The sequence below is a fragment of the Meriones unguiculatus genome, assembly GCF_030254825.1.
Source record: "Meriones unguiculatus strain TT.TT164.6M chromosome Y unlocalized genomic scaffold, Bangor_MerUng_6.1 ChrY_unordered_Scaffold_25, whole genome shotgun sequence".
NCBI lineage: Eukaryota > Metazoa > Chordata > Mammalia > Rodentia > Muridae > Meriones > Meriones unguiculatus.
In genome coordinates this window covers 11913296-11985384 of record NW_026843710.1, presented here as the reverse complement: position 1 = coordinate 11985384, position 72089 = coordinate 11913296, and positions in this window count along the sequence as shown.

Below are 72089 nucleotides of genomic sequence, written 5' to 3'. Positions count from 1 at the left end.
CCATTTGTTGAAGATATTATCTTTTTTCCATTGTATGGTTTTAGCATCTTTGTCAAAGTTCAGGTGTCCATCAGTGTGTGGGTTTAATTCTGGGTCTTCTGTATGGTTCCATTGATCCACCATTCTGTTTAAATGCCACTACCATGCAGTTGTTTGTAACTGTTGCTCTATGGTACAACTTAAGATCAGGGATGTAGATACCTCTAGATGATCTTTATTGTAGAGGATTGTTTTAGCAATTCTGGGTTTCTTGTTATTACATATGAAGTTGAAAATTTTTCTTTCTAGGTCTGTAAAGAATTGTGTTGGTAATTTGATGGGGATTGTATTGAATCTGTAGATTGCTTTTAGTAAGATGGCCATTTTTACTATGCTAATCCTGCCAAGCCATGAGCATGGTAGATCTTTCCATCTTCTCATATCTTCTAATTATCTCTTCAGAGACTTGATTTTTTTTTCATAAAAGTCTTTGACTTGCTTGGTTAGGGTTACTCCAAGGTACTTTATATCCTTTGTGGCTATTGTGAAGGGTGTTGTTTCCCTAATTTCTTTCTCAGCCATTTTGTCTTTTCTGTACATAAGGCTACTGATGTTTTTGAGTTGATTTTGTATCCGGCCATTTTCCTGAAGGTGTTTATCAGCTGTAGGAGTGCCCTCATTGAGTTTTTGGGTTCACTCACCTATATTATCATATCATCTGCAAATAGTGCTAATTTGACTTTTTCCTTTCCAATATGTATCCTCTTGATCTCACTTAACTCTCTTATTGTTCTAGCAAGGACTTTGTGAACTATGTTGAAGAGATATGGAGAGAGTGGGCAACCTGATCTAGTCCCTGATTTCAGTGGGATTGCTTTAAGTTTCTCTCAGTTCAGTTTGATGTTAGCTATAGGTTTGCTGTATATCACCTTTACTATATTTAGATATGAGCCTTGTATCCCTGTTCTCTCCAATAATTTAAACATGAATGGATGTTGGATTTTGTCAATTGATTTTCCAACATCTAGGGAGATTATCATTGTTTTTTTTTTTTCTTTCAGTTTGTTAATATGGAGGATCACATTAATGGATTTCCTTATATTCAACTACCCCTGCATTACTGAGATGAATCCTACTTGTCCATAGTGGATGATATCTTTTTTGTTTGTTTGTTTGTTTTTTAAAAGTTATTTAATTTTTATTCACTTTACATGCTGGCTGTAGCCCCATTCCTCCTCCCCTCCCAGTCCCCCCTCCCACCCTCCTTATCCTCTCTCTCCTCCCCCTATTTCTTAGAAAAGGGGAGCTCCCTTTCCCATCCACCTCAGCTCATCAAGTTGCATCAGGCCTGAGCTTGTCTCCCCCCAACCCCCATGGCCTGGTAAGGCAGTCCCTCCAGGGGGAGATAGTGAAAAGTCTGGCAAATGAGTCCTTGCCTGATTCAGTCTTCACTTCCATAACTAGAGGACCCACATGAAACCTAAGGTGTCCATCTGCTACATCTTTGTAGAAGGGCCTAGGTCAAGTTAATTCATGGTCCTTGGTTGATGCTTCAGTCTACTATGCCCCTCTTAGGGCTCTGGTTAGTTGGCCCTGTTGGTCTTCTTGTGGAGCTCCTGTCACCTTCAGGTCCTATTCTCTTTCTTCCCACTTTTCCACAAGATTCCCCAAGCATTGCCCAGTGTTTGGCTATAAGTCTCGGTTTCTGTTTTGAGGCACTTCTGGGTAGAGTCTCTCAGAGGACAACTCTGTCAGGATCCTGTCTGCAAGCTTAGCAGTGAATCATTCATAGCGTCAGGGGTTGGTACTCTTCTGTAGGGTAGGTCTTTGGTTAGGCTAGGCATTGGTTAGGCATTCCCTCAATCTCTGCTCTATCTGTACTATCTTTATCTCTGCAAATCTTGTAGGCAGGGTATACTTGGGGTTGAAGTTTTGTGGGTGTGTTGGTGTTCCACTCCCTCTACTAAAAGGCTAGTCTAATTAGAAGGTGTCCTCTTCACTTTCTATGGCCTCTGCTACTAGGAGTCACTGCTTGAATCTCTCTCATATCCTCCCAGGGGCCTACTCTGACTTAGGTCTCCAGCTTGTCTCAGCAATACCTCTACCCTCTGTTTCTCCTTTCTCCACAGGCCTTTTGTCCTCTCGTGTTTGCTCTCGGCAGGTCAGATCTCAACCTTCTTGAGTCTTTGTGTCCCCTCTCCTACGTTGTTCCCTCTCTTCATCCACTACCTCTATCTATTTTATATCCCCTTTCAAGTGAGATTTATGCATCCTCCCTTGGATCCTCGTTATTTATCTACTTCGGGTCTATGTTTTGTAGTGTGCTTATACTGTACTATATAGCTAAAATCTCCCTATAAGTGAATACTTACCATATGTGTCTTTCTGGGTCTGGAGCACCTCACGCAGGGTGATCTTCTGTGGTTCCATCCATTTGTCTGAAAATGTTATGATTTCTTTGTTTCTAATAGCTGAATAGTATTTCATTGTGTAAACCTGCCACAGTTTCTTTATCCATTCTTCAGTTGAGGGACATCTGAGTTGTTTCCAGATTCTGGCTATTAAAAATGAAGCAGCTATGAACATAGTTGAACAAATGTCTTTGTTGTGCAGTGGAGCCTTTTTTGGGTATATACCCAGGAGTGGAATGGTTGGGTATTGAGGTAAAAGTATTCCAAATTTTCTGAGAAAGTTCGATTTCAGTGGTTGTACAAGTATGAACTCCCACTGGCAGTGAAGGTGATTTCCTTTTTCTCCACACCCTCAGCACTATGTGCTGTCCCTTGACATGCTGATCTTTTTTTTTTTACAATATTTCTTTTTTTTTTTCAATGCAGTTTATTCAGGAACCTTGAACAATCCTCGGACCCTGGGGAAAGCCAGCCCACAGCTTAAATAGCCTCTGGGTAGCCAACCCAGGCGTGCCACGTGGGCAATGCAGATAGGTCCACATACATGGAAGCAAGCCAGATCCTCGGCCTTATAAAGGAATTAATGCTCAACTAAAAGGAAGCTTGATGGTGTTCAATCAGAGGAATGACCTCTGGCAGGAGCAAATTGATACCCTATGGCGAATCGCTCAACCTGGCTGTCAATGAAAGTATGCTGGACTTTGTGTCACTATCATACAACATCAGAATTTTTCCTGTGCTGTAAATCTGTCTAAACAATTGTCTAGCTATATTTTAGGTAATTGGACTGGAGAATTCGATACTACGATGGAGCAGCTGAGAGTGGCCATTGTCACAGTAAATTCTACCAGAGTGGACGCAGGACTAGCCACAGGATTATCAACATGGATTGCTGCAGCCATGAATCATCTGAAGGAATGGGCGGGCATGGGAGCGTTAGCAGGCCTTCTGGTGTTGGTCTCCTTGGTTTGCCTGTGGCATATATGCAAGATTAGAGTCTCAGAACAGTGTGATGCAGCCATGATCATTCAGGCCTTTACAGCCATTGAAGCAGGACATTCTCCCCAAGCATGGTTGGATACCATAAAAAGCTAAAATGTTACGCTCAGGATGCGAGGCTAAGCACTGCACTCAGGGTCAGCCGCTTTTGACCCAGAGAAGAGCATGTCTGATTGCATGCGAGTTGATGCCCCATGTCCCGCCTCTGAGAAAAAGGTATTGGACGGGTCTGATGCTCTTTGGGTGGATGACACCTAAATGAACATTGGTACAAAATCCCAATTTATTTCTAATATCAGAGATCAGACCTCTACTCTTGCCTGATGCGTCTAAAACAAAAAGGGGGAACTGTAGAGAGCTGCAGAATGCTATGCCTTAAAGATGGAGCTGGTTTCCGCCTTCCACCTTCCCGATGGGATGGTGAGTGCTCTCTGTCACGAACAACTGCACATTTGGATGATATCTTTTATGTGATCTTGTATTCGGTTTGCAAGTATTTTGCTGAGTATTTTTTCATCAATGTTCATAAGGGAGATTGGCCTGAAATACTCTTTTTTTGTTGGCTCTTTGTGAGGTTTAGGTACCAATGTGACTGTGGCTTCATATAATGAGTTTGGTAATGTTCCTTCTGCTTCTATTTTGTGGACTAGTTTGAAGAGATCTGGAGTTAGCTCTTCTTTGAAGTTCTGATAGAATTATGCACTAAAACCATCTGGTCCTGGGATTTTTTTGGATGGGAGATTTTCGGTGACTGCTTCTATTTCCTTGGGGAATATAGGATTATTTAATTGATTTACCTGGTCTTGATTCAGCTTTGATAAGTGAAATTGATAAAGAAAATTGTCCATTTTATTTAGATTTTCCAATTTTGTGGCATATAGACTTTTTAAAATTTTATTATTATTATTATTAATTACTCTGTATTCATTTTGTATCCCCCCATAGAGGAGGACCTCCCTCCTTCCCTCCCAGTCTTACCCCTTCCATCTCCTTTCTGCATGTATGCCCCTCTCCAAATCTACTGATAGGAGAAGTCTCCCTCTCCTTCTTTCTGATCTTAGACTATCAGTTCTCATCAGAAGTGGTTGCATTGTCATCTTCTGTGGTCTGGTAAGGCTTCCCCCCACTCAGGGGGAGGTGATCAAAGAGCAGGCCAATCAGATTTTGTCAGAGATAGTCCCTTCTTTCCATTACTATGTAACCCACTTGGACACTGAACTGCCATGGGCTACATCTGTGCATATAGATTTTTGAAGTAAGTCCTAATGATTGTTTGGATTTCCTTATTGTCTGTAGTTATGTCCCCCTTTTCATTTCTGATTTTGTTGATTTGCATGGTGTCTCCCATAGGTTGGCTAAGGGTTTGTCTATCATGAAGATCAATGAAAAGCATATCTTTAAACTCAGTTTCCTGTATTACTGATGAGTTGGAGTATCCTTTGATTTGGTGGGATTGCTGGTGAAGCCATGATATCCAGATATTTGTTGGATGTGTTCTTTCACAGACCTCTGGCTATTTGCTTACCTGTAAACATCAGTTTTTTCTTGGATTCTCCAAGTCAGACTGGTCCCATCTATCTCTGGTCCCTGGAGAATTCTTCAGGAAGATGAGAGTGGTCCAGGTCTTTATGTATGTGTGTTGCTGGATCAGCTGTACCAGTGGGTAGAATGTCCATGGGCACAGAAAGATGAATATGGGAAAGCCTATGAGTGGAAGTGGCCCTGAGGGACAGGGTGCTAGAGACTGTATAAGACCTCAGTGAGGGAGGAACTCCTTTCAGGCATGAAAGGGGTCTCAGGCACTAAATTTATTGCAAATACTGGTGATGAGAGCAAATGCAAATTTCTTGAGTATGTCAGTGGCCTACTGGCTACTTGTCAGAGTCTCTAATTGAGATCTAGGAATTATTTTCTGTTGTGAGCCGTGTGGTTGTCTCGCCAGCAAGAATGCACACAGACAAGAGGATGCTTCTGCAGCAAGCTTTATTGCAGTCAAACTATGAAAGGAGGAAGACCCCGAGTCCCCGAAGTGGCGCTGTTTATATAAGCCCTGCTCGCACCAAAGTGGTGTGAGATGATGTATCATCCCCAGATTGTCTGCTCACCCATCACCCCATATGACTCCCTGGGATGGGCTCGTGACGACGGTTGCCCAACGGTCATAGCGGTCATAACAGTCATAACGGTCATGTGCTCTAGGACTTGTTTACCAGTTTAGAAGGGCGGAAGCCAGAGCCATGGCAACCAAACCCCAGCTCTCCACATCTCCCCCTTTTTTATTTTGATTGTAAAGTAAGCTTCCTACTGTCAATACAGCATTATGCCAGAAATCCAACGTCTGAGCCTGGTGGAAGGCAATGCTTCAGCCGTTGCCCATCATTGGAGCAACCTCCTCACTGATAGGCTGTCCTGTCTTAGGTCGGTGAAGACTTATTTGCACTCTTCCATCACTGACTTTCCAGATCGTTTGGCAAGAGAAAAATTGTGATTTACACCCATCCCCGTGCAATGGGAAACAGATCCCCAGGGAGTGCAAGAGCTGTAAATCCAGATTGTGGCATGTGCTTGCAAAGACAGAGGCAACCTTGTCAAACATTAATTTTTCAGCATGGATAAACAAATATCAGGGGAGGTGCCTTGCTCCAGAGCGGCTAGCGCCTGTACGATTACCACCTTGTCACGTTTTTGTTGGGTTTTGAGTTTGCAGAACAACCAGAGGACAAATATTAAACCACAGCACAGGGCAGCGACAAACATCCCAATGCCCACCCATTCCTTAAAATAAGAAAAGGTGGAAGAAGCCCAAGATAATAAGACATCTGTGAGCAATAAATCCACTCGAGTAGAATGGTCGCCACCACTGCCCTTAGCTCTTCGTTTCTTCAAATCCTTCTGACCAATTTCCTGCAAGATATAGGGACAATTTCCTGGACAAATTAGCGGCTCGGGTAAGATTTTCATATTGTACACTGGTAAATAAAGAGTGCTCCTATTTTTTTTTCACACCCTAATTGAGCCAATTGAAATAAAATATCTATTCTTTCTTTCACAAGATCCAGACACTGGTGAAGAACCATCAATCCACCTTTTAATTGTGCGCTAGCAGATGCATGAAGGTTTATGGCTTCAGCCACACCTGCTGACAATTGATTTACTGTTGTGCTTGTTTGGACTGAATTTGCCATTGCCAAGCCGACTGCAGTCAGCGATGGCAGTAACAATGGCTGTGGTGATGCCAAAATCTTTCTTCTGTCTAAACAGGGAGAGGGTGGATGGAGTCTCCACAGGGATTGGGATCCACTGTGGGACTCTAACAACCAGGGCACAGAGGGTAACGCCTGGCATTCCAACATTGCGACATCCAGCATGTCTCATTGATACAATTTCTAAAAGAATTATTGGACAAGTAAAAAAGGGGAATAAACACAGACAGGACTAGGCGGAAAAAACGTCTGATTTGTATTGGACGAGAAAAATTTAGGAAAAAACCAATGAATGATGTATGACAGGCATAGGCTTTGGGAATGCAGACAAAATGGCCCAACGTTGTACCCCCACAATACTAGGAACCCGATTTAGAAGGATCCAAGCAAGAACTGGAATTAGTTGCAGGTATATTCGTTGAAAGATCATCTTCAGCTGCCGCGAGCTTTCGCGTGAGGCACTCTGGTACCCAGAATGGATTGTTTTCTTCCTGTGGGAAAACACAGACAGCTCCCCTGGATCTTATTAAGATAGGATCCGGGCCTTTCCATTGACCAGTCAAGACATCCTTCCATTTGACCATTTCCTTAGGCCTATCAGGCTCTAAGCAGTGGTGATCAGCCGCCGAGTGGCCCTAACTGTCCAAATTTAAAAAATTGAGAGTAAAGAGTGCCAAGGAAACAGTCACTCGTGGCACTGAGGGCATAGCCTCCTCAACTCCCCCTTCATGTTTTATTAAGTAGGATTTTAGAGTGCGATGAGCACATTCAATAATACCCTGTCCCTGAGGGTTATATGGGAGACCCGTTAGGTGGGTCACTCCCATTTGATGACAAAACTGTCCAACTTTCTGAGAAGTATAGGCTGGCCCATTGTCAGTTTTTAGAATTTTGGGCTTTCCCCAGGCACTCCATGCCTCCAGGCAATGTTGAATAACATGGGCTGCCGTTTCTCCAGTCAGGGGAGAAGCAAACATAACTCCAGAGCAAGTATCAACGGAAACATGTAAATATTGAAGTTTACCAAAAAATGAAATGTGAGTAACATCCATCTGCCACACTTGTAGCGGACGGATTCCTTTGGGATTAATCCCAACATGAGGCATAGGTAAGAACTGACAACAATTTTGACATTGGGTTACAATATCTCTAGCTTCCTTTCTAGTTATGTCAGATCGATGAGGCAGTGTTTCAGCTGTCACATGAAATTTCTTATGAAACTCTTTAGCCAATTCCAAATTTGAGAAGAGGGCAAATGCAATCATCTTTGTGGCTCGATCTGCCAGGTCATTTCAATGGGACATGGGTCCCGGTAGACTTGAGTGAGCCCTAATATGTGTCATAAAAACAGGGGATTTTCTGATAATTAAGACAAACTGAATTTTTTGAAAAATTTTTGCAAGCTTGCTAGATGCCTTGATCAATCCAGCAGCCTCTAAAATTTTGGTTGCATTTACCACATAACTAGAATCAGAAACAATATTTAAAGGACCTGGAAATTTTATCAAAACTTCTAACACTACTAAACATTCCACAATTTGAGGCGAAGTCTCATGATATTGCTTAGAAACAACTTTATTATTAACTACATAAGTTCCTACTCCTGTTTTTGACCCACCTGTATAAACTACCAGTCCATTCCAAAGTGGTTTCTGCGACGTTACATGCGGGAAGACTACCTCTTTAGTTAAAGCAAATTGCAAAACAGGGTGTTGAGGGTAAAGATTATCAATCAAGCCACTAAAGGAGGTAACTAGCACCGCCCAAGTATCAGAGGTAGCAGTCAATACCTGAACCTCATGAGCTGTATAAGGCACTATTAAGAACTTTGGCTCCTTCCCAAAGTGTGTAATGGCGGCTTTTAACCCTCGTAGTGCAAGTTGAGCAACTGCATCTGGATACCATTTAATAATTTTTGCAGAAGAAGCATTAGGATGAACCCACAATAAGGGTCCATCTTGCCATAATACAGCAGTTGGTAAATGTTTAGTTTTAATAACACACAGGTTAAAGGTCTTAGTTTTATCTACACGTTTTAATTGGGCATCTTGTAAAGCGTTTTCTACCGTTGCAGCCGGTGTTAAGGCTTTGGGTGAAGAAATATGAACATCCCCTTCTAAAATATCAAATAGGGGTTTTAATTCAGCAGTAGGAATCTTTAAAAACGGCCTAAGCCAATTTATATCACCTAATAATTTTTGAAAATCATTTAAGATATGCAAATGGTCCCTGCGAATTTCTATTTTTTGAGGAACTATTTTGTCTGGGTAAATGACTGTTCCCAAAAAGGAACCTACCTCAGAAATCTGGACCTTTTCAGTGGCAATATGCAATCCCCATTGCTCTAGGGTTTTTTTGCAACAAAGGATATGCATCTTGGAAAATGGCTAACTCCTCATGGCACAAGAGAATATCATCCATATAATGAATCAGCGACAAGGAAGGAAATTGCTGTCTAACTGGTTCAAGAGCCATCTGCACATACAATTGACACATGGTGGGGCTATTAGCCATGCCTTGAGGTAAAATTCTCCATTGATATCTTTTGTCTGGCTCATGGTGATTAACAGCAGGTAGAGTAAAGGCAAATCTCTGTCTGTCTCATGGACACAGAGGAACGGAGAAGAAGCAATCCTCAATATCTATAATTATGACTCTCCATTGTTTAGGCAAAGCAGAAAGTAAAGGTAGGCCTCGCTGAACAGAGCCAAAGAGCCGCATCTGTGCATTAATAGCCTTTAAATCATGAAGAAGTCTCCATTTTCCAGACTTCTTTTTAATAACAAAAATAGGTGTGTTCCAGGGGGAAGTAGATGGTTCCAAATGACCAAGCTGTACCTGTTCTTTAACCAGCCTTGTAGCGGCTTCCAGCTTTTCAGAGGAAAGGGGCCATTGAGGAACCCATACGGCCTCCTCTGTGAGCCAAGATATGGGCATGGAACCCTCAATGGCAGCTAATGAAAACTCAAGCCTTGTTTCCCTGTATTACTTTCCTGTGAAATCGGGTGTAATCTCCCTTGTTCCTGTTTACCAAGGCCTTTTCCTTCCTTATAACCCATCCTTTTCATTATATCAACCGCTTGTTGCGAATACTCATTGGTCAATGCTAATCTTAAATCCTGCAAAATATCTCTTCCCCAGAGATTGACAGGGAGAGGAAGAACATATGGTATGAAGCTTCCTGTTTGACCTTCTGGTGCCTGCCACATCAAAGAATGTGAACTAATTGCAGGGCTGTCCTCATATCCCAACCCTTGTAAGGAGTGGGATGATTGTGTAACAGGCCACACCTTAGGCCACCAGGTGGAAGAGATAATGCTTTTATCAGCCCCTGTGTCCAAAATACCAGTAAAACTTTTCCCTTCTATCTGTAATTGTAGAGTAGGTCTAGTTTTAAGATCAACTACCAAATGAGCAAAATCTGTTCCTGTGGAACCAAGCCCTCTTGCACCCCTTGTTGTTTCGGTAAATGGAAAGCAATCATGAAGGCTTGGGAGGAGGACCAATTGAGCAATCCTATCTCCAGGAGAAATAGAAAATATGCCTTGAGGGCAGGAAGAAAGCACCTGGAGCTGTCCCATAAAATCTTGATCTAATACTCCAGGATGGAACATAAGTCCTTTTAGAGTGAGAGAGGAGTGACCCAAAATACGACCTACACTTCCTTCAGGCAGGGGGCCTTCAAACTTCACTGAGACAGGTTGCACCCCCATGTGTGGCATTAATAAGAATTGGGAGGTGGAACGGAGGTCCAACCCTGCTGATCCTCTTGTTGCTCTACAGCTGGATAAACCCTCCTGTTGTCTTCCAGTGTCCCATATCTTTTGGGGCCCTGGGATCTGGGGCCCTGAAGTCCGTTTTTTGGAACATTTTTATCTCTCTCCTCAGAGGGGGTGTCATGCTGTATAAGTTCTCCCTGAATATCTCTGACTGAGCGGCATTCATTAGCCCAGTGATTGCCTTTTCTACACTTAGGGCAAAGTCCAGGAACTTTCTTTTGTGCAGACATACGACAGTCTCTTTTAAAATGACCCATTTTGCCACAATTAAAACAAACTTTATTGTTTCCAGAACTTGGGTGGTTATTGTTTTGTAATATGGCTGCTGCCAGGCCGGTGTTGGTAAGCGGGCCTCCGAGTCCTCGGCAAACGTTTATCCAATCTGTCAGTCCTTTGCTCTTTCTGGGGGTAATGACTCCCTTGCATTCTGGTGAAGCATTCTCATACACCAGTTGCTCTATCATTGGTCAGACCCTTTCTGGGTCTCCAAATATTCTGCCTGCTCCATCTGTCATTCTGGCCACAAATTCTGGGAATGACTCCTGAGGACCCTGGATAATTTTTGTTAAATGGTTCTCCGTCCCGCCCTTCTTTGAAAGGGCCTTCCATGCTTTAATTGCAGCAGCAGATATTTGGCTATACGCTCCCCAATCATAATCTGTCTGTTGCTGAACATGTGGACCTTGTCCTGTTAGTAGCTCAAATGTCTAGCGTCATTGGTTGTCTTCTGCATTGGCATTAGCCCTAGCTTGGGATTGACAGGCATCATGCCATAAGGCTTTCCATTCTAAATACACTCCCATATTAGGGAAGGCAGCTTTCACTACAGTCTGCCAATCATTTGGGGTCATTGCTGTAGAGCCTAGCCTTTCAATCTGCATAATTGTAAAATTAGCATCCACCCCATACTTATTAACTGACTCTGACAGTTCCTTGACTAGAGGGTAATCTACAGGTACGTAGACACGGCCTCCCTCCACATCTTCAAATACTGGAAAAGTCTGAAAATTTTCATATCTATCTTTTGTTGAAAGGAAGGAATCAGGACAGTGCCTCCTGGTGTAGGGTGGAGGAGTACTAGAGACAACCGGTGTGGCCGACTGAGAAAGTGTGCCCTTTCTGTTCCTCATACTACTTTGCTTCCGATACAACAGTAATGGCTGCTCATCTGGGTGGTATCGTTCTTCCTCATAGCGAGCTGCTTCTTCCTCTGACCCCTCAGAGGGACTTAACTCCTCCGACTCAGAATTGCCAATTTCTAAAGCCTCTAGTTTTTTGTCAGATAGAGAGGCTCCTTTTTAGATTTTTTCTTCTCCTTATCATGTTTCTCTCCCAGGGCATTCTTTCCCTTATCTCTCGCTCCTGCGGCTTTAACATCCACAGAAGGGCCTTTTTTCTTAGAGACATCTTTATTTCTATCCATTGGGGTCCCTAATCTTTTGTCACGTTCTGTTTCTGACGTGCTGTCTTGTATCTCCTCTAACACTCCCTTAGTGCCTACTCTTAGCTTTCCGTTAATCTCTTTCCTTTCAAGGTCACCCTTAAGCTTGTACAAAACCAAACGAAAGAGGATGAGGGCAACAGTCACAACAGAGAAAGCAATAAAGGCTTCTGCTAGCTGAAGTGAAAGATGAAATAAATCAAGACCAAACATGCCTCTCAGAACTTGTCTCGCTGCTGCAGTTCTGAATCCTGCCTGCGAACGATGGGTCTCCTCGGCACCGGCGATGGCAGGTTCCCGGGTATCGGCACCAGATGTTGCGAGCCACGTGGTCATCTCACCAGCAAGAACGCATGCGGACAACAGGATGCTTCTGCAGCAAGCTTTATTGCAGTCAAATGATGAAAGGAGGAAGACCCCGAGTCCCCGAAGTGGCGCTGTTTATATAAGCCCTGCTTGCACCAAAGTGGTGTGAGATGACTTATCATCCCCTGATTGGCTGCTCACCCATCACCCCATATGACACCCCGAGATGGGCTCGTGATGACGGTTGCCCAAAGGTCATAACGGTCATAACGGCAATGCACTCTAGGACTTGTTTACCAGTTTATAAGGGCGGAAGCCAGAGCCATGGCAACCAAACCCCGGCTCTCCACATCTTTCCTAAACTCCACTGGTAGATACATAAACCAGGGGCTTCAATTCCCAAGAAACACTGTGTTTCGCATAGTGGATGTGTGGGTGAGAAGGATCTGATGATGGGCTGCTAGCTTAGAGACATCCAGGATCTTGGGCAGTTTGTGCATTTGAGAGTGCATTCACCCTCGAGCAGGTTGAATATTAAGGCACAGAGTTTCCTCCTATTCTCTACTGGCCAGTTTGGACCTGCTGAGTCAAATGTGGCAGAATGAATTCAGTCAGCTCTGTGGGGCTACAACCACTGTATTATGAAGTTATGTATTATGACAGTTACAGCTGCAGAACTGGAGTGTCCTGGTACCTATTGGGAAATCCTCAGACCTAGGTGGCCTGGTGCCTGGTGTACCTGTGTGGTTTTGTACTTGTGCTGGACTTTGGTGGTTATACATCTGGCTATTTGGCATGAGGTATTGCCACTATATACTCACTCGCTGGGAAGCCCTGAAGAATCTATATGACCACTCTCAGACATGGGGTCTAGGAGGATTTTACTGTGGATATGGAACCAGCAGGCAGTAGAGTTGGCCGCTGCCACATAGGAACCAGGAGCCCCACTTATGCTGTTCTTGGTCTCCAAGGCAGTGAGTTCCGTGCTCAGTCTCACTGATGCCGTGGGTAGGCTACCCCTAAGGAGGAGGAAGTCATGTACAATGATAATCATCCTCTATGTTCCCAGTGCAAAATCCCCACCTGACATGAATCTAAATATTCTCTGCCCCTGTGAAGTACCCTTTCTTTCAGGAAGCCACAGTGTCAATTTTTTTTTTTTTTTTTGCCTTCAATTGCACATCCACTCTCCAATTTCAGAGTTTAAAATCCTCTGGCTCTCAGTAACCTTGCCTGCTGGTTGCCTCTATCTTGCATCCCATCCACAGTGTAAAATTAAGTATACTGATGGAGATTTTATTTTTCTAAATCATTTGGTTTCCTTTTTGCAAACTTTGCCAGGTTTCTTTCAGCCGTTTTGTTTTCTGGATGTCTCTTTGGTTAGAATACAAAACTGTGAGTGCACATTGGTCAGACTGAAAACATCTGATATATTCTTTATGGGAGAGTTCAGAACTCCAGCTTATTTTTTGCATATAACTTGTAGTGAGTATGGGGCTAAATGTGAGTATCTGTGGACTCCAAGGCCAGAAGGGTTATATTCAAGACCCTATATTCATTTGAGCATTCTCTCTATTTATTGTTTTTAGTAAATATATCTTATTTATTTACTCATTTAACTGGATTAATTTTTGTTTGTTTGTTTGTTTGTTTGAGACAAACAAACATTGGTTTTCTCAATGTAGCCTTGGCTATTCTGGACAAAGTATGAAGACCAGGCTGATCTCAAGCTCAGCACACAAACTCAGTCTTTTTTTTTTACCTTCTCAGGAATGGGTAAAAAAAGATGAGGCCAGTCTCTTTTTGATGGTAGGCTCTAAGGCAAATGGACCGTTTTCACTACTTATTTAGTTGCTTACTCCTGCACTCTGGAACCATGAAAGGAATTGGAGCTTCTTTTCCCTGGTCTCTTTCAGATCCTTCATGGGATCCGGGTTCGTGTTGCTGACTGAGGTCTTTATGAGAACAATTAGATGTCTGTCTCAGGCTCTCTATACTAAGAGAGCTAGTTCTTTTGAATCTCTGGTCTTCATAAGGCTTTGAACTGATGCTTAGGGGGGTGGAGGATCCCTGGTAGTGTTCAATAATACACCCCCATCGCATGCTAGTGTCCTGGGATTGCAGGCCTGCTTGACAATGCAGTCTTCCCTCTCTATCTTTTAGTGACTTTGGCTACTTGTTTCTCTATATTGTTGATTTTCCCAAAGAAACAACTTTCTGTGTCATTGACTCTTGATATTGTTTCTTGTTTCTTTTTTTATTGATTTCAGTCTTTAGTTTGATTATTTCTTGCCATCTATTTCTCTTGAGTGTTTCTCCTTTTTTTTTAGAACTCTTAGGTGTGCTATTTAATTGTTGATATGAGAACTTCACATTTATTTAGTGTAAGTACTTAGCGTTACACACTTTCCTTTTAGTATCACCTTCATTGGGTCTCACAATTTTGGTAATGTTGTGGATTTGTTTTCATGTATTATAGAAAATCCTTTATTTATTTCTGCTATCCTTCAATAGAGAAAGTTTCCATGACTTCATAGGCTTTCTGCTGTTTTGCTTGATGAAATCCAGTTTTAATCCATGGTGGTGTGATAGGATATAGGGTATTATTTCAATTTTCTTTTATCTATTAAGACTTGTTTTGTGACTAATATGTGGTCAGTTTTACAAAATACTCCATAATGTTTTGAGGAGATATCTTCTCGTATGTTTATGTGAAACCATCAATAAATATGTTTGGTCTCTTTGATTTATAAGCCTCTTAGCTCCAGTAGTTGTCTCTAATTTCTGGCCAGAAGAGCTGTTCATTGGTGAGGGTGGTATACTAAATCCTTGCAATTGCAATGTGTAAGGGAAAATGTATTATTCAAGCTTTAATAATATATCTTTTACAAAAGTTGGTGCCCTTGCATTTGAGCTACAGATTTTATTCACTGAAATTTTTTTTATATCTTTGTTTTTTTTTTCTATTAACTGCTCATATCTTTCTCTTGTAAATAATTTTGATTGAAGGATATTTTGTTGGCTATCAGAATAGCTACAGCAGCTTGCTTCTGAGGTGAACTTGTTTGAAAAACCTTTTCAAATTCTTAACTCTGAGGTTAGGTTATCTTTGCTTTTGACATTTGTTTCATATATTCGTCTTTGGTCTTTGTTGTTATTATCATTATTTCTATTTCTTACATTCCATTGTTAGTTCAGTTTTCCATACCTCAGCTGCTCTCAGACTTCCTTGCCTTCTCTCCTTTCCCCCAGATCAAATCTTCTAAAGTTTCCCTTCAGAGAGTGGCAGACGTCCTAGTGATTTCAACCAAATATGGTGTAATAATTTACAATGGGGCTAGTCCAAATAACCTCATATCAAGTATGAACAAGCAACCCAGTATTTACAAAGGAGAACAAGCATCCCAGTAGTAAGAACTGAGTACCAAAAACAGGTAAGAGAGTGAGAGAATCGCCCACTTCTACTCTTTGGAGTCCCAAATGAACACTAAGCTAAACACTGTTATTATATATTTAGACAGCCTACCTCAAAACCATATTGGCTCTATTTTTGTTACCATAGTCTCTGTAAGCCTTGTCATTGTTATTTCTATTACTGTTCATTATTCTTTTGTTATTTTTTATTAAATTATTCTATTTTTATTGTTTCTTTTAAAATTTTCATTCATTTATTTTATAACTTGATTGCAGAATATATAATAATAATACTTCACGGGGACTTACTCCACACCAAATACTTAGATCCACCTCTATGTGAATCTGTGTGTTTGTCTAAATTTTATATAGAATTCCTAGCTCTATTTATTCAAAAGGAAACATTGAGACATCATGGAACTTACCAACGGTTACTAGTCACAAACCCGTGCATTGCAAGACAGATGTTCTTAGCTGTTACTCCAGATGACTTTCTAATCGTCATTCTTAGCTTTTCTTTTTGCATGCTGTGTGCCCTTGGCCTCACTGTACTCTTTCTCTGAAACTCACATCTTCATTTTATTTGGATCTACCAACACACAATAGCTACAATAGACACTATTCTCTTTGCTTATTGAATTGCTTGGAACTCAGCTAACCTTGCTTTATCTGGATCATTAATTTTCAGCTTGGGCTATATATGTTAGCACTAGTTACCTGCCCAAGCCCTGCTGATTTAACAAATCAGAGTCTGCAGGGGTGGGGTGTCCAATGGTTGTAAAGTGTGGACAAAGAGAAACCGCCATTGTTCAAGATCCTCCTACTCCAAAGGCATATTGCCTGTTTTCCAAAAGTGGCTCTATGTGTTGCTTAGAGTAAAATTCCACTGGTGCCTTACCTCCAATCTGACAACACCACTTGTTTTTTTCTAATTTTTGTAATTGGGTGGCTGCTGGAAATCTGCTCCCTTTGAATTGGACTCCCTTTGGAAGTGAAATATTCTGGTCAGCAGTAAGCACAGACAAATTAGAGCTGTTAGGGCTACTATATGAAGCATCTTTCCAAATGAACATGAGTTAATGGCTTGCTACCCAATGAACGGCAAGGAGATGTGGCTTACCTGGTGTACCTGCCTTGTTTGAGGGGTTTGTCAGAGTTGGTCTCTGGTCTGGATTACCACCATTAAGTGGTTTGGTGGCACATACATTTACTGGCTGGGAGGCCCTTCGGAGTACTATCAAATGCTCCTGGACATGGGACTCAGGGGTTTGCAACCATGTACCCTGGACTCAGAAGGCTGGTACCACAGCCCAGCACCTGCAAGGCTGGAACCACAGATCAAGAACTTGGAAGTCGGGTCCATCTGGAAGCCTCTGCTGAGGATCAAAGAGCCCTGCTTCTGCTGTCTCATCCCCATGCAGTGAGTTTTATGCTAAGACTCTTGCACAGTGGGCTGGCTCCGCTGAGGAAGAGAGAGGCAAGAAACGGGGAAGTGAAAGGAGTTTGAATGTTTGCTACTCCCTTTCCTCAGCAAAGTCAGCTGCTGACAATTTAAATTGTATCATTTCAAATGTTGTCCCCTTTTGTTCAGGAAGACTTACTGCTGATTTTCTTGCTTCAGCTGCCCCTCTGCTCCTCAAATTCTGAGTTTCAGATACTCAGATCATGTGCAAGCTATTCACCACCATATTGCATTCACCCTCCCACAAAGTGTCTTTAAGGAGATTAAATTGTATGGCATGTTCTTCTAGGCAGTAATCATTAGCTGCTCTTAATCAGAAGGGAACACCTTCCTTGTTTTTTGTCAGAGATCCTATCTGAAGAATCATTTTACATCTTAGGCAGCTAAAGGGTGAAGTGGTAGGATGGCAGATGGTTGAAGGGAAGGTAAAGTTCTAAACTCTGTTGTTCACATGAGCATGGGAGGGATGGGAGGCTGGCTCATGGATTACAAGATCTAAAATGCCATGATAAAAGAAAGCAGGGTCTATGCTTCCCTCTTGAGATAGGATGCTTGAGAGGTTCCATTTGACTGACCGAATGTCCAATGACTTTTGTGCATAAGTGGTATGCTTGAGTGACATTTCCTAAGGCAGAATTTGAAGGTCTATTGTGCTCTTGCTTTCAGGACAAATTTCTACATACATTTTGGTCACAAGGGACAATTCTGCAGCCCAGGTTGTTACATGGGTTTTGTAAGAGACCCTCTCTTTTACATTGTAACTTTCTGATTCTCCCTTGAAAACTGGGGGCATTTATGTTTTTTCCCTTTGGTGAAAAATTGAAAAGTGTGAATCCCTGTTGTTCAGATGGAGAAAGTCTGATAGCTTCATTAGGGAATAGGTTATAACTCCAGCTCCCTTTAGCAATGGGATCCTTTGCAGATTGCATGGGGCTATATGTGATTACTTGTGGTGTCCAATAGCAGAAGAATTACACAGGACAAGGCTCATATACATACTGAAAGGCTGTGACTCTCACTGGGTAAGAAAGAGAAGATCTCAGCTCAGCTGGATATATTACATGTCTCACTATGCCTTGGATAGCAGGGAAGGATGTGGCCATTTCTTTTGGAGTTGGTGTAATATATGAATCCACATCAGACACTAAGCAGTGGCCTGGGCCCCCTTTCACACATGAAATCTCTCTCTCTCTCTATGACATAAAGTGGAGTAATTAAGCCCTCTTTAGTAAAACCCAGGTGTCTTTCATTCAATTGGGGTATTGAGCAAGGTTTGACACCCTCCTGGGATCTGTCTCCATGTGGAAAGAGCTTGAAGTCTTCTTTGTCTGCAGGAGAAGTTTCGGTGGCTCCTAAGTTTTAAGGGCCATGTCTTTTTTTTTTTTCCAGGTGGAAATATTATATCCAGATGTCCCATGGAGAGAGGTGGAATGACTGAGTTTTTCTTAATGAGTAGTCCCACACCTTCTTCTGTAGAGTTTGGAGTTGTTATGCTCTCTTGTTCTTTTTGTTTCTGTCCTCATTTGGTTCTGAATTGAAAGCTTGAAAGTCACCTTGGTGTCAGAGGGGAACTTTTCATTTTGGTTGAGGTAGATGTGGAATTTCTATTTATATTCTTCTCCGTTTCAAGTTAAAGCTCCCGTTTTCCTAGAAATCTCTTCAGATCACTTTTGTCTTCTTTGTTCCCTCTTTAATTTCTTGGTTTTAATGTAACTAAAAATCTTTCAATTTCTAAGCATTTGTAATTCTTAAAGGTTATATATTCAGGTAGAATGCTTTGGAGAAAGGAACTTCACATAAGTACATTTGCCATTAGCCTTTCTGGGTCAGTGGATCACACTAATTTTGATCTTTTCTAGTTCAATGCATTAACAGACAAATTTCATGATTTTTTTAAAGAATTAATAGGATTTGATAGTATATATCAAATTTCCACTCATGGAAATTTACATACTTTTGACTTCTTAGCCCATGTGAATAGAGCTTCAATGAAAATGGCTAAGCAACTCTCTTTGGAGAAGGATGGCAAGCACTTTGGATATATGCCAAGGAGTAGTATAACTGAGTCATTTGTAAGATTTGTTTTTCACTTTTCAGAATACTCTTTACTGATTTCCAGAGTGTCTTCATAAGTTTTCCCTCCTAACAACAGTGAGCAAATGTTCCCTCTACTGAACATCTCCTCTCCCCCAACCTCAGTACTCCTTAACGTTGGGACCATGCTTACACTCTATGACATAACTATCCAAATGATTGAACCCTGTTGCCAAAGGTTTGGTCTTATTTCTTAATGCTGTGGTGGGTCCTGCTAGTATAAAACAAACAAACAAACAAAAAAGGAAATCTGGGTTAACATCTTACATGCAATATCCTACAATTTATTTCAAGCTTTCATCTGGGGACTCTAGGCCACTAACTCTCTAATGATTATATGACCAGGACCAGGACCCCTTACTGGACCACCCTGAAGTCCAATTTCAGAAATCCACTGCCATCAATCTTGCTCCCTTCTTGCCTGAAGAAGGCCTACAAGTTTTCATTGATGAGTGTCAATAGATGCCAAAGGGGCTTATTAATGTTATGTGATATACCCAATTTGGGGCTGCCAAAGATGCTGTGGTTAAAAAGAAATGGATAGCTAAAAACACACAGGTGGAGGGAGGAGACCAGAAAGCAAGGGTTTTCTCTCAGAAACAGTTGGTAGGACAATATTTAATTAATCATATCCAGGCATCTGTTAGCAGAAAAATATAGTCATTTGACCTTTGCTCACTCATGCAAACTTCCAAGTTTTTGTTGTACTGGAAAAGGATATATGTGGGAATTTATCTTTTGAGATAGGAATATGGAGTTAATTATTATATGCATGTCCTGTAGCTGTCCTTTGGAATTTCCATAAATGGACTTCTAAATTGCAAAACTTGTTTTTTTTTTTTTCAATGCAGTTTATTCAGGAACATTGAACAATCCTCGGACCCCGGGGAAAGCCAGCCCACAGCTTAAATAGCCTCTGGGTAGCCAACCCAGGCATGCCACGGGGGCAATGCAGATAGGTCCACATACATGGAAGCAAGCCAGATCCTCAGCCTTAGCCAAATGTGGAATTGTTCATGACAGAGAGCACTCACCATTGGGAAGGTGGAAGCTGAGGCTTCTGAAAAACACACAAATAAATATGTGAACATGCAAACCCTGTACTAAATAACGAGACTGTCCACCAAAGACAACACTCACTATCACTGAGGGCAGGCCAACACTAAAGAATTTATAAAGGGATGAAAACTAGAGGATTTATAATGGGATTAGGAGGACATAGAAGTGGATGAAATTTGGCTAATTTCCAAAACTTATAACCCAGTTGTTCTGCCTTATGAATTAATTTATCAGTATATCAGCAATATTACCCAATCCCTTAGATTATTTTGAGGGTATGTACTAATGCTTTGACAAAACATGTGTTTCTGATGTTTTCCAAACTGCAAAGACAGGGTGGTCAAGGGCCAGAAGTATCAAAATGTTGGTTATATTCCTTGAGGAAGTGGTCCTATAAAAGTGAAGAGACTTAGAAATACTACTCTTGAAATAAAGGAAATTATGTCTGGGTTTGGAAAAGAAAACCTGTTGTTTTTGTGTTAAGTGCTAAGTAAAATATCAATAATAATAACAATCATAATGATGAAAATAATACAACTTGACATTGTTGAAAACAAACAACAGACTCCAAGAGAGCAAGAGAAAGGCCTTATTAAATAATCACATCAGTCTATACTCTTTTGGTCCCCTGGTTAACTTCTTTGCTGTCATACTACTTGGGACTGTCATTCAAATTCTGATTAAATTACCGGTCAGGTACTGCTGTTTAAACCCTCTAACCAATTGTACATTGATTCAGTAAAAATAGTTGTTCATTGACATTCAACCAAGGACCATGTATGGATATAACCTAGAACCTCCACTCAGATGTAGCCTGTGGTAGCTCAGTAACCAATTGGTTTCCCAAAGTGAGGGGAACAAGGACTATTTCTAACAGGAACTCAATGACTGGCTCTTTGGTCTCCCCACCCCCGAATGGAGGAGCAGTCCTGTTAGGCCACAGAGGAGGGCTTTGCAGCCAGTCCTGAAGATACCTGATAAAACAGGATCAGATGAATGGGGAGGAGGTCTCCCCTATCAGTGGACTTGGAAAGGGGCACGGTGGAGATGAGGGAGGGAGGGAGGAACTGAGAGGGAATGAGGGATCAGGACACGGCTGGGATACAGAGTTAATAAAATGTAACTGATTAAAAAATAAATTAATTAATAAAAATAGTTGTTCATAGAACCAAACAGAAATCTATTTATTTATTTATTTATTCATTTATTTATGTATTTATTTCACTGTACATCTTGAAAGCAGCCATGTCCTTACTCTCCTCCTGATTCCTCCTTTCCTCTTATCCATATCCCTCCTCTCCTACTCCACATTAAGAAGAACCCACCCTATGCTCCCCCACCAGCTCATCAAGACATATCAGGACTGATAATTCTCTTTTCCACTGTGGCTTGTAGAGGAAGTTCAACTAGGGGTAAGTTATTGAAGAATAGGCAACAGAGTCCTTGTTAGTCAAACTCACACCTCTTTAGAGCAGCATGAGTTAATGATTGCCTTAGCAAGTGAGGAGTGTAAAAGTACTCCCAAACCTGCAGTAGGCCTTTTATTAAAGCACTCTCCCCTGGTACTCCATTTTCTTGTTGCTGTTGTTGATGAGGATGCTCTTCAACACTCTAAACTAAGTAAGAAAAAAGAAATCTAAAGGTTGTCTTTAATTGCATTCCCCTAATTACTGAGGACAAAGAACATATTTTGAGTTATTCTTAGGTATTTTTTTCATCATTTGACATCTCTGATACTATTCCTGGCTCATATTTTTTTTTAATCTTTTCAGGTCATATTTACAATATTTATCCCTTACATTTCTCTTGATGAATTCCCATATTCCACTCCTGAAACTCCTTCAAAATCATAGGCACAACTTTTTAATTATGGAGTTATTTTTATACTTATAATTGCACATTATTCAAATTGTATGTCAGCTGTAGCAACTTCCATCATTCTGTCCCCATTCCAAAGCCCCTTCCTCTTCTCCTCCCATGCCCTTCTCCATGTTCATTGATGGGGGAGGTGCCTTCCCTTCTGTCTGAACCTAGAGTGTCAGGTCTCATCAGGACTGGCTGCATTGTACTCCTCTGTAGCCTGACAGGAATGCTCTGTCCTAAAGGCAGGTGATCAATGAGTCAGCAACAGAATTCATGTCGGTGTCAGAACCAGTTCCTATTACTGGGGAATCAACTTGGATTCTGAGCTGCCATGGGCTACCTCAGAGCTGGGGTTATAGGTGATACCCATGAATGGTCTTTGTTTTGAGTATCAGTTTCAGAAATGATCTCTGTAAACAAATATTTTGGTTCTTTTGCTCCCCTTGTGTAGTTCCTCTCCAAATGTTATTATATCCCTCAATTGTTATAAGGTGTCCTGTTCTTTGCTCAAAGATTGGTTATGAGTCTCAGCATCTTCTTTTGTACTGTGCTGGGTAGAGTCTTTCAGAGGCTCTCTGTGGTACACTCCTTACCTGTTTTCATTTTTCTCCTTCTTCATATGACCATCCCATTTCTCTTCTGAATGTTGATTGATCATCTTACCCTGGGTATTCCTCCTTGTTTAGCATCTATATGTGGACTGAATTTACAATGTTTATCCTACATTTTATGCCTAGTATCCTCTTATAAATGAGTATATATATATATTGTGTGTGTGTTTCTGCTTCTGGGATACTTCACTGAGAATGATGTTTTCTAGACACCACCATTTCCCTGAAATATTCATTATTTTTTTTAAATTGCTGATTAGTAGTCAATGTGAAAAATGTACCACTATTTCCTTTTATCCAATGAGGGAGATATGTTTTTTATCATTTTCTGACTATTTATGAATAACACCTGCTGTGAATATGTTTGAACAATTATCCTTGTTGTGTACTTGAGCCCATATTGGATATATGCCCATGAGTGTTATAGCTGGAAATTGAGGAATTGCTATTTATACTGGTCTAAGAAATCACCAGACTTAGTGAAGTAGTTTTACAAGATGAAACTCCAAACACCCATGGAGGGTGCGGTTCCTTTCTCCACATCCTCTCAGCACGTATTGTCACTTGATAGTTTTTAATATGTCATTTAGGTATTTTGCTGTTTTGTTGTTGTTGTTGTTGTTTTTAACTCAGTCTCTATTCTAAATGTAAATATTTTGTCTTACAAATACGTAGAAGAGAATCTTTCACATTCTATCTGATTTCATTTCTCCAGGTTGGCTGGTTTCTTCACTGTACATACATAAACTAAAATACTTTCATGAAATACTTTCATGTCAGCAAAAATATTGTGGTATATCTGGTCCTTTTCACAAAACGCCATTCCACTATGGGCTTTTCTGCAGAGAAGACTACTTGTACATGGGTTTAAGCTGATAGAATATCTCTTGTATCTGGCTGTCAACTACACTAGTTTTTCAGAATTCTGTGTAGCCATGATCTTTTCTCAGAGTGGATGATTAAGCAAATGCCCATGTGTACATTTGGCATACTTAAGTCTAGCCATCATTTCCAGATTAAGAATCTTGTTGGTTTGCTTGATTGCTTTTGGTCTGATTACCAGAAGATCTATCATTTATACATGGACAAAGCTTTCTCAACCCATAGGGAGCATTCCTTGCCTTGAGGTCCAAGCCTTCAGAATCCCCCCTCTATATTGCCCAGAATTTCTGTGCTGTAATCTAGAGGAAGGCCACTGTCATTGTTGCTTGGAGACACTTCCATCACTTCAACCCTATTCTCCCTCATTTAGAAGCATCCTAGAAGATCCATGCTAGTGTATGGAACAGAGTTTCCTTGGGTTAGGCCTGATGTGAGTTCAAAAAATTTCACAGAAGCAAGAGCCAAGGCTGGGATATGCCACAACTCATAGTGATATCATTCTATTCATCAGAGAAGTAAAGCCAGCCATACACACACACACACACACACACACACACACACACACACACACATGTATATATATATACACACACACATATATATATATATATATATATATATATATATATATATGTACAAATACAAACATGCCTGAACAAACATGAACTGTGAACCTTGAGACCTATTTGGTTTTTCCTACAGAAGCAGTTGTCCTTATCTTTGTCTATTCCGAGATGTGTCCCCTAAATTCCACAGTTTATGCCCATTGTTTTCTTGCTTCTTGACTTTCTGCGGCATAGCTTGATGTACAGAAACAAAGAGCTTATAATAGACACACATGAACACATGAAAACACACATATTCATAAGAATACACACAGACAAAGTCATGGAGGCACAAGCACAACAGCACAAAGACAGACACCATAACAATCAGGGCAATGTTTGGGAGTCTAAGGATGAAAAAAAAAAGAAGGCTAGATGAAATTCTCTCTTTGTTCCACATTTAACCTCTGAATGATTGGCTTATGATGGATTTTTGGTGAGGTGAAATAAGAGTTTAGAAATAAGCATTATTTCTAAATAAGTATTTCTAAATAAGTATTTAGAAATAATAGTTTATGTAATTTTTAAGTAAGATTTACTATGTAGCCTTAGTACTGGTTAGATATGTGAGTAATAATTTCATCTAATCTCTCTTTGATCCTCAAGAAGAACATGATAGAAATGGAGTTGTCACAACATGTACTTCTGACTCCTATATGCATATTACTCAACACAACACTTCAGATAGCTAGAGAGGTTAATTGATAGGTACTTGATGTTTGAGAAATAAGAGATAGTTGAATGTCTACCTAGCTACAAGCATACAAATATTAATAGATTAAACATGGATAAATGGATAGAAAGAGGGATGCACATACTGACTGATGTTATACAGACAATTGCAACATAACCACCTACTTTTGTAAATTCATGATATATAGAAGTCAGATGTAATGATAAACTAGATATTAAAAACATAGTACCTATAAGTTCATAAGCATACACTGAGCATTAATGACTACACCTAATTAAGATCAAATGATTGGACATTTAAACTTCAGAGTTGTCCACCAAAACAAACACAAAGAAAAAGAAAAAGAAATAAAAAATAAAACAAAACCACAATATTCAATTGATAAACAAAGGTTTGTTTAGCAATAAGTGACACAGAACAGCCCTGTCAATGTTCCCTGTGTCCACAGGTGAATCAGACGTTTGGATATCAAGATGGCACAGTTTCAGGCAAGTGACAGACAGAGGCCACAATAAAAAGTGATTCTGCTGCAATTTAATTGAGGTCAAGCTAATAATTTTATAGTGATTTCATAAAGAAGCACCTTAAAATTGGCATGCTTTTTAAACATTTACATAGGAGAAAAACATTTAGACATTTACAAAGGATAAAAAGTTTGTTTTAACTGGAAAGTGCACCTAAGCGTAAAGCTATGCCCATAAGAAATCTTGGCCTAGGAACTTGCTGATCAACTCAAACAAGAAAGAAAAACCTCAAACTGTGCTTTCATTATCACTGACTAGTGAAGAGGAAAGTCAGGAGCTATAATAGTCCCCCCAGCCAAGTCAAATAGCTGTCAAAGAATTTTTCTACATTAAAGTCTAAATACACCTTGGTCAACCATCCCCCCATATGTCTTGCTAAAGATTTATAATCTTCCTTAGAAACAAGAAGCCAAAGGGAGACATGCTCAAGCCTGCTGTACTTGCTTATGCTATTTTTTTCCTAAGACATTCTTAGCCCATTATTTCTTATTCTATTTTTGTAATGAGTTCTGATACTGAATCTGATTCATTACTTCTTTTTAGATTTTTCTTCTTCCTTTCTATTCTTGTTACAGCTTTTAATAATCTACCGAAGATATATTTCCTTGAATAGTTAGTTGTTCTGTACCAGGAATCATAGAGAAAAATCAAAAGGCTCATTAATCCAATCTTGCATCTGAGAAAACAGGATTTCTAGAGTATGTTTCTTTAGCTTAGATGGCCAGAGGGAATATCCAGGAACTTCCAGGGATCTGATTACCATGGGAAATGTGTCTACTCTTTTTTGCAGCATAATTTTATGCTTATATAGCACATTTTTATGCTCACATAGACTCTGGAGTTAGTGTGGCAATTAAGTCTGTCCATTGTTGCTGGCTATATTCAGGAAATACACCCTGAAACCCTTCTCACTCTATGTAATGGCTTCAGTTATTACCATGTACCAACTGATACTTAAATTCTACTAGATAGGACTGCTACTGGAGGTATTTATTAAGCTGAAGATATTTAACCACATAACCTCAGATTTAGAATAGAACCTTTAAAGACTCAACAACAGAAAAAAAAAGAAAAAGGAAACGAAAGAAAAAAGATCTTCCAAATAAGATCAATAAAACTGTCAGAAAGTGAAAAAAAAAAAAAAACTGAACACAGCACAGGAAAATGTATACACATAAAATATATAATCAAGTGAATTCTGCTTATTGTTTGAATATTGTTTAAAATATTTACATTGGTAAACTAGAATTACATAGCAGTATGTTTTTGAAACAAAAGGGAAGAAGATAGGAATTCATTCTGTTTTCCAAATAAGCCAAAAATGTGAAAAAGTTAAGCATTTGGTTGCTGATTTGAATATCAGTAGATGAAACTTGGAACAACATTCCAAGACTGTGGTGGGATGTGCTAGACTTGACAGGCCAAAACTTTTGCATTCAAACACGGAGGTCTCTACACTTATGTTGGGACCACTCCAGTAATGATGAATGCCATGAACATGATTACTGTTCTTCCAAGCTCTTCTTGCTGTTTTTGACCTAAACCTGAGGAAATGAATATTATATTGTCAGTAAGAAAAATGCCCAGATCTTTGGCCACATTGTGTAAATATGGGTTTTCTTTTAGCATACTGGAATAGTATGATACTTGCTAGGTCAGAATGTAAAATAGGCTCCACTTGGATAATATTGTTACTAGGGAGACACCAAAAAATGAAAAAGGAAGGTCTGAAGCTACCTTGATTAGAAGTAGTGTTGTTTGAAAAACCCAATACCCAGAATATTTTAAGAAACACTTGGTTAATATCGGCACAATTGAAGGACACATAATGAGAAGATGAATGTCCCTAAAACTACTCAGAGACTTAGTGAGAGACTAGATCAGTGGGTCAGAGGTGAGAGGTCTCAGGCTTGCCAACAGACAAAGTGAAGAAATGAAACTCCTAGAGCCATGGAGAAAGCACAAAGCACTTACCTTTACAGGGAAAATATTTGAAATCCTCTTACAGAATGGAGGTAAATATATGATGGGTATACTAGCATGTTGAGTTTGGTAGAATTGGAAATTGGAAACTGTCTCATTCAATGAGGTTAGTGTCCCAATCTACCTCATGGAGTAGCTATCATTGCAGTACTGTCTTATTAAATTCCAGCTACTCATCAGGAAATAGAATGTCTCTCTGCTGTAGTGCAAGTGGTGCCAGGTCAGGCAGAACTCTAAGTATTTGTCAAAAAGCTTGGATGAAAGTCCAGTGCTGGTTTTCATTCTCAACCATATGTTCAGCTGCTCTGGAATAGGTGTGAATGATGGGGACCACATCATTTTCCTTTTTGTCTTGTAGCAGGGATCTGTGTTTATGGGCTCTACTTGCTACTCTTGGACTTTGGTATTTTAAGCCTGTGTTTCTTGAGGCCCCTTTAGGTGAAGAAAAATATTCTGGGGCCTCAGGTTTCAGTGGGGAATATATAAGTGCCCTGAAACAGAAATACAGTGTGAGGAGTCCCTTCTTGGTCAATAACACATCCTGGAAGACCACCTGGATGAAATGAGGAGATATGTGTTCCCTTGGAAAAGCAGAGACAGTAGATTGGTAGACCATGGTTCACAACAGAAGGTTCAGAACCATGATTACATTTTTCTAGTAATTCCATTCCCATGGAGGCATATTTACATAATCTGAGAAGCTTTGGATATTGAGAAGGGAAGATATCTTTTTACCACATTCATGTCAAAAATTCCAGTGCTCAAAAGAAGAATTGTTGGGGAATACATGGGCAGTGGCGATAGTCTAAAATCTGCTTCATGAAAGAGGATACTTTTGGGTATCTAACTTTTTTTGGTAAGTGCAGTAAATCCAAATTCCCTGTAGACAAAAGAGGAAATCTTTTATGCGGACAGGTAATAGATATAAGAAACTCTAAAGCAGATTGATGAGAGAGTAGCTACCCAGAATTTCATGAACTTGCCCTAGCCTCTCTATGTCATATACCTGCAGCCCTACTGAGCAAAAACTGAAGTTTGATTGATAGCTTGGGATTAAATCATTCTCCTGGCACTTGCTGCTCCATTAGCTCCAAAATCAAAATCGCCATGATCTCAGACTCTCTCATTCCTAGGGCTGAGATATTGTTCCCACTTGGCTACACATGACACATTGTACATATTATGTAGATAAAGTGATGTTCTGAAGCAATGGTGCTCTGGAGTACAAGACTGAATCAGATTTAGAGTAGCAAATTAACAAAGTTACAAAAGCCTTAACCTTAGGGTTAACAGATGAACAAACCTAAGTTGTGTAGTGGAGGATGAACTACATCATATTTAACATCTTCAGTCATAACATGGTAAACCTAAGGGCAATCCTATTATTATTCATGAATCAGAACTGTCAACCTCCAAGGGCTCTTGAACCTTAACATCAGATACATGGGTACAAACATGCAGGGTGGTACCTCTTCATTTTGGTGACTAGAAAAAAGGACAGATGATCTAAGTGTCAGGCTCTTTGAAATTAGAGTGTAGTGAAATGGAATTCTGTGGGTTATGAATGGATTTTGCTAGAGGCCATGGATAGAGGGAAAGCATTAAGGAGGCTCACCATCAGAGGGGTATAATAGAAGCCAACATGAATGTGGGGAATTATCTGTGGGACTGTTGATACTGGTCTCCTTGATTAAAATGAAAATTCTCAGATCCCTTTAGTAAAATGCTGGCATTCTCAAGATTCATCATACACACAAAGAGAAGGTCTGGGCTATATACTAATACTAAGAGAAAAATGGTATGAAGGCCACTATCACCAAAGTCATTATCTGATGTCTCTTGAAAAAAGGAGGGGTGATTTGAGATACCTTTAGATCAGGCACAGTTCAAAGAGCCTATATCCCTAGGTAAATTTTTGGGTGGCATCCTGAACTACCTGGCTTTGAATGAAAATTCCTAGCCATGTGTAACAGAAGACCAAGATCTAATCACACCATGGTGCAAGCGGAAAACACCTACCTAATCATGGATAGTGGGAGGATGATATGGCATTATGTTATCTACTTCCATCTCTTCTCACTATTTTCCACTATCCATATGTTGAGTAGACTTGGGTGAAAAGTCTACGAAGAAATCAGAACACTCTTCTCAGAAAATAAGTGGTTGTCTGAATTGTTATTGTCCTTCAAGTGTATATTCATCTGTGCAAATCTATAAAATAATGATGAGAACTTTGGTTTTCTGACAACCAACTGGAAGGCATTGGCATACTAACATGTGAATTAGATTTAGATTTCGATATTCTGTCTTCTGACATACACCCATAGTTCTGTGAAGTCAATTGGTTGCAATGCTGTTTCCTGTCAATGGTGGTCAGAGGGATTGCTACTATCCTGATATGCACTTAAAATTCAAGTGTAAGTTGTCCTTTGGAAAAAGAGGATACACTTGTTGCTTCAATGGCCAGAGGCTACATTTATAACAACCTATGAGAATAGATTGCAATAATGAGAACCTCTTGGATAAAGAGGTTATTTGTTCATCACTGTGGCATGAGAATTTATTCTTAGGCAGGAATAATAACTCTGTAGCTGCTGTGTTGAAGGAGGTCATCATAGTTTCCTTTTGCACTACATTGGACTACATACATGTGAATGCAACTGATTCTTACTTCTACAGAAAGAGTGGTAAATGGCTTAATGAGGCCATATTTATCAGAAGGGAAATGAGTTAATCCTCTGTTCATAGGATCACAAATTTTGAGGGTCTTTTTGTAAAATACATACTTGATACAAAGTTGTAGGCCTTTTCTAAGGACTGAGGTCTGCAATTCAATTCAGTGAAGTAAAAGAAGTAAGGTAACTTAGGAACAGAGGAAGTCCTGGGCCCCATATGAGAAAGAGAAAACTTTGAAACCTATTTGGGAAAAGGTGTGGGTTTTCAAAAGTATGGGTCAGAGGTGGTAAGTGCCATTCAACATTCTGTTTGAACATGAGTGTCCCTGTTACCTTATTCAGTCAGGACAGGTGCCATCACTGTTCTTTAGCTTCTACTCTTATATAGGTTGGAGAAATTTTATATCTTGTGCTGAGTTTGGAAGAGTTCAGGAAACAACCTGAGCCATCTTCCAACAGCCTGGGTTGGCTGTCCATGGCTAGTTCTTCTTCTTCAGGTTGTCTTTATGTGTCTGTATATGGGCAACAGCTAGAGAGCCGCATGATTTCTAGTCATATGATGGATCAGCATTACACAGGATACTGCCTGTAAATCTACCTCATAATTCCTGGTGACTGAAACCAGTGCACAGCAATGGGAAGTCACCAAGGCATGAATATGGTGGTTGTAGGTAATTCAAAGACACAAGAGGATGCTTGAGAGTTTAAGAATTTATACTGCAAAGAATGGCACAGTATTACTCAAATGAGCATGTCTAATATTACCTTGGATTAAGAGCAGTGAATTTCATGTGGCCAAAGATGGTGTTTAGATTCCCTCTTGTACAGTTGGGTAATGTCTAAGTCTTCATTGTTAATGGAGGAAAGAACTATGGCTTCCTTTGCGCCAGGCTAGATGTCATGACCACTTCAATAAACAATGGAATGTTTTGAGGTACCTTGGAGACAGGGTAGTTCTGAGAACCTCTTCTCACAATGGAAAGTTCTGAGACCACATTCACAATGGAGTACTCACACATGTCTTCCTTGGGGTGATTAGCACCATCCATATTTGGCAGAATAGGTATATCCATTCACCTCTGCTCAGATGGGGAATTTCATGGGATATCTTAGGTTTTGGAGGAAATGTCTGGTTCTTCTTACTAGCTTCCAAGAATATTTCCCAATAAAAGCATGCATACATTGAGGGCATTCTTTAAGTCTCTAGGGTATTACCATAACTATCTTCCAACATGGTAAGTGGTTCTATAAGTAGTGATGATACCCCAACTTTGACGCAGATGGCATGAGATCTAATTTCCAGTTTCAAACTTGTGTTCTATTATCTAAAAATGGATGGTAGTAAGATCCAACTGGTTGCCTATAATCTTAGATGGGGGTGGGATGTTAAATCTGAAGTATTCTTACAGAAAGTCCCATGTGAGATGCATGAACAGATAGGAAATCCAGTGATTATTTAGTCATATAAGGGTTCTGCATCCTCATAGTGAAAAGGATGGATGACCAAGATATCCATTGTACACAGAGTCTAATTAGAGAGCCTACTCAATATAATTAGATTACACAGAACCCATTTTGGAGAAACTGAATGTCTGAAATATCTTGTTGGATTTAAACAGACAGTTGGTCCACAAACTTATTTAGAAGATCGGAATGTGTAATACTGTTTAGTGAAAAGTGCTATGAATAATGGCCACTTGTTCAGGAAAAAAGGAAAAAAAAAGATTCAGAGGGTAGCAATAGGACTGTATAAGTCCCACATTACACAAAATAAATATTTTAGGGCTGAATAGGAAGGTGGCATGTAGGACAATCCTAGCCCTAACAAGTATCTGACATTCTGTTCAATATAATTAGAAGAAATATGCTTACTTCTGGAAGGAGGAAAAAAATCAGACCCAGTGCAAGGAATGAAAACTCTTGAAAAAGAGAAAGAGATACTATCTCCTAAGCAGAGGGTGAAGGTCTCACACATACTTTGGTGAAGAGAATGTCCCTTATACCTTAAACAGGGGGAGAACATTCCAATCAAAGATCTTCCAGAGTCTTATATCTTCATAGTTTGTGTTCATTCTGGAAGAGATGAGACAGCAACTTATGCCTGCTTCCAAAGGAGTGGATGACAGTCCCTGGCTAGCTTGCTTTCTCTAGTTTGCATTTCTGCAGTCCATATACAGACAGAAATGTTGAAATTATCCATTTCTATTGAATGACCTGAAGGGAGATTGCACAGCTTCTCTCCTCTGATTGTGTTCTCCTCATAACTTGTGTTATGAGAACTTAAACCAGAGTGGACTGGAATTGCTGCATGTTTATTTAGCTAGTCTTTCATAAAAATGAAAATGACCTGTTTGATATGAAACTGCTCTGGCCATGTGTAGGAAGGTCATAGGAATGATTCTTGAGAAGGAGAATTGTTGGGAGGGAATAGCAGCAAAGGAAGTTACCAGAGCCCTTAGGCAGAAGAGGAATCCCTTAGGTTACCTTGGAAATTGGAAGAACTTGCAGCAATAACTTATTGGATCCAAACATCGTTACAGATGAGAGTAAACCCATATTCTAGGACTCTGGGCATACTTGCAAACAATCAGCACACATTGCTCTTACATTTAGTTGGTAATCCCTGACTCTGTTTCCTCCACAAACCTGTCATCAACAGCAGAGGTGAGAACAACAAAGATGGGTTTTCTCACTTAAGGTGATAATCTGAAAGGCAGAAAGTTTTCATTGAAGACTTAGATATTTGCAGTCATATCCAAGGACTTCAGTTCAATGTGGTCTTCCTTAACCTTGGTCATTTTTGCATGCCCCCCCACCCAAGTAAGAGGGAAGATATTAAGAACACCTAGATGATTTTCTGTGAGGAGTTGGATTCTCTGAGGAAAACATTGTTATAGGGTATTCATTTAAAGTTTTGTTGAGAAAAAGATGAACATCTGAGTGAGTTTTCTTGCCAGTGGCCTGGTCTGTAGCTTCCCAAAGCAGAAGATTTTGTATAGATCCCCTGAAGTGAAAGGGTGTGTACAGAGTTTGCATTTAAAAAACATACTTTAGCCAAGTTACTTGAGAGACTATATATTTCAGAGTTTCTTATCTGCATAATTTTGGAAGCTTCAGTTCATCATTGGTCAAATGACAAATCTTGGAACAATTTATATAGAAAAAAGTTCTATGGCTTACTCCATATTTTGGGGAAGTTTAATGGACCTATTCAAACACAATGAATGCTGAAGCATACAAACAGAAATGTTCTTTGATTCTGTAGGAAGAAAGACTGTGTGCCAGGGTAGGTGGGGGAGATTGGAAGCCCATTTGACAGAAAGACTAATGCTTAGAGCATGCAAAATCAAAAGAAAATTGACTACCATAACTTATGAGGTCTTAGCATTGCCTCAGATTCTAAGTCTTCTTCAAAGTCTGCGAATGCCATGTCTTCAGCTGAATATGCAAAACACCAATCATCAATATCAGATTTGATAAACAGCTTGATTGGGTGTTTTGGAATGGTTGCCTCATCAGAATTGTGTTGAACCTACTAAAATTAAGTGGGACTGATAATTCACCTTACATCTGGTGATATTAATCAAGGGGCATGGGTTGCTAGAGTTTGCCTCTCTTTTTTTAAAACTGTGAAATCTATGCCAAGGGCCATTACCGTTCGGTCAGGGGTGAAGCAGCCCCTGTTCCTTTGCTATGAGGGTAATGTTCTCAGAGCCCATTGTGTCAAAGTCAAAATTTTAAGGACTCAGTCATCCGGGGTTAAAAAAGACAGATTTGCAAAGGAAATCATTGGAAAAAAAATTCAGAGGGGAATATCCCTGTTTACCTTCATAGAGAGTGGAGGTGCAGGTACTCCATGTCTCCATGTCTGTAGAAAACTCAATAAAATCCCTATCCCTTAGTAGTCCACTATAGGCTTGTTAGTACTCTTTTGATTCTTCTGACAACTTGGATAATAGACCCAGGATCTGTTCCCTACTTCAACTTAGGATAAGCAAAACATGAGTGGGCATGGAGAATAGGTACATTTCTGGTGAACACTATAAAGACAAATGGCCTTGGACCCAAGCTGAGATTTGTCATCATTGACAAACAGGACATGAATCTACAGTATTCTGAGGATTCTTTGGTTGCCAAAAGTGAATTTCTTAGCCAATAATTGGAGAGAGAGAAGCTCTGGTCTCTCTTACTTGACTGGAAAACCTGAGTTTGCCATGTAAAGAAAGAGAAACTCCTATGTTTCCTTGACCATAGAGAGTCAGTCTTAAAGGACACTTCACATTCAATGTCTAAGAAACAATCCATCAGTCAGATGGTCATTTCTGTAGCTAGCTATATCATTTGTCTGTGGATCAGACAATTCCAGTCAAGTGAGAGGACAACTAAAAAGTTTTGTTCAAAGACAGTACAATACAGCAGCATCACCAGCATGGATGTCCTCCTTGACAGTAGTCAAGGGCTACACTACTAGTTAGAGAAAATAAATCTAAGGATCTCTTCTGAAATTGTTTGCAGATGGTGTCAGTCTTCTGTTAGTCATGGGTTATATTAGTTCTGGGGGGCATATCTAAATATTAATGGGGTTATAAGCTCAGGGATGTAAAGTGTCCTTGTTCTAGAAGATAAGTCTCAAGCCTTGTTATGATTTTAGAAATTCTACTGCTCATTGAGTCTAACAGACTTACATTTGACATGTCCTTGGGACTTTGTTGAAGCCTGAGGCCCCTTGATCTTCTAGTCATATGTATCAGGACAACTTGAGTCAATGAGGATGGCAGATACAACCTTGTATAACCTTGTTGTGCAGTGTATGTTTGAGGTCTATTTGGGCAGTGAGTGACTCTATGAGCTTCCCTGGTTTTCAAAGGAAAGATTTGTGTATGACAAATGAAGTGTGGGGGAAATGTGAAGCCCATGATATTAAGCAGTCAGATTTAAAACACCTTTGACTTATCAGTGAAAAATGTGAGGCATAATTTTTTTTCTAGACAGATAAGACTGAGGGTACTTGAGTTATCAGAGGAAACTCTGAAGGCTCCTGATTCTAAAGGGACAGGTCAGAAGCCCCCTTTTTTTTCCATAGTAGTTTAGATGATCTGTGGTTCTGAAGTACTGAGCCTGAATGCTGTGCAAGAATTAGTGGCTGACATTTTGATTCCTGGATTACAAGCCAAATGCCTGAATCCTTTTATCTCTTCAGAGGTTTGAAAAAGTGAATTCCCTCTGGATCCAAAGGAATAAATATAAGCCCGTTTGTCCTAAACACAATTTGGAGTATCCATGGATAGAACGAGAAAGTGTTTGGCACTCACAAACATACTGTGTTTGGTGGACAATGTTCAGCAGAGGCACAAAGTGTCATACTTGTTAGGGAAAGCAGGGCAAGAACAAGATTCAGTTTTGGGAATAGAATGTTCAGAAAAGGCCTGAACATTTCCTGATCTGATCTTCATGGGAATGTAAAATATCCATATATTGTAAGCCTGGAAGATCAGATCAATCTCCAAATGCAAGGACTCAGCTTCCATGTAGGTTGAATGAAAAATTCAAATGAAAAATGACAAAAATATACAAAAATGACATGGCTTCTTCTTTTCTGCTGACCAGGTGTGGCACACATTCTGGGTTTGGGGCCCTGCTGACTACTCTAAAGCCATGACACATCAGGCATATTGTTCCTGTTCATTGGACAGAGGTCATGAGGTCAGTGGATCAGAATGAGAAGCACTCAGAACACCTTAGGGAGAGGGAATTGTTTTGTCAGCCATTAGGTTAGATAAAGTATGACTAGAGTCAAACCATTAGAAGAAGCATAGTTTGTCTTTCTGAGATATAAATTCAATAGCATTTTCTTGTAGGTAAAAATTGTGAGTTCTTCTTCATCAGTGTGTAACAACAGTGTTGCCTTAATCAGAGAGCCTAATCATACTTCATTGTCCATCTGAGGCTTCTAGAAGTGACATAGGTAGGGTTTCCTGATGGTTGATGAGTAGGAAAAGTTTTAAACTCCATTGTTCATTTGGACATAGTGTGAAAAATAATGTGGCTACATATGTTTTTTGAAAATGCCATGACAAAAATAAGGAGGGCCCAGGCTCCCTTCTTGAGATGGGCTGTTTTAGACGTTCCATTTGATTAAACTGGTAGTTCTGATTCCTCCTTGGCCATAAGTGGCAGGCTGCAGGCTTCCTAGGGCAGAATTCGAAGAAGTTCTGATATGCTCTTGATTAGAGGACACTTGTTTTCTGAAAGCTCTTTTGTGACAAGTAGTGTTTCTGAGGCTTAGGTTGTAATGTGGGTTATGTAAGAGGCTCTCTCTTTCATATGGTAAACTTCAGAGGCTTCCTTAAACACTGGGAACATTGCTGATGTCACTTTCTTGAGAATATAAAAGTGAGAGGCCATGTTCATACTGAGATGGTCTGATAACTTCTTTTGGAAAGAGGTTAGAACTCCAGCTGCCTTTTTGCTGTGATATCCTCTTGAGCCCACATGATACCAACTGTGAATATCTGTGTCCCCCAAGGACAGAGGGGCCCCATATTCACACCAGAATGCTGTTTCTCTTCCTTGGTAAGAAATAAAAGATCTCCAAGATCCAGCCATACCACTCCTAGGCATAGACCCAAAAGAGGATCAAGTACACAAAAAGAACATTTGCTCAACCATGTTTATAGCAGCTTTCTTTGTAATAGCCAGAAGCTGGAAACAGCCCAGATGCCCCTCAACTGAAGAATGGATGCAGAACCTGTGGTACATCTATACAATGGAGTATTTCTCAGCAAATGAAAAATAAGGAAATAATGAAATTTGCAGGTAAATGGTGGGACCTGGAAAGGATCATCCAGAGTGAGTTGTCCCAGAAGCAAAATGACACACACAGTATATACTCACTCATATAAACATACAACATAGAATAAACCCACTAAAATCTGTACATCTAAACAAACTAACCAAAAGAGAGGACCCTAACTAAAATGTTCAACTAAATGTTCAAGGATGTACCCATCCTGAAAAGCAAAGAGGATGGACAGCAGAAGAAGAAGAAAACAGCAAACAACCTAGGAACCTGCTACAGAGTGCCTCTGAAAGCCAGAAGAAGAAAATAGGAAACAACCTAGGAACCTGCCACAGAGGGCCTCTGAAAGCTTCTGCCATGCAGACTGTGAAATCAGATACTGAGCCTGAGGGCCAACTGACAGGCAGAGAGAATGGAATTTTATGTAAGTAGTGGGAAATAGTTAAGAGCTGGAGAGGACAGGAACTCCACAAGGAGAACAACAGAACAAGAAAATTTGAACACAGGGAACTTCCCAGAGACTCATACTCCAACCAAGGACTATTCATGGAGACAACCTAGAACCCTGACAATGCAGACACTTCTTATGAAAACTGATAGACTAAGATCAGAATGAAGAAGAGGAGGACCTCCCCTATCAGCGGACTTGGGGAGGGGTATGCATGAAGAAAGGGGGGGAGGATGGGAAGGGGAGTAGAGGAGGGAGGGGATTATGGGGGGATACAAAATGAATAAAGTGTAATTAATAAAAGTTAAAAAAAGAAAAAAGATCTTATGTCTGCTAGAGTTATGGTATATCTGACTTTGTCTTGGATTGCTTGGAATGATGTTGCCTTTACTGGTGGAATTGGTGAATATATGAGTCCCCTTTAGACTGGAAATAGAGCCATGGGCTCCCCTTTGGCACATAGCTTCTGTCTGTCCTCTTCACCACACGCATGTTTCATTTTCTTGTCCATAGAACAGTTGTCTGTCATTCACTTGGGGAGATGAGCAAAGTTTGACAACCCCATGAGGACTGTCTTTGTCTACAGAGGGCTTGAAATCTACTTGTTCTACAGATAAACATTGGGTGACTCCTTGGGTATAATGGCCATGCTTTTTTTTTTTTTTTTTTTTTTTTTTACAAAAAGTAGAACTTATGGGTGTCCCATGGGGAGAGGCAGAATATCCTAGTTTCTCTTCATGAATTGGAGTTGAGATGGAAGGTGCTATGCTGAAATGCAAAGGCAGTCGCTGGACTCAGTTTTAAGTCTTGCACACCTTTTATAAGAAACAGAATTTCCTTCCTCATCTTTGGAAGAATGGCAAACTTTTGAACCTTCATCTGACTGCACACATTTTGATCTTGTATACTTCTTCAAAATAGAATGTCTGTTGCCACCTCATGTGGATGGAGATGGTGAGCATCTGAGATCTTCTTTAGGAGATGAACTAGATCTGAAGGTCAATTCTAATGATGTTGGCAGTGGCACACTCCTTCCTTGAGTTGTGGTAGAACTTGAGTCCTTTGTGACATACTTAAGAGATGTGAGCCTACTTAAGCAAATATATTTTAACCCATTGAGTTCTTAAAAAGAATATCTGATATGATAACCCCTTCATGAAATGGCATATTTCTCAATATCCTTGTAGAATTTGAAAGCCTAGTGCTTATTATGGTATAAAGTAATGTCCCAGACAGTCTTCATGAGCAGTGGAAGGAATAAATTCTCCCTGTGCACAGAGGGACAGTCCCAAAATCTCTTTTGATTAGGAAGGTCCCTCAGTTTCTTGGGTAGATGGTCTGAGTTCTAGAGGCCCTGAGGTTGGTTTACAATATCCCAGAGTTTATTGGAGATCTGTTGATGTTCCCAGAATCTCTTGGTCACATACAAAAGAGCTCAGCACACCTTCATGATATTTCAAAAGTGCCTGAGTAACTGGCACAGATGTCACAGGTTCCAGAGTTTGTGAAATAGATTCTGAAAACTTACAATTGGCTTGGATAGATGACAAAGTATCTAATATCTCTGGAGTAAGTAGTAAAGTCTGGAGAATATACACTGAACAAGGTGGATGTCCAAGGGAACCTTGTGCAGATAGTGAATGTTCTATCTCTCATGGGGAAAAATTATATATCTAGAATGCTATGGATACATAGTGATGTCTTACTTACCAGGGAAGACTCAGAAAGTACAAGATATGCTGAGACAGAGGATGAATGTCCTAAAACTTCTTGTTTCAAACAATGTCCTACAGCCTCTTGGGAAGGCAAAGAGGGATGGGTGCCTCCCTAGAGCAGACAAAGAAAGATCAGGAGATTCTTGTGTTGATATAAACAACTCCAATTGCCTTTGTCTAGACAATGGCTTCTCTCCACAGTTTTTCTGACGCTGTGAACCTTTGCACTGGAAGACATTTTCTGAAAACCTTGATCTGTTAGCCAAGTTCTTAACAGCCCTATTTGAGATGAAGCAGATTTCACAGACATTGGACGAATGTGTAAGAGTCCATAGTTTCATGGGGCGATGTTGGTGGTCCTAGTATCCCTTGGTCAGATATGAAAGGCCCTACAGCACATTGAGCATTTTTCAATGACACTTTAATAAATGGCAACGTTTATAGAAGATGTCAAAGATTTTGAAGCCCTGTAAACAATTGGTGAAATCCCTGGGACTTTCTGCTTAGGACAATTTTTCCACTCTTCCTTGGGTAAATGCCAAATTCCCTGCATTCCATTCCTGAGATGATGGTTGTCCTAGAGTCAGTTAGGGAGGTGTAGTCATTCTCACCTCCTGTTTTGGTAAGCAATGTACAGAAGAACCTGGTCCAGATGGCTTCATTCCCAGAGACTCTTGGGAAGTTGGTATAGGTTCTAGAAAATCTGGTGCATGCTGAAGATTCTAGAGACATCTTTGAAGATGTGAGAGTCCTAGATCATTTTGACAAGAAACGGCAGACCTCACCACATTGTGGAGGGTAGAAGCAAAATGTCCTAGAGATCCTGAAGCAGATAGCAAATTTGCTAAAGGCTATGAGCTATACAGAGCACTTTTGAGTTCTGCATAGGAAGGTGGGAGCAGTAATTTAAATGGTCCTTTGACAAATTTGCAAAATCCCACACTTTTGAGGGAATTAGACCTGAGTCCTTGATCATCTTGAGTGTATGGCAAAGGTATAGAATTGCCCTTCAAAGCAGGTGAATATTTCATAGCCCCTTGGGCAGATGTATATGTTCTTTTACCCAGTTCAGATAATGGAGATCTCTGAGACAATGAGACAGGTAGAGATGTTCCTAATTCCATTTGTGCAAAGGAAGAAGATCCTAGTATCACTGAAGGATATTGTGACATTCCCAAACTCCCTGGTGAACACTTGGATGTACCTATCCAGCCACCTGCACAGGTGGAAACTTGCAGAGGCCCATTGCAAGACAGGAGACATTCTAAAGCTTCTTGAATCGCTAACAAAGGTCTTGAAATAACTTCAACAGATATGGAAATTTCCCCAGGCCCTGAGGCAGATGATATAGGTTAAAGAGTCCTTTGTCATGATAAAGATATTAATATCTTCCCTTTTGAAGAATTCACAGATTCCTGAGCTATTTAAACAGATGGACCTATATGTTGAACCTTTTGGAAAGATGGAAAACACCCAAGAGATCATTTTGAAGAAAGAGAAGGTCCTATAGTCCCTTGTTCAGATAAATAATTTGAAACATCACCTTTGGAAAATGGCATAGATTACAAAGAATGTGAAGCTGTTCAATTTGCTGGTTGAAAACGGTGACCAGACTGCAAAGACACAAAAGGATCCTGGCAAGAAGAACAAAGTCCTAGAGTACCTTGTGTAGGTGTGGAGTGACTAAAAGTGCCTTCTCTTCATAAAGAAAATACCAGAACACTTAGAGATGAAAGTAAGTAATTCAAGTTTTTCTGCATAGAATGGTAATTTTCCCAGGAACTTCTTCATATTCTGCATGACTTACAGCAGCTTTAGAGTTGTTTTTCTTTTCTTTTCTTTTTCTACACCTTGTGCACATGATGAATATCCTGGAAGATCCCAACTTGTGGCAGAGCTTTTAGAGACCATTGGGTAAATTTCAGAGTTTCTTTCTTCTTTTGGGCATGTTGGGTATAATCCTGAGAGAAGGGAGTAGTTGGTGTATGTGCAAATGTACTCTATGTAGAAGAGGACTTTGTGTCTCCACCTGGTGTGTGTGTTGGAGGCTTTGAATGCCACTGGGCAGATGGAAAGAGTCTGAGAGTCCTGTGTGTATATGTGGACAGTCCCAGATTGACTTCTGTAGATAGACAGGAATCTGCAAGTCCTTGAGCACAATGAGAATTTCCTTGATTCCCTTGTTCTAAGTTCATAAGTCTCAGAGGCTCTGTAGCAGAAGTTTGATATACTGAAGTAGCTTCTCTTGATTGAGGAGGCTCCAAATTCCCTTCTGTAATTAATGATTGTGTATGACTACCCTGTGTAGATTGTTGTGTTCTTAGGACAGTAGTGGAAGATCACTGGGAATGTTGACTTCCTGTGGAATATTGTGAATGTTCCAAAAAGGTCTGGGGAGGTATCATAAATTCTAAAGTATCAGAAGCAGTGAACACTGGTGCTGAATCACCTGGAACATGTGCTGAACGTCCCCTTGGCACTATGTTTAATGGTCAAGGCTCTCAAGGGCATGGGACAGATGGAGCCATTTCCATGTTTCCTCTGACATGTGACAATTGTCCAACATTTGTTTGGATAGGGTGTGATGTTTCCAGATTGTTCCAGGAAGAATCTAAAGGATCACAATATTCTTGTGGGAATAAAAATGGATGCAGTGTGCTTTGTGCACAAATGGATATTTCCTGTGGCAAACATACAATTAGGAAAATGGAGAAGTTTTGGGAACCTGTAACATATGTAACATATATCCCACTCCCTGGGGAAAATGGCAAATATCCTAGAGTGTTTTGTTCAGATTGTGAAGTGTCAACAAATATTGGAAGAGATATGGATGCTGATGAGGATGTAGGGCTGACTGATAACTTCTTGGAGGTATCTGGAAAGAAACACAAAATTTTATAGCTCCTCAACTTGAGTGTGATGCTGATTAGGTCCATTTTAGAGATAAAAGTAGTCCCAGAGGCTTTGAGAGGAAAGGAGCATGTTCTAACGGCCCTTCTGCAGCATGAAAGTTTCTTGAATTCCCTTCTGCAGATAAGGAAATTCACAGAGGTATTCTCTCAAATGGCAAAGACACTAAGCACATCTGAGTATTTTGGGTAAACACCAGAGGTGCTAAAGTTGATTGCAAAGGTCTCATATCTGGTTCTGCAAATGGAAACTGTTTCAGTATGACTAGTGATGATAAGAAATGCACTCTAGTGTCAGCAGCAGATGGAGAAGAGCCTAGAGTTCCTTGTGCACATTTGCATCTTTGAAAAGTCGCTCCTGCTGGTAAGTGAGATCACAAAGATGCTTGAGCAGATTTCAAAGATAGTGGAATTGTATATGCTGAGGTAGGAAGTCCTGAGCATGTCCAGGAATGGATTTAAAACTTCCAGTGGTACCTTTGTAGATGCAGTATCATCTACAGTGCTCTAAAATGATGATAACTGTCGAGGAATGCTCTGAAAAGATTTGCATGTTTCTAGTCCTTTTGTAGAAGATGTTGAAATTTGTAGAGACTCTTCATCAGATTGTGCTATATGCTCCTTTGCCTGGGATGACATGGAACTTTTCAGAGGCCCCTGCACAGGTAGCAAAGTTGCTAGAGTCCCTGGAGTACACAGAGGATATTCCTGCGCACCAGGTGACATGGTGAGTGTTCTTCAATCTCTGGTGAAAAGAAGGCACATTCCTGAGATTTTTGGCTAGATAGATATGGTATGGTAGGCCTTGGGGAAGATCATGAGTGTGGTACAGTTTTTTTGGGAGATGGATAAAGTTTCAGAGCCTCCTGATGGAAGATAATTATTTTGAAGCCTTTTGAGAAGATGACACTGTTCTTACAGTCCCAGTTCAGATGCAGTTACTTTTTGAGACACTTTGATGGATATGGAAGGCCCCAGTGCTGCTCTCAGAGATGAACAGGATCTGGGAATTCCTTGTGTCAATAAGGATATTCAAAGTGGCTTTGGATCAGATGGCAAAGTCCAGAAAAACACCTGGGCATTTTGGGTAGACCCTTGAGGTCCTGGATTTGATGTCAAATGTCCCATAGACTTTCCCACAGATATGGAGTCTCCTGATGTAGCTTGCACAAATTAGAAATGCCTCCCAGTGCCCTGGCTGGAGTGAGAAGATCAAAGAGTGTCTAGGGAAGATTTGGACATTTTCAGAGTCCCTTCTGCTGATAGGCAATGTCCCACAAGCTCTTGACAAGATTGAGAAGAGCATGGAGACAATTTGGCAGATGCAGATAGACTCTTACTCTCTGAAGCTTATGGGGATGTGCCTGCTGACTCTCAGATATGTGGATAATTGTTGTGTTTTTCTGGAACTGCTGGATAAGGTGCTGAGGTTTGTGGAGCCCTGTCACATAGGGCTGACCATGATGTAAGCACAATAGCCTGGGATGGCATGCAAAGTTTAAGAATACCCTCAGTGGATTGTGAAGGTGCTAGACAACCTTGGCCAGATGGGAAAAGTTGTGCAGATCCTTGGATTGATGCATATCTTCCAACTTATGTACATTATGATGACAAAGCTGATCTAGACCCTGGATCAGACTGAGAAGATTCCACAACCTCCCCAACACTTGGAAAATGGCCCAAGGTACTCTAGGTATGTTTGCATTTTACCAAACCTCCTGAGGAATATGCTGAATGTCCTAGAGTGTTTTTTTTTTTCATGATAAGAAAGAGCTATTTACAAGCACCGTTCTCTCTGCATTTCTGGAAATTTCCTCAGACTCTTGAGAAGATAGTAAAGGCTCTACAACCTCACAGGTAGATAGTGGATATTTTGGGGCCCCTGTGCAGGTGGTGTATGTCACACCTCCTGTGGGGTGAAGGGTAAATATTCTTGAGATTGGTGGCTAGACATGAAAGGTCCAGTAGCCCTTGTAATATATACTGAATATTTTACAGTATGTTCTGTTATTGGAGAAAATTGTGACCCTCCTGGTAAGAAGTCTTGTGTTTTAAAACATTTCGAGAAGATGCCCCAGTTTCAACAGTGTCTTCTTCAAGTGTGTAACATTTCAGAGACCCTGGGACTGATAATGAAGGTTCCACAGCCACATGGGCACTTGGCCAACATGCTAAATTTCCTTCTGCATGCAAGGGAAATTCCAGGGAAACTGGGGAAGGTGGTGAAAAATCTAATTTCTGCTGTGCAATGTCCTTATAACCTAGAGTCCCTGAAGTAGAAGCCAAATGTACTTCATTTCCTTGTGCAGTTAAATGAGGTCCCAATATATCTTTTGCATTAACTGAAATGGGTCAAGGCACCAGATTAGATGTTGATAGTTCTAGGGAACCTTGTGCTGATGCTTTCAATTCCAGGTTCCTTTTTGAATATAGGCAAGAACCCACAGCTTTTTGCAAAGATAGGGGAGGGCCTGGACTTGCCTGTATTAGTGAGCAAATTCCAGAGTCTGTTGGGCATGAACATATATTTACGTAGAATTTGGGACATATGGCTGCATTTTTCAAATATCTGAGGCTGAAGACAAATGGTTATGTCTGCACTAGGCAATCTTGGAGGTTCCCAGGTTCTCTTTGGAAGATGATGAATGTTGTAAAGTCTGTTGATTACATGGTGAATTCTCCGGAGTACCCTGAGTAGGTATGTGGTTTGCTAGGGAGCAAATGATCTACATTCCATGGAATATATATGAGATCCTTGTTGATATTGTGAATGTCCTGGAAATTTTGAGGAAATAACAAAGGGTGTGTAGTCCCTGGGACAGATGGAGAAGTATCCTGAGTTCTACCATACATGACAAGAGACCTAGATTCGTTTTAAAAGATGCTGCATGTTCTAGAGACCCTGGAGTAGTAGACAAATAACACAGATTTTGTTAGATTGGCACGGAATGTTCTAGGTTTCCTTGATGGCATAGCACAGTTGAGAGAAGCCCTGAAGTAATTTCGTAATGTTTTTTGAGAACCTCGTTTAGAGGATGGTTTAACAATACCTGGGGAAGACAAGAATGCTAAAATGCTATCCTATCCTAGGAGATAACCCAAAGATCTTATGCTCTGTTCTGAGACTGATGAGTCTGTAGATACTAGGTGTTTTGTTGTTACTGTTTTGATTCTCTGTGTAGGTGAAGAAGGATTCAGAGCTTTTGTGCTAGATGGTGCATGTTTCAGCATTCCTTGCAGAGACAGAGAATCTCTATAACACTTCTGAAAAGCAGAAGTTTTCATAAGTCTCTGGACAGATGGCCAATTTTCTAGATTTGTTGTATCAGATATGGGCTGCTCCAGAGCTTCTTTTGGAGGCAGACAATGTTTCTCAGCCCCTTGTTTAAATAACAACATTGCAGGCTTCATATATGCATGAAGAGCAGATCCTTGAGCCTCATGTACGTGCTGATGGTCCTACAATCCTCTGCACTGATATAGACTCTTCCAGATTATTTTCTTCTGAATGAAATTTGATCTCTTTCCTTTGGCTAGAGGCCAGAATTTCTAGGGAATCTTGTGCGAATGGCAACATTTCAAGAGACCTTTATAAAGGTAGAATATGTGCCAAATTTGGGGAAGTGTCTGAAGTCACTGGAAATAATGGAGAATGCCCCAGAGTCTGTGGAGCTAAATGAGATTTTACTGATTTCCCTGAAAGAGATAAAGCTTCCAAAGGCACTACCGCAGGTTTCAAATACGCATGACCCTTTATGTAAGATGGGTGAATTCCCACTCCATAATAGGATGATTCAGAATGTTCTAGAGACCATTGGTTAGATGATCCAAAATCCTTTCAGAGCATATGGAAACGTTCAGAGGCCATTGTGCAGTAAGTAAATGTTCTAGATCTCCTTGTCCAGAGTGAGAAATCTCTAGAACACATAGGACAGCTGATGATTTCTACCCATGCCTTTTCAGTGAGGACCTGGTTTTCTTAATAGATTTGGCTGATATAGAATGTTTTACTCCCTGTTCTACAGAGGACAAATATATAAGATCTCTCTGGGAAATTTTCAATGGCCTTGTGATACCTGGTGTCAATCTGGGAAGTTCTACAAACTCTAGGGTGGGTGGAAAAGGACACAAAGTTTCATGGGCAGATAGGAAAGATTTCAGAGGCTCTTTTGTAGGTAGCAGAGAGTCTGGAGACCATGGGTAAGCAACAGAAGTTTCCTCATCTCCTGGTAAAAATACTGGTTCTTTTGAATTTTCTAAGGACCAGAGAAAAGATTCTTCAGTTTCCTCTTTACAACGGCAAGGTCTGAAGGCATCTGTGACAGATGGTGAATGAGGTACTTGACCTTGGGCAAATAGATAAATTTTACTAGCCTTCTCATGACAAGTTGGAAAATTGATGGGCACTACACCAGATGGAAATTTTTCTAAAGCTCTTTGTGCAGATTTGATCATTCCTAGAACCCTTTGATGAGACAGAAAAGTTATGTGATCTTCATGGCCCAATGGAAAATTCCTTCACCTGATCATAATGCTTAGATGCTGAGGTCTCAGAAGATAGCAAAAGTTCTATGGTTCCTGATGAAGATTTAGACAGCTTTGTTGCCATTGGGTAGATGGAATCAAACGTTGGGTCCCTGAGAAATATTGAGATACTTCTAAACCCTGTAATCATGTGGCAAAAATAATGGAGACTCTTGAAATAATGGAGAAAAGAATGAAAGCTCTGGAGCCACTGGTAAGTGTCCAGGAGCCCTGGAGCCAGAATGGGAAATTTCAAGAGCAGTTTGTGCTGATGGCAAAGCTTTTAGCATTACTTGGTCAGACTGGAAAGTTCCCATTTTGCTGGGAAATGAAAACAAAGATCCTAGAGTCCCCTGCTAGTTGGAAAAATACCAGCAGTAGTCTGAGTAACAGGGGAAAATTTCAGAGGCCTTTGCAAATCTAAAGATGTTTTAACACCAGAAGAGCATGAAGAAAGTTCTGTTTGCAGAGGCTCCTGATCAAGGAGGCCATGTCCTGAAATTCCGTTTGCTAAGAAGGGATGTTTCAGTTCCAGTAGAAGTGGAAACAATGTCCTGAATATCCTAGTGAAGATGAGAATGGTTCTTGAATTCCTTGGGGAGATTGCAAATGTTGTATTTTTCCCTGGGTAGATTGGAAACAACACAAATTTCTTGGGGCATATGGTGAGTGTTTCCAAGAATTATGGACATATGATGAGGTTCTTAGGTATACTTTATTAGATGGTGATATTACTGGAGATGCTAGAGAAGGTAGTAAATGTTCTCCAGAAAGAAGATAGGAAGCAGAAGGGTCTTTAGATGCTCTGGAAGATACAGGAAATGTCAGGTCCTCTTGTGGTACAAGTCCTAGAGGTTTGTGTGCACATGTGGACTTTCCTTCAGACCCAAGTACAGATAGGGAAGATTCCTCAGCTCCTAAATCAGATTTGGAAAGTGATGGAGCACTTTGGGTTAGGGGAAAAAGTACTGCAGTGCTTGACAGAATTTCCTTGAATTCCCAAGGCAGATGTTGAAATTTCTAGACCCTGTGGGGTAGACACAGTAGGCCCTGGGACCTCTTAGGATGAAATGGATTGTCCAGGAGGCCCTTGAGTATGTTGGCAACCTTTGACATCTGCTTGACAATATGTGAAACATTTGATGGGCTTTTGGAAAGGTATGGAAGGTGTGAGATTCTCCTGTGGAGGAGTTGTGGCTATTGTTGTTTCTTTCTAAGCAGAAGAAGATAAATTCAACCTTTTTGCCAAAGAAAAGTTCTTGAAAGTATCTTCTTTGGCTGTGAAAGTTATGAAGTCCACTTGTTCAGAAGGATCAACTCTTAACTGCTTTTTGGTAAAAATGAGATGTCTGGGGCCCACTTTGGGAGAGGATGGGTGCCTAATTTATCCCCCCTGAGAAGGGCTATTCACAAAACCCTCCTTTGTAGATGGGGAAGATTGTATGGCATGGGAAACATGTTGAAGTGTCATACATGCAAGTGGCATATATGCAAGTGTTGACTGTGGCTTCAGAATGAGGGGAAGTTAATAGAACTTCATGTGTAGGCTTGAGCTATCCTAGAGCCAAATTTGCACATGTGAGAGGTAAAAGTGCCTTGTGGGCAGGTAGGGACTTTATTAGACCTCTTTGATTACTTGTGGAAGTTCCAAGAACAATTTCTTCAGATGAGGAAGAATATCATGACTTTTGATTAAAGGTGTCAGGTTCCAGAACTAGCTGGACAGACAAAAGAGATTCCAATGACTCTTTGGAACATAAGGTAGAATTCACAGACTTTGGAGTATGTGACAGGAGTGGTGGAGATAGTTGTGGGCATGTGGAGAGCATGATATCCCATTGGACAGATGGGGAATGGTCTATAGCATCTTCTGCATTTGTGAGAGATTTCTGATTCTCTTGGGGATAGAATTTCCAACAGACTACTGTGAATTTTGGGAAGCTCCTATGTGGATTTGTGCTCTTTTAGAATCTAAGGAATCCCCTTCTGTAGATGTACAGGATGCTGTATTGCAGCCTTGTGAATATGTGTCCCTTCCCCTAGCCCTTTTATCATGAATGGGCACATCCAAAACTGTGTATGTAAGCAGGCTATGTCTTAGAACATTTTTTGTAGATGTACCATATCCAATAGCCAATGCTAAATGGGTGGACATGGCATGAACCCCTTTTGTACATTTATCCTGTCCCACAGTCTCTTTCTGGGATTGGGTAGTACTCATAGGGTCTATGATAGATTTTTGATATTCTAGTAACTCTGATGTATATTTAGAAATTCCAAGAGCCTATCTGACATTTGCAAAGATTTCTATTGACACCTGGGTTGGTCAGGAAAGTTGGATTTTCTCAGCCCCCCTGAGAGATGTGGAACCTGCCAGGCTTTTGGAATTTTGTGGCATATATCTGTCTGTTTTGGGGATGCTGACAAGTCAAGAGGGCCCTTTTTGCTTGTGAGCAATAGTTGAAGTCCTGTTGGACTGATAAGGACCCTGTAGATCCCCCTTCCTCAGAGTGATTATTTCTAAATATCCTACTTGAATAGAAATGCCCATTCTCCTCTGTCAGTTAAAGGGTTGGTGATGATTCTTTCCCAATCTGTAGGCAGTCACTTTGTTTTGATGACCGTGTCCTTTGCTTTACAGAAGGTTTTCAGTTTCATGAGGTCCCATTTATTGATTGTTGGTCATATCCAGTATATATAAAGAACTAAAGAAGCTGAAAAGCAGCAAACCAAGTAATCCACTTAAAAACTGTGGAACAGAGCTAAACAGAGAATGCTCTGTAGAGGAATACTGAATGGCAGAGAAGCATTTAAAGAAATGCTCAACCTCATTAGCCATTAGGAAAATGCAAATCAAAACAACCCTGAGAATTCCCCTTACACCCATCAGAAGGGCCAAGATCAAAAACTAAAGTGACAACACATGCTGGAGAGGATGTGGAGAAAGTGGAACCCTTCTCCACTGTTGGTGGGAATGTAAACTTGTACAACAACTCTGGAAATCAATCTGGTTCTTTCTCAGACAGCTAGGAATAGTGCTTTCTCAAGATCCAGCTGTACCACTCCTAGGTATATATCCAAAAGAGGCTCAAGTACATGAAAAGGACATTTGCTCAACCATGTTTCTAGCAGCTTTATTTGTAATAGCCAGAAGCTGGAAACAGCCCAGATGCCCCTCAACTGAAGAATGGATGCAGAACCTGTGGTATATCTATACAATGGAGTATTACTCAGCAATGAAAATAAGGAAATCATGAAATTTGCAGGTAAGTGGTGGGACCTGGAAAGGATCATCCTAAGTGAGTTGTCCCAGAAGTGAAAAGACACACACGGTATATACTCACTCAGATACACATACAACATAGGATAAACCCACTAAAATCTGTACATCTAAACAAACTAACCAAAAGAGAGGACCCTAACTAAAATGTTCAATCCCCATACTGAAAGACAAAGAGGATGGACATCAGAAGAAGAAGAAAACAACAAACAACCTAAGAACATGCTACAGAGGGCCTCTGAAAGCCAGAAGAAGAAAACAGGAAATAACTTCAGAACTTGCCACAAAGAGCCTCTGAAAGCCTCTGCCATGCAGACTGTGAAAGCAGATGCTGAGCCTGATGGCCAACTGTCAGGCAGAGTGAATAGAATTTTATATAAGAAGTGGGAAATAGTAAGAGCTGGAGAGGACAGGAACTCCACAAGGAGAACAACAGAACAAGAAAATTTGAACACAGGGAATTTCCCAGAGACTCATACTCCAACTAAGGACTCTATTCATGGAGATAACCTAGAACCCTGACAATGCAGCCACTTCTAATGAGACCTGATAGACTAAGATCAGAAAGGAGAGGAGGACCTCCCCTATCAGTGGACTTGGGGAGGGGCATGCATACAGAAAGGAGGGGGAGGGTGGAACTGGGAGGGGAGGAGGGAGGGGCTTATGGGGGAATACAAAATGAATAAAGTGTAATTAATAAAAGTTAAATAAAAATAAAAAAAAGAAATGCCCATTCTCCCTTTTCATAACTGATTTTTTAAATCTCCATTCATCAGGAAGCACAGGTTTGGGAATATTACTTTGATGTTTTTCTGTAGATGTGGACAAAGTTAGAAATTACTTTACAGAATGTGATGGAATCAGAACCACTGGGGGAGATGGTGAAGCTGATAGATCATTTTGTGTGTGTGTGTGTGTGTGTGTGTTTATTGAAAGGACAAGAATTGTTTTCACAGACTCTGGAGTTCTTCCCATCTCCTGTGTATGTGTGGAACTCCCAAGAACCCATTCTAAAGAGGGCAAAAGTCCTTGATCTGGTGATGTACATGGGTTAATTTTTATTTCTGCTTGTGCATGTTTGTGCAATGACGGTCTCTTTTGGGGTTCTGTGCTTGGGTTTAGGCCCTTTTGGTATGGTAGAGATGCTCTGAGAACATTTTTTAATGATGGAAATCTTCTAAAGCCCTCTTCGTTTAATTGGGAAATTCTGACACCCCCTTGATCAACAGAGTCAGGACCCAAGTTCACTTTACCAGAAGCGAATTGCATAGAGTCCTTTTTGGGAGAGGGGAAACATATTTGGAAAATTTCCTGAGAGGAACCAACTTTCTGATACCCCTCAAGAGCTGTCAAGGTTGTTAAACACTCTTGAAAAGATGTGGAACATGGGGAAAATGAGAAATCAATGAGATGCACTTTTAGAAAAGGCTTGGAGCCTTTTTTCTCTAATGGGGTCCATTGGAGGTCTGCTTGATGAGAGGGATCTGTTCTAAAATCCTTTCTAGGGTATTTGAAAACATTGGAGACTGCTTGAGTAGAGGATGCACTTTTGATTCACCCTCTGGAAGAGGAGGCAAGTATGAAATTCCCTCCAGCACTAAGGGGAGGTTTTTGGAATTTCTGGGCAGATTTGAAATGCCCCTAAGCCCCTTGATCAGATTTGGTTAGTCCCAGATTCCATGGGGTGGTTACAGACAATCCCTGAGCCTCATGGAAAAAAGTGCAAGATCCCAGATCCCTTTGGAGTCTTTCAGAGGCCATTTGTGGTATGTTCATGTCCTGTTACTTGTTTTCTCCTATTTCCAGTGTCCATCCCATTGGTTTTTCTAAGTGAGAACTGATCATAGTACCCTGGGTCCTCTTTCTTGTTTATGTTATTTAGGTGTACAAATTTGTCTCTTCATCCTATCTTACAGGTCTATTGCTGCCTGCATCATCTTCTTCTGTGACCTGATTCTCAGTGTACTGTTCTCCTGGTATCCTCATTTCCTTCTCCTTATGACACTCTTCCTGCCTCCTCAGCGGCAGTCTTCCCAGAACTCTGAGGGGAGGGAGAATTTAATAAGGAAATCTCATTTGGAGGTGGGTGTTTTACAGTCTCTCTCTATATAATATTGGACTGTCTGGCTATGTATGCAATCCCATTTAATGCAGAAAGAAGGATTTATGTGTGTATGAGAACAAGGCACTGATCAATCAGTTGAGGGCAGAGAGCAACATATTTTAATAACAACAGCCCGGGTTGCTTCAAAATTTCCGTTGGATGCCCTAGCTTCACACCTCATTTCACTGCCACCAAATTCCCCTAGCGGAAGACCAGTTTGCTCACAATTGATGTGCTATTAGAACATTCACCCCCCACAATTAGTAGACCTGTTAGTAAGTGAATACATTCCATATTTGTCTTTCTGCATTTTAGTTACTTCACCCAAGACGATTTTTCATGGTTTAATAAATATGCCTTAATGTTGATGTAATTTCTTAGCTCAATAATAGTCAATTATGGAAATATACAACATTTTCCCAAAGAAAATTGTCTTTCCTGCTCTGAAGAACTTAGAAGTCTCTAGGATGTTAATCATTGTATTGAATTACTCAATCAGGATAACTATGTTCTTTTAGCCTGGTGATTTGAATTGCAATATCTCCTTAAACTCATCTATTTACATACTGAGTTCCCAGTGAGGAACATTCTGGAAAATGTTAGGAGGTATGACCTTGTTAGATAAAATAATACCAGTTGGAGTTATATTATGGGTGTGCTTTGAGGTTTATATGCCAATGAAAGAGAATGGAGTCTCTGCCTCTTGGTCTCTGTCACTTTATATATTTGTTTTTGTTAATCACAGTCTCTCTATTTCTAAATCTGTCTCACTAGCTCTTTCTCTCTCTGTCTCCCTCTCTGTATGTTGCTTGTGGTCAATATGAAAAGCTCTCAGTTCTTCTGATCACTTCTTGCTGATGTGAAATCATACATTGCCTATGTAAAAATATAAGCAAGGTCCTAATTAAATGCTTTTTGTTCAAAGAATTTCCTTGGTCAGGGAGCATTTTCATTGTAAGTAATTCACCGACTGAGAACATGTCTGTGCACTTAACAATGATGGAATCTGTGATAATGTGAAATTCACATACATGTGACTTTATTAATGACTACATGAAATAAATATATAACAGCTTTCCTGAATGTCTTTGATACAGGAGCTGTCATCAGTTTGGTTGTATGCTTTCAGCTGCCCAAAGTGAGGCATGTAGGGCTGCTCAGTAGTTCTCTCTAGTAGACTGTATACTTGGCCCTTTAAATATCTGGATCCTGAAATTCCTATTGGCTTTCACCTGTTTCATGACATCATTCTCACTCTCAGCCAATCAGCACCTGTGAGAATCTTTAGGTTTCCATGGAGATGAGTAAACAAACTTTCCTCAGTGTACAGTATATCTGATCCTGTGCACACATGAATTTTTCTTGTGAAATCTACAAACACTTGATATCATTTCTTTATCCAGATCTACACCTTTACTCCTGTTTACTTCTGTGACAATGTAAGGTAGGAAATGAAACATTTGTGTTTATTTAATAAGACAGCTTCTTAAGTAGTAAAGCTTCAATGTGATGTGGGATTAAGGAGACTATATTGAATGACAAGGTGGTCTCTTCCTGTGGTACTGGATTGGAAATTTCCTAGGTTGTGACTTTGACTGAGCAGTTACTCATGTACTCACTAAATGAAGCTTCACATTCTTATTGATATAATAGGCTCGAAGGGTGCAGTGATTCCTGGCATATTGTGTAATTAAGAGCAGGGAAAAGAGTAGGAAATCAGACAATACCTGGGAATGGTTTGGCTAAAATTGAGAATAAAGATGAGTGTAAAAGGAGAACTGAGGGACAAGATATTTGACAAACTGGTGACATTCAACCCTAGTGTTGGCAACCTTTATAAGCACAGTAGCCTGGCTGACCTGGCTTGATCTGCAGCTGTGTCCTACTCAGTGGTCAGTAAGGAATGCTCTTGTTCCTGGAGTTTACAGTTAAAACTGGGACTTCAGGACAGATACGTGGATCCTGGTTTTATGCCGAGGATACAAGAGCAGCTGTGTCCTAACTAAGTGTAGTATGGTGCCAGCAATGCTTGTTGAGAGGTGCCACCTAAGCTCATGATGTCTGAGGTAGTTGGGTAACTACTAGTTCACGGCTAGGATTCTCTGCTACATATTTAGTTCCTGGAAAGCATACCTTTCAAATTCAAACTCAGTCCTCCCTTTGTGGAAACATTTCTCCATGTTAAAAGTGATTGTAAAATTTGTCAACATGTTAGTTTTATTGATATGTGGGAATTTCATATAATATACATTATAGTCCTTGTCCATGGCTACCCACGTGTCACACTATTTTTTTCTTTAAAACACATAAATTGAAGTATATGTTGTTCATCTACTCATTGGAACATGATGAGTGTCTCAATGCCAATTCACTTAAAGAAAATTGAGTTTATCCTTTCCCCACCCTGTCACCACCCCCAGAAGAAGCTATCAGTCCTGCAGAGGTTTACACTTCATCACCTTGATCACAGTTCTTATTTATTTATTTATTACAATTTGTTTATGTTGTAGCCCCTCTTCCGACCTCTCCCCTTTTCACCATCCAGTCTCACCCACTTTCCTTCTTCTACCCCTATGACCTTTCTTTAGTTCCCTGATAGAGGAGGTCCTCCTCACCCTTCTATTTGCCCATCTCTTCCCAACGTCTCATCAAAGATGGTTGCATCATATTCCTCTGCTGCCTGATTCTCAGGGCATTGTTCTCCATGTTTCCTCAATTCCCTCTACTTATGAAACTCTTTCTTCCTCCTCTCCTGCAGGCTTCCTAGAGCTTGGAGGGGAGGGAGAATTTCACAGGTTAATCACATTTAGAGCTGTGTGTTTTAATGTCTCTCTCGGCATATTACTGGACTGTGGGTCTCTGTATGCAATCCCATTTGATGCAGAAGAAAGGATCTCTGTGGATAAAAGGAAATTTCACTGATCTATCTGGTTAAGGCAGAGAGCACCTTATTTTAATAACACAAGCCTGGGTTACTTGAAAATTTGGTAGGATGACCTGGCCCAACAACTTAGTTAACTGCTGCCTAATACCCCTAGTGGAAGCCTGATTTGCTCAGAATAGATGGCCTTTCCCCACACTATTAGTAGACATCCTAATAAGTGAATACATATTATATTTGTCTCTCTGAATTTTAGTAACTTCACCAAGATGATTTTTCCTAGTTCCATCTGTTTGCCTGATAATGTCATGATGTCATTTACTTAGCTGAATAATACTTCATTAAGGAAATATTCCACATTTTCCCCAAAGATTGTCAGTCTTGTCTTTAGTCCTTGGAGGGTGTTGGGACTTTATTAATTATATTGAATGACAAACTATCAGCATAACCATGTTCTTTTAGGCTAGAGGTCCCTGCATCATCTTCTGCTTCCTGGTGATTTGAATTACAATGTACCCCAATTTCCATCTACTTTCATGTGGAGTCCCCAAGAGGAATTGTCTGGTTAAGGTTAGGAGGTAAGGCTTGTGAGATTATATATAGAATTGTTAGATAATATATAATTCCTTTTGTTTCCCTAACTTCTTTCTCAGTCCTTTTATCTTTTGTACACAGGAGGGCTACAGATTTTTAAGTTAATTTTGCATCCAGCCACTTTGCTGAAAGTGTTAATCAGCTGTAGGAGCTCCCATGTAGAATTTTCTCAAATGCTTTTTCAACATCAAAAGAGATTATCATGTGTTTATTTTTTTCTTTCATTTTTTTTTAATATGGCAAGTCAAATTGATGTATTTCCTTATACTGAACCACCAATTGATCAAGTAGGGATGAAGCCTACTTGGTCATAGAGGATCATATCTTTTATGTAATCTTGTATTCAGTCAAAGACATAAAGCACCTTGGTATGACCCTAACCAAGCAAGTAAAAAACTTGTATGAAAAAAAAAATTTCAAGTCTCTGAAGAAAAAATTAGGAGAAGGTATCAGAAGATGGAATGATCATGCTCAGGGCTTTGCAGGTTTAACATACTAAAAATGGCCATCTTACTAAAAGCAATTTACAGATTCAATGCAATTCTCATCAAATAACAACCCAATTCTTTACAGACCTTGAAAGAAAAATTCTCAACTTCATATGGAAAAACAAGTAACCCAGAATTACTAAAACAATCCTCTACAATAAATGATTTTCTGGAGGTATCTCCATCCCTAATCTTAAGCTGTGTTATAGAGCAGCAGTAATAAAACCTGCATGGTAAAAGAATGGTGGATCAATGGAACTGGATAGAAATAAACCCACACACTATGGACACATGAGTTTTGACAAAGATGCCAAAAAAAAAGAAACTTTAACAAATGGTGCTGGTCTAACTGGAAGTCTAGATGTAGAAAAATGCAAATAGATCCATACTTATCACCCTGCAAAAAAATGAAAGTCCAAGTGGATCAAAGACCTTAACATAAAATCAGACACATTAAATTGGTTAGAAGAAAAATTGGGGAAGATCCTTGAATTCATTGGCACAGGAGACAACTTTCTGAATAGAACACCAACAGTACCAGCTCTAAGAGCAATCATTAAATTGGACTTTATGAAACTGAAAAGCTCTGTAAAGCAAAGGACATTGTCATCAAAACAAAGCGACTGCCTACAGATTGGGAAAGAATCTTCACCAAGCCTCTATGTGACAGAGGGCTATTATCCAGTATATATGAAGAACTAAAAGAGCTAAAGAAGTTGAAAAGCAAGAAGTCAAGTAATCCAATTAAAATATGGTGAACAGAGCTGAACAGAGAATTCTCAATAGAGGAATATCGATTTGCCAAGAAACACTTAAATAAATGTTCAATGTCATTAGCCATCAGGAAAATGCAAATCAAAATGAAACTGAGATCTTATCTTACACTGATCAAAACTGACAAGATCAAAAACTCAATGACAACACATTCTGGAGAAATTGTGGAGAAAGGGAACCCTCCTCCAATGCTAGTGGGAATGTGTTTGGACAACCACTCTGGAAATCAATCTGTAACTTTCTTAGACAACTAGGAATACACATACTCAAGATCCAGCTATACCACTCCTAGCCATATATCCAAAAGAGGCTCATGTACACATTAAGGGCATTTGTTCAAGCATGTTTGTAGCAGTTTTTACTTGTAATATCCAGAAACCGGAAACAACCCAGTTGCCCCTCAACTGAAGAATGGATATAAAATTTGTGGTACATCACACAAGGAAATATTACTCAGCAATAAAAAACAAGAAAATCATGAAATTTGAAAGTAAATGGAAGGAACTGGAAATAATGATCCTGAGTAAGCTATGCCACAAGCAGAAAGACACAAGGTATATACTCACTCATGTAGACATATAATATAGCAAAAGTATACTAAAATATGTACACCTAAACAAACAAATCAAGGAGGAGGACACTGGTTAAATGCTCAATCTCCATTCCAAAAGACAAAGAGGATGGACATGAGAGGAAGGAGAAAACATGTGACAAGTTAGGAGCCTGCTACAGAGGGCCTCTGAAAGGCTCCTCCCTGCAGACTATCAAAGCAGATGCTGAAACTTATGGCAAACTTGGGCAAAGTGCATGGATTCTAATGAAAGAATTGGGAAATAGTATGTTCTGGAGAGGACAGGAGCTCCAGAAGGAGAGAAAAAGAACCAAAAAGCTGAGGACAGTGTTCTTTCTTGAGACTAATAGTACAACCAAGTACCATGCATAAAGATGACCTATAACCTCTGCACATATGTAGCCCATGGCACTTCAGTGTCCAACTGGGTTCCATAGTAATGGTAACAGGGACTGCCTCTGACATGAACTGATTGGGCCGCTCTTTGATCACCACACTCTGATGGGGGAGCAGCCATACCAGGCCACATAGGAACATAATGCAGCTAGTCCTGATGAGATCTGATAGACTAGGATCAGATGAAAGTAGAGGAAGTCCTCCCTTAACAGTTGCCTAGTGGAGAGTCATGCATGTAGAAGGGGGAGGGAAGAAAGGAGGTTTTTTGGGGGGGATTCGAAGTGAATAAAATGTAATTAATAAACATTAAAATAAAAATATTTAAAAAAGTAATTCCTTTGGAGTTATATTATAGGTGGGTTTGCTTTGAGGTCGATATTCCAATAAAAATGACCAGAAAGTTTGTGGTCTCTGTCTCTCAGTCTCTGTACCTTTATATCTTTGTTTCTCTTGGTTTTGGTCTATTTCTGAATATGTTTCTCTAGCTCTTTCTCTGTCTGTCTTTCTGTCTCCCTCTCTCTGCCTGCCACTTATGATTCAGTATGAAAAGGTCCAATTCTGTTGAAGGACGGCAACAAAATCACTGGTTGCTGACATGGTATCCTTGATGGTCTCTGTAAAAGTTTAAGCAAGGTTCCAATTAAACACTTTTGTTCAAAGACTATTTTGGTCAGGGAGCATTTTAAACAGTAAGTAATTCACTGACTGAGGACATATCTATATATTTAACAATTAGTAATTGAATCTGTTCACATCTGAAAGTCACATGTCAAGGTCACTTCACCATTATTAATGTCCACTTGGAAGAAATATGTGACACTTTTCCTGAACTAAGAGTCTTGGACAGAGGAAATGTCTTCTCTTGGTTGTGTGCTTTCACCTGCCCAGATTGAGGCATATAGGGCTGCTCAACCTTTCTCTGAAGCAGGCTGTCCACTTGGCCCTTTTTTTTTTTTTTGCAGCAAGCATATGATTTATTATTTTTATTTTTCATCAATTATACTTTATTCATTCTGCATCCCCCCATAAGCCCCACCCACCTCCCCTCCCAATCCCACCCTCCCTCCTCCCTCTGCATGAATGCCACTCCCCAAGTCCACTGATAGGGGAAGTTCTCCTCTTCTTTCTGATCTTAGTCTATCAGTTCACATCAAAAGTGGCTGCATTGTTCTCTACTATGGCCTGGTAAGGCTGCTCTCCCCCAGGGGGAGGTGATCAAAGATCAGGCCAATCAGATTATGTCAGAGGCAGTCCCTCTTCACATTACTATGTAAGCCAATTGGACTCTGAACTGCCCTGGGCTACATCTGTGCAGGGGTTCTGGGTTATCTCTATGAATAGACCTTGGTTGGAGTATGAGTCTCTGGGAAGTTCCCTGTGTTCAAATTTTCTTGTTCTGTTGCTCTCATTGTGGAGACCCTGTCCTCTCCAGCTCTTACTATTTCCCAGTGCTTGCATAAAATTCCATTCACTCTGCCGACAGTTGCCCATCAGGCTCAGCATCTGCTTTGATAGTCTGAAGGGCAGAGGGTTTCAGAGGCCCTCTATGTAGTAGGTTTCTAAGTTGTTTCATGTTTTCTTCTTCTTCTGATGTCCATCATCTTTGCCTTTCTGGATGGGGATTGGAAATTTTAGTTAGGGTCCTCTCTCTTGCTTAGTTTCTTTAGATGCACAGGTTTTAGTGGGTTTGTCCTATGTTGTATGTCTATATGAGTGAGTATGTACCATGTGTGTCTTTTTGCTTCTGGGACAACTCACTCAGGATGATCCTTTCCAGATCCCACCATTTACCTGCAAATTTCATGATTTCCTTATTTTTCATTGCTGAGTAATATTCCATTGTTCAGATGTACCACAATTTCTGCATCCATTCTTCAGTTGAGGGGCATCTGGGTTGTTTCCAGCTTCTGGATATTACAAAGAAAGCTGCTACAAACATGGTTGAGCAAATGTCCTTTTTGTGTACTTGAGCCTCTTTTGGATATATACCCAGGAGTGGTATGGCTGGATCTTGAGGAAGCACTATTCATAGTTGTCTGAGAAAGCGCCAGATTGATTTCCAGAGTCATTGTACAAGTTTACATTCCCACCAGCAGTGGAGAAGGGTTCCCCTTTCTCCACAACCTCTACAGCATGTGTTGTTACTTGAGTTTTTGATCTTGGCCATTCTCATGGGTGTAAGGGTTGTTTTGATTTGCATTTCCCTAATGGCTAATGAGGTTGAGCATTTCTTTAAGTGCTTTTCTACCATTCAGTATTCCACTACAGAGAATTCTCTGTTTAGTTCTGTTCCCCATTTTTTAAGTGGATTACTTGGTTTGCTGCTTTTCAGATTCTTTAGTTCTTTATATATACTGGATATGAGACCTCTGTCAGATAAAGGGTTGGTGACGATTCTTTCCCAATTTGTAGGCAGTCACTTTGTTTTGATTGCAGTGTCCTTTGTTTTGCAGAAGATTTTCGGTTTCATGAGGTCCCATTTATTGATTGTTGCTCTTAGAGCCTGTGCTGTTGGTGTTCTGTTCAGGAAGTTTTCTCCTCTACCAATGAGTTCTAGGGTATTTCCCACTTTTTTTTCTGGCCGATTTAATGTGTCTGGTTTTATGTTGAGGTCTTTGATCCACTTGGACTTCAGTTTTGTGCAGGGTGATAAGTATGGATCTATTTTCATTTTTCTACATGTAGACATTCAGTTGGACCAGCACCATTTGTTGAAGATGCTATCTTTTTTCCATTGAATGGTTTTGGTGACTTTGTCAAAGATCAGGTGTCCATAAGTGTGTGGGTTTATTTCTGGGTCCTCTGTTCGGTTCCATTGATCCACCATTCTGTTTCTATGCCAGTACCATGCAGTTTTTAAAACTGTTGCTCTATAGGACAACTTAAGATCAGGGATGGAGATACCTCCAGAAGATCTTTATTCTCCACTATTAGGAGATCTCCTAATAACTGAATACATACCATATTTGTCTCACTACATTTTAGTTACTGCTTCCAGGTTGAGTTTTCCTGGTTCTACATGTTTGCCTGAAAATATGATGAATCATTTTCTTAGCTGAAAAATACTCCGTTATGGAAATAGTCCACATTTTCTCCAAAGGAGATTGTCAGTACTGTTCTTTAGTCCTTGCCTGTTGCTGGGATTTTAATCATTGTATTGAATGACAAACTATCAGATAATTGTGTTCTTTTAGCCTAGAAGTCACTCCATCTTCTTCCACTTCTTGGTGATTTCAATCGCAATGTTCATTTTGAAGCTCTTGTATTTACATTTTAAGTTCCAAGTGAGGAAAAGTCTGGGAAGGGTTAGCAGGTATGGCCTTGTTAAATAATATAATTCCTATAAGAGTTATATTATAGGAGGGTGTGCTTTGAGTTTGATATGCCAATGAAAGTTAACAGAGAGAATGAAGTCTCTGTCTCTCTTTCTTTGTCATTTTATATCTTTGTTTCTGTAAGTCTCCATCTCTTTATTTCTAAATATGTCTCTCTAGCTCTTTCTCTCTCTGCCTGCCACTTGTGGTTAAGTAGGAAAAGCTCTCAGTATTACTTGCTGAAGGACTTCAACCTTTTTCTGCTTGTTGATATGACATCATGGACACCTGATTTTTGACAAAGATGCCAAAAATCATTCAATGGAAAAAAGACAGCATCTTCAAAAAATGATGCTGGTCTAACTGGATGTCTACATGTAGAAAAATGCAAACAGATCCATACCTATCACCCTGCACAAAACTAAAGTCCAAGTGGATCAAAGACCTCAACATAAAACCACACATACTAAATCACTTAGAAGAAAAGGTGGGTAAGAGCTTTGAACTCATTGTCATAGGATACAACTTCCTGAACAGAACACCAACAGCACAGGCTGTAAGAGCAACAATCAATAAATGGGACCTCATGAAATTGAAAAGCTTCTGTAAAGCAAAGTACACTGTTGTCAGAACAAAACGACTGCCTATAGATTGGGAAAGGATCTTCACCAACCCTATATCTGACAGTGTGCTAATATCCAGTATATATAAAGAACTCAAGAAGTTACACAGGAACAAATCAAGCAATCCAATTAAAAAATTGAGTACAGAGCTAAACATAATTCTTGATAGAGGAAAATAGAATGTCAAAGAAACAGTTAAAGAAATGCTCAACATCCTTTGTCATAAGGGAAATGCAAATAAAAATGACTAAGATTTCAACTTACACCCATCAGAATGGCTAATATCAAAAACTTAAGTGACAACATATGCTGGAGAGGTTTTGGAGAAAGGGGAACCCTTCTCCACTGCTGGTGGGCATGTAAACTTGTACAAATTGTAAAGGCATAATATCATTGTGAGTCAAAATTCCATTGTGATATCATACCACGACTATGTTGTAATACCATTGTCAGGTCATAATAGTATGGTGATAACATAATACCATTGTTATGTCATAATAACATTGTGAAGTGATAAATTCATTGTGACACCATTTTGATATCATAATGCCATTGTGATTTCTTCATATCATTGTGGAGTTATATCGTTATGAATCATAACAGCGTTTTGATGTCAAAATTCCATTGTGATGTCATACCATAAACATATTGTAATACTACTGTGATGTCATAATACCATTGTAAAGTCATAATAGCATTGTGATGTCATATAATTATGAAGATGTTACAGCATTGAGATGTCATACCATTGTGATGTCATAATAGCCTTGAGATTCCATAACTTAGTGATGTCATCTTAGCATTTTGAAGTTATAATACTATTGTGAAGTCATAATAGCAGAGTGATGACATAAAACCATTGTGATGACATAAAACCATTGTGATGTCATAATACAATTTAGGTGATTTCATGATTGAATATTTATGCCATAAGACCATTATGAAAATATGATACATTTGTAATGTCATAATAGCAGGTTGAGATCATAATAACATTGCGGTGTCATAATAGCATTGTGGTGTCATAATAGCATTGTGGTGTCATAATAGCATTGTGATGTTGTAATACCGTTGTAAATTCATAACAATATTGTGATGTTACAATACCATTGTGATTTCATGTTGTGAGGATATTATAGCATTGGCATGTAATAATTCCCTTAGATGTCATAATAGCACTGCAAGAGCATAATGCCATTTTCATATTTTAATAGCATTGGAATATCATAATATTGTGATGTCATGACACCATTGTGATGACATAATAACATTGAAATATCATAATAAAGTTGTGATATCATTACAATTGTGATGTTGTAATATAATTGACATGTCATAAAGCCATGGTGATGTCACAAGAGCACTGACATGTCATGACAATTGTGAAGACATAAAACATAGAAAAGATCATTCTGAGTGAAATATCCCAGAAGGAGAAAGACAAACATGGGATATACTCACTTAAGATATAGACCTATATGATATGATAAACATAATGAAATCTATACACCTAAAAAAGATAATCAATTGAGCAGACATGGGGTAAGATGATCAATCCTCCTTTAGAAAGACAGATGGGATGTGCATTGAACGTATGACAGGAGTCTACTGAGCGCATCTGAACTAGCAGTGTTTTCAAAGCAAAGACTCATGACCAAACCTTTGGCAGAGTACAGGGAATCATAAGAAAGAAGGGGAGTTAGTCTGATGGGGAAAGGATAGGAGCTCCACAAGGACCAAATATATCTGGGCACAGGGTCTTTTCTGAGACTGACATTCAACCAAGGACCATGTATGGATATAACCTAGAACCTCCACTCAGATGTAGCCTGTGGTAGCTCAGTAACCAATTGGTTTCCCAAAGTGAGGGGAACAGGGACTATTTCTAACAGGAACTCAATGTCTGGCTCTTTGGTCTCCCCACCCCTGAAGGGAGGAGCAGTCCTGTTAGGCCATAGAGGAGGGGTTTGCAGCCAGTCCTGAAGATACCTGATAAAACAGGATCAGATGAATGGGGAGGAGGTCCTATCAGTGGACTTGGAAAGGGGCATGGTGGAGATGAGGGAGGGAGGGAGGGACTGGGAGGGAATGAGGGATCGGGACACGGCTGGGATACAGAGTTAATAAAATGTAACTGATAAAAATAAAAAAAAAAAACAATTTACATGTCATAATAAAATTGTGATGTCATATTAGTTTGTGATGTCATAATAGAATTGTGATGTCATATTACATTTGTGATATCATAATAGGATTTTGATGTCGTAATACCATTGTGAAGTCAAAATATTGTGATGTGATAATAGCATTTTAATAGCAAATGCAACTTTGATGACATAATAGCATTGTATTGTCATAATATCACTGTCATGTAATAGCATTGTGAAGTGATTATGCCATTGTGCAGTCATAATACCATTATGATGTTGTATCATTATAAAGACATTATAGCATTGTGATCTCAAAATAGATTGTGATTTTTATAATAGCTTTGGGATATCATAAAGCTATTGGGATATTGTGACACAATGTTATGTCAATATTCCATTGATATCATGATATCATTGTGATGTTATAATAGTGTTTGGATGTCATACTATTGTGATGTCATAATGCCATTGTGACATAAATACCATTTTGAAATTATTATATAGCATTTTGATGCCATAATACCATTGTGATATCATAATACCATTGTGATGTAATATGAGCATTTTGATGAGGTAATAGAATTTTAAGGTTATAATTCAATTGTGATGTCAAAATTCCATTGTGATGTCATACCACAATTATTTTGGAATAATGTTATGAATTCATTATAGCATTGTGATGTCATAAAAGCATTGGGATGTCATAAAAGCATTGGGATGTTATGACAACTTTGTGATGTCATAATAGCATTGTGATGTCCTAATACCATTGTGAAGTAATAAGAGCAATGTGATTTTATAATTCCATTGTGATGTGATAAAATTTTGATGTCATAATAGCATTGAGGTGACATACATCATGATATCATTATAGCATTTTGATGTCATAATACCACTTTTTTGTTATAATACCATGGTGATCTTGTCAAAACATTGTGATCTCATAATACCACTATAATATGATAATACTCATGTGATATCAGGCTAGTATTGTGATGTCATATTTGCATTGTTATATTATATTTATTATGATGTTATAATTCCATTGTGATATCATACCATATGATTTCATAATAGCATTATGATGTCCTAATAGCATATTGGAGTCATAATAACACTGAGATGTCATGACACCATTGTGATGACATATACTATTGACATGTCATAATAAAGTTGTGATGTTTTAATAGCCTTTTGATCTCATAATACCATTGTGAAGTCATAATAGCATGTGAATTAAAAATACCATTGTGATGTCACAATAGCATTTTGATGTCAAAATATCCATGTGATGTCAGAATAGCATATTGAGGTCCTAATCCCATTGTGATGTTATCATAGCACTGTGATTTATCAAAACATTGTTGGTATAATGTTCTTTTGAAATGTATACACCCCTTGTGCATTCAAATGCTGATTTCTACCCCCTATTCTCTGGTTTCAATCTGGATATTGCATTCTGATACTAATTCTAAGCACCCTGTCACAACTTTATATAAACAGGCCAGAATAAAGCAACTAGCCACAATGTTGAGTGATAGCAGGAGCCAGAGTGCAGGAAATGAGTGGGAGGAGAGAGGACTACAGAGCCTGGAGAGCAGAGACGGAAGTGATATCTTTAACAGCATGGAGAGAATGAAGAAGACCTAAGACTTTACAAAAATCATGTATAATGGGTAAAACCTAAATGTTAGGAAATTATGAGGGCTTGAACGTTTAGGAGGGAGTAACTATTGACCAGCATTGTGTTCTAAGTTAACTAAATAAACCCAGTCTCTGTGTGGTGAATTGGTTATACAGCTGTTTAGGATTAATACAAGCATTAATAAATGATAAACCAATAGTAAATATTAATCATCACCTACAACATAGCATTGTGAAGCCATTATACTATTGCAGTATCATAACACCATTACAATGTAATATCACTGTGAAGATATAATAGCATTGTGATTATATAATATATTGAGTTGTCATATACCATTGGGATATTATGACAATATTGGTACGTCATGATACCATGGTGGTGTCATAATACCATTGTGATGTCATGAAAACATTGAGATGAGCGAATAGTATTTTGATGTCATAATGCCACTGTGAAGCAAAAATTCCATTGTGATCTCATACCACAATGATGTTGTAAAAGCATTGTGATATCTTAATATGCTTGCGATAAGACAACAATAATATGATGTCATGATAGCATTGTGATGTCATAATTGCATTGCTTGGTTATATTATTGTGATGTTATAATTCCATTATGATATCATACCACATGAGGTCATAATAGCATTGCAATGTATTAATTTCATTGTGATGTCATAATATCAATGTGATGACATAATACCATCTTAAGGTCATAACCGCATTGTGATATCATCATAACATTGTGAGGTCATACAATTTTGATGTCAAAATTCAATTTTGCTGTCATAAGAGGTGATTTTATTAATGACCTCTTGAAAGAAATGTGTGACACTATTCCTGAACTAAGTGTTGGACGGGAAATGTCGTCTCTGGGTTGTGTGCTAACAGCTGTCCAGATTGATTATATAAGGCCGCTCAGGCTTTCTCTCAAGCTAGATGTATTCTACTCACTGTTTAGTGAGGAATCTTCTGGGTACTGGGGTTCATATGTATACCTGGGCCTTCAGGAGAGAGAAATGGGTTCATACTATATGTCTAGGACACAAGAGCTATGTTTCTTTTAGTGGTGCTCCAGACAAACCTTCTAAATGTAGTATTAGTGCCAGGACTACTTGTTCAGCACAATATTTTCTCCATTTTCACAGTCATTGTATAAGTTATCAACATATTATTTTAACTGGTTATGTGGGAATTTCATATAATATACAATATACTCGTTTTCCATTATTCCCAGGTTCAAATTCATAACCATATATCACACTATTTTTTGTTTAAAATACACCAATTCAATAATGTGTTGTTTATATACTCATGGGAAAAAGATTAAAGTCTCAATCCAAGTCTCTTAAAGAAAACTGAGTTCATCCTTGTTGCACTGTGCAACTACATCTAAGAAGAAGCCATCAGTCCTGAAGAGGTCAATACTTCACTTTGATCACAGTTTTTTCTTGTGTATTTACTTATTATGATTTGTTCACTATGTATCAACTCTACTGCCCCCTCCCTCTTCTCCTTCCAGTCCAATCGACCCTCCTTCTATCCCATCTAGCTCCTTGATAGGAGAGATCCTCCTCTCCCTTCTATCTGACACTAGCTTTTTCAGGACTCATCGAGGCTGGCTGCATCATTATTTCGCCTGTGGCCTAATTCTCAGAGCATTGTTCTCCTTGTGTCCTCAGTTCCCTCTACTTATGACACACTTCTTGCCTCATCTCCTGCAGGTTTCTCAGAGCTCTGAGGGGAGTGAGAATTTCATAAGGAAATTTAGAGCTGGGTATATTAAGGCCTCTCTCTGCATAATATTGGACTATGAGTCTCTGTATGCAATCCCATCTCTGTGGATCCAAGAATATGGCACTGATCTCTCAGTTCAGGGGAGAAAACAACATATTTAAATAAAAACACCCTGGATTGCTTGAAAATTTCCATAAGATATCCTGGCCCAACAACTCAATTAACTTCCACCCAATCCCCCTATTGAAACACTGTTTTGGTCACAATAGATGGCCTATTGGAACTTTATCCCCCACAATGAGAAGGCGTCCTAATAAGTGAATACATATCATATTTGTCTTTTTGCATTTTAGTTACTTCACTCAGGATGATTTTTCCTGGTTTCATCCATTTGCCTGAAAATAAAATCTTGATGTTTCCTTAGTTGAATAATACCCCCTTAAGGAAATATTTCACATTTTCCCCAAAGGAGAGACTCAGTCCTATTGGAACTTTGAAGTTGCTGGGACTTTAATCATTGTAATGAGTGAAAAACAATATGCATAACTATGTTCTTTTAGTCTAGAGGTCCCTTCATTTCTTCTTTTAATAACTAGCTCCCGAAACTCTCACAGTCTTTAACAAGTTGCATAATAAGTTGCATTCTGTCTCTCAGGCAATCAGCACCTGACTGAATCTTTAGGTTTCCATGGAGATGAGTATACAAACTTTTCTCAGTGTCTAGTATATCTGATCCTGTATACATGTGACATTTTATTGTGAAATCCAACATGCCTTTATCTCATCCCATTATGTTGTCCAGATCCCACACCATTACTCCTGTTTAACTCTGTGACAATGTCAGGTAGGAAATGAATCTTTCCAGTTTATATAATTGGACATCATCTTTTTTTTTTTTTTTCAATGCAGTTTATTCAGGAACCTTGAACAATCCTCAGACCCCGGGGAAAGCCAGCCCACAGCTTAAATAGCCTCTGGGTAGCCAACCCAGGCGTGCCACGTGGGCAATGCAGATAGGTCCACATACATGGAAGCAAGCCAGATCCTCAGCCTTAGCCAAATGTGGAATTGTTCGTGACAGAGAGCACTCACCATCGGGAAGGTGGAAGGCAGAAACCAGCTCCATCTTTAAGGCATATCATTCCGCAGCTCTCTACAGTTCCCACTTTTTGTTTTAGATGCATCAGGCAAGAGTAGAGGTCTGATCTCTGATATTAGAAATAAATTGGGACTTTGTACCGATGTTCATTTAGGTGTCATCCACCCAAAGAGCATCAGACTCATCCAATACCTTTTTCTCAGAGGCGGGACCTGGGGCATCAACCCGCATGCAACCAGACATGCTCTTCTCTGGGTCCAAAGCGGCTGACCCTGAGTGCAGTGCTTAGCCTCGCATCCTGAGCATAATATTTTAGCTTTTTATGGTATCCAACCATACTTGGGGAGAATGTCCTGCTTCAATGGCTGTAAGGCCTGAATGATCATGGCTGCATCACACTGTTGTGAGACTCTAATCTTGCATATATACCACAGGCAAACCAAGGAGACCAACACCAGAAGGCCTGCTAATGCTCCCATGCCGGCCCATTCCTTCAGAAGATTCATGGCTGCAGCAATCCATGATGATAATCCTGTGGCTAGTCCTGCGTCCACTCTGGTAGAATTTATTGTGACAATGGCCACTCTCAGCTGCTCCATCGTAGTATCGAATTCTCCAGTCCAATTACCTAAAATATAGCTCGACAATTGTTTAGACAGATTTGCAGCACAGGAAAAATTCTCATGTTATATGCTAGTGACTCAAAGTTCAGCATATTTTCATTGACAGCCAAGATGAGTGATTTGCCATAGGGTATCAATTTGCTCCTGCACGAGGTCAATCCTCTGATTGAACACCATCAAGCTTCCTTTTAGTTGAGCATTAATTCCTTTATGTACAACAAAGGCATGAGCTACATTGGCTAAATGATTGTTCAGGGTCTGAGCAGTCTGCCCAGTATGACTCATGGCTAATGCCCGGTGGTAGCTCCAACAGCCGCCAATGAGATGGTAGTAACAATGGTGGCTGTAGTTCCAAGATCCCTTTTTTGTCGGAAGAGAGTCATAGCGTGAGGGGCATCAACGGGCACAGGCACACAGTGAGGCATGCGAGTAACCAGGGCATACCTAAATTTACTAGCGTTCCAGCATTGGGCAAAAAAGCAAGTATCATTACCACAATTACTTGGCTCTATCTGGCTAATAATGAATAAAAATGGGGGATATACACAAACAGGTGTGGGCTTATAGGAAATATTATGAGAAGCCTTAACCCCCTCATTGGAACATCCTGTGTCAGTTCTAGAACTAGCAGTGGTGGTGTCTGAGGTCTGAGTAGGTTCAGGAGACCATTGCCCCCAGGGGCGAGACGTGCTCCATGTAAATTGACTAACTCCATGTTTTCCTCCAATTTTGAGAGTCATTTAAGGTCCTTAAATTATTTTTTCAGTTTTTTTTAATTTTTCATCAATTACAATTTATTCATTCTGCATCCCCCCATAAGCCCCTCCCTCCTCCCCTCCCAATCCCACCCTCCCTCCTCCCTCTGCTTGCATGCCACTCCCCAAGTCCACTAATAGGGGAGGTTCTCCTCTCCTTACTGATCTTAGTCTGTCAGTTCATATCAAAAGAGGCTGCATTGTCCTCTACTATGGCATGGTAAGGCTTCTCCCCCCCCCCCCAGAGGGAGGTGATCAAAGACCAGGCCAATCAGATTATGTCAGAGGCAGTCCCTCTTCACATTACTATGTAAGCCAATTGGACTCTGAACTGCCCTGGGCTACATCTGTGCAGGGGTTCTGGGTTATCTCCATGAATAGTTCTTGGTTGGAGTATGAGTCTCTGGGAAGTTCCCTGTGTTCAAATTTTCTGGTTCTGTTGCTCTCCTTGTGGAGACCCTGTCCTCTCCAGCTCTTACTATTTCCCAGTTCTTACCTAAAATTCCTTTCACCTGCCCAACAGTTGCCCATCCGGCTCAGCATCTGCTTTGATAGTCTGAAGGGGAGAGGCTTTCAGAGGCCCTCTATGGTAGGTTCCCAGATTGTTTTCTGTTTTCTTCTTCTTCTGATGTCCATCCTCTTTGCCTTTCCGGATGGGGATTGGTTACTCCAAGGTACCTTATGTTATTTGTGGCTATTGTGAAGGGTGTTGTTTCCCTAATTTCTTTCTCAGCCCTGTTGTCTTTTGTATGCAGGAGGGCTACTGATTTTTTGAGTTAATTTTGTATCCAGCCACTTTGCTGAAGGTGTTTATCAGCTGTAAGAGTTCCCTGGTAGAGTTTTTGGGGTCATTCACGTATACTATCATATCATCTGCAAATTGTGATAATTTGACTTCTTCCTTTCCAATTTGTATCCCCTTGATCTCCTTCAACTGTCTTATTGCTCTAGCAAGGACTTCCAGAACTATGTTGAAGAGATATGGAGAGAGTGGGCAGCCTTGTCTAGTCCCTGATTTCAGTGGGATTGCTTTAAGTTTCTCTCCGTTCAGTTTGATGTTGGCTATAGGCTTGCTGTATATCACCTTTACTATGTTTAGATATGTGCCTTGTATCCTTGATCTCTCCAATACTTTGAACATGAATGGATGTTGGATTTTGTCAAAGGCTTTTTCAGCATCTAGGGAGATTATCATCTGTTTTTTTGCTTTCAGTTTGTTAATATGGTGGATCACATTTGATGGATTTCCGTATATTGAACCACCCCTGCATACCTGGGATGAAGCCTACTTGGTCATAGTGGGTAATATCTTTAATGTGTTCTTGGATTGGGTTTGCAAGTATTTTATTAAGTATTTTTGCATCAATGTTCATAAGGGAGATTGGCCGGAAATTCTCTTTCTTTGTTGAGTCTTTGTGAGGTTTAGGTACCAAGGTGACTGTGGCTTCATAGAATGAATTTGGTAATATTCCTTCTGTTTCTATTTTGTGGAATAGTTTGAAGAGTATTGGTGTTAGCTCTTCTTTGAAGGTCTGGTAGAATTCTGCGCTGAAGCCATGTGGTCCTGGGCTTTTTTTGGATGGGAGACTTTTGATGACTGCTTCTATTTCTTTGGGGGATATAGGACTATTTAGGTGATTTACCTGGTCCTGCTTCAGCTTTGGTAAGTCAAATCGATCAAGAAAATTGTCCATTTCATTTAGATTTTCAAATTTTGTGGCATATCGACTTTTGAAGTAAGTCCTAATGATTGTTTGGATTTCCTCAGTGTCTGTAGTTATATCCCCCTTTTCATTCCTGATTTTGTTGATTTGGGTTGTGTCTCTCTGCCTTTCAGTTAGCCTGGCTAAGGGTTTGTCGATCTTGTTGATTTTCTCCAAGAACCAGCTCTTGGTTTCATTGATTATTTGAATTGTTTTATTTGTTTCCAATTGATTGATTTCAGCCCTGAGTTTGATTATTTCCAGCCGTCTACTCCTTCTTGGTGTGTCTGCTTCTTCTTTTTCTAGGGTTTTTAAGTGAGCCATTAGGGTGCTTGAATGAGCTGTCTCGAATTTCTTCTTGAAGGCACTTAGTGCTATGAACTTTCCTCTTAGCACTGCTTTCATTGTGTCCCACAAGTTCGGGTATGTTGTGTCTTCATTTTCATTGATTTCTAGAAAGACTTTAATTTCTTTCTTTATTTCTTCCCTGACCCAGCTGTCATTTAGTAACAAGTTGTTCAGTTTCCATGTGTGTGTAGGCTTTTTGTTATTTCTGTTATTGTTGAGGTCCAGCTTTATTCCATGGTGATCAAACAAGATACATGGGATTGTTTCAATCTTCTTGTATCTGTTGAGACTTGCTTTGTGACCCACTATATGGTCTATTTTGGGGAAGGTTCCATGAGAAGAAGGTAAATTCTTTTGTGTTTGGGTGTAAAGTTCTGTAAATGTCTGTTAGGTTCATTTGATTCATGACCTCTGTCAGAGACATTGTTTCTTTGTTTAATTTCTGTTTTGTTGACCTGTCCTTTGTTGAGGGTGGGGTGTTGAAGTCTCCCACTCTTAATGTGTGGGTATCTATATGTGCTTTAAATTTTATCAATGTTTCTTTCACAAATGTGGGTGCCCTGGTATTTGGGGCATAGATATTCAGGATTGTGATGTCTTCCTGGTGGAATTTTCCCTTGAT